The sequence below is a fragment of the Theobroma cacao genome, chromosome 9 (genome assembly GCF_053813885.1).
Source record: "Theobroma cacao isolate CCN51 chromosome 9, ASM5381388v1, whole genome shotgun sequence".
In the NCBI taxonomy this organism is placed as follows: domain Eukaryota; kingdom Viridiplantae; phylum Streptophyta; class Magnoliopsida; order Malvales; family Malvaceae; genus Theobroma; species Theobroma cacao.
This window is the reverse complement of record NC_142647.1, coordinates 11082713-11154532: the sequence shown is the minus strand read 5'-3', so window position 1 is coordinate 11154532 and position 71820 is coordinate 11082713. Positions and strand designations below refer to the sequence as shown.

Sequence of the window (71820 nt, the reverse complement as noted above, 5' to 3'; positions counted from 1 at the left end):
CAGCTCAAAAGAAGATTAAAAGGATGGCTCAACTTGAGGGAAAGGAAGAAGAATTCGGGGAACGGACAATCCCACACCTATATGAGACTTTTCGCTCTGCAGGTTTCATTCATCCCGAAGCGCCACCAAAGGTCAATCAGGTTCTACGGATATTTGATGAGCTATCAATCCATATGATCAGAGATGAAGAACCTGATGAGAAGATCCCTGTGGTGTATCCAGTACTGCCAGGAGAGGAGCTAAGCAATTGGACAGCCACGGAACTGCCCATCATCTTTAAGTCTTCCAAAATGTAATGAACAATTTATCTAAATGCCTATGCCCAAGGGTGTTAAGATTAATTTCCTGTTTAAGTAGGGCTTTCTGTTACCTTCATCATTTGAATAAATGACAATGCATAATGTGTTTCATAACTCATCAATCTTTTTGCATATTTCCTTTCATCTATTCTTTTAGCCAATAAATACTTGCCCATACACCCGTCCAACTTTACCTGTTTGCAGGTCTTTAAATAATGAACACGAAGACAATCTAGACAACGATTTGAATATCGATTTTGAGATAATTCCGAACATTGATGAATTGAAAAATGAAGAGGAGGTGGATGACTACAGCTTACCCCCTGATTTGTCGAGAATGTTGGAACAGGAAGAAAATGAGATTTTACCTCATCAGGAACTCACAGAAATGATTAACCTCAGAAATGGGGAAGAGAAGAAAGAGGTTAAGATTGGCACCTCGCTGTCATCCGATGAACGGCAGAAGCTGGAAGAATTGCTCCGTGAATATGTGGACGTGTTTGCTTGGTCATATCAGGACATGCCAGGTCTTAATACTGACATGGTTGTTCACAAGTTACCTTTGGAACCAGATTGCAAGCCTATTAAACAGAAGTTGAAAAGGATGAAGCCAGAGATGTTGCTGAAGATTAAAGAGGAAGTAAAAAGGCAATTCGATGCTGGATTTTTGGAGGTGGCTAAGTACCCTGAATGGGTAGCTAATATAGTTTCAGTTCCTAAGAAGGATGGAAAAGTTCGAATGTGCGTCGATTATAGGGATTTGAACAGAGCGAGTCCGAAGGATAGCTTCCCTTTGCCACATATTGATACTCTTGTGGACAACACGGCAAAACATGCTTTGTTCTCTTTCATGGATGGCTTTTCTGGTTACAATCAGATTAAGATGGCACCCGAAGATATGGAAAAAACAACGTTCGTGACCATGTGGGGAACGTTTTGTTACAAAGTAATGCCATTTGGATTAAAGAATGCAGGCGCCACTTACCAAAGGGCAATGGTAGCTTTGTTCCATGATATGATGCATAAAGAGATAGAGGTATACGTGGATGACATGATTGCAAAATCTCATACAGAAAGGGATCATACTGTCAATCTCAAGAAACTGTTCGAGAGATTGCGGAAGTTCCAGCTCAAGTTGAATCCTGCAAAATGCACTTTCGGTGTAACCTCTGGGAAATTGTTGGGGTTCATAGTCAGTGAAAAAGGAATTGAAGTGGACCCGGATAAAATACGAGCTATTCAAGAGCTACCACCTCCCAAAACGCAAAAAGAAGTGAGAGGATTTTTAGGGAGGCTGAATTACATTGCTCGATTTATATCCCAGCTCACTTGCAAATGTGATCCAATCTTCAAGCTGCTTCGAAAACGAGACCCAGGAGAGTGGAATGAAGAATGTCAAATAGCCTTTGATAAAATCAAAGAATATCTCACAAATCCACCGGTGTTGATGCCACCGACGGTCGAAAAACCTCTCATTCTGTATTTGACTGTGAACAAGGATTCTATGGGATGTGTATTGGGACAACATGATGAAACTGGGAAGAAAGAAAGAGCCGTATATTACTTGAGCAAGAAATTCATGGAGTATGAGTCCAAATATTCTGCGCTCGAAAAGATGTGTTGTGCGCTAGCATGGACCGCCCAGAGGCTCCGACAGTATATGTTGTATCACACAACATGGTTGGTGACGAAATTAGATCCCATCAAGTATATTTTTGAAAAACCCTGCCTGTCCGGAAGAATAGCTCGATGGCAAGTACTATTGTCTGAGTATGACATTGTGTATGTGTCCCAAAAATCAATCAAAGGGAGCGCCATCGCCGATTTCCTTGCAGATCGAGCTAATGAAGATTATGAATCTGTAAGTTTCGATTTCCCAGATGAAGATTTGATGGCCGTCTTGCATATAGAAAAAGTTGGTCCCAATGAACTTAATCCATGGAAGGTGTATTTTGATGGGGCATCCAATGCTTTGGGGCACGAAATTGAGGCAGTGTTGATTTCTCCAAATGGGAAGTACTATCCAACCACGGCGAGATTGAATTTCAATTGTACTAACAATATGGCGGAGTATGAGGCGTTGGTACTGGGATTACAAGCAGCAATTGATATGAAGGCTGATGCGATAGATGTTTACGGAGATTCGGCTTTAGTGATATGTCAAATGAAAGGTGAATGGGAAACTAGAGATCCTAAACTAGTTCCATATAAAAAGCTGGTTACAGAATTAAGCAAACAGTTCAAAGAAATCAGCTTCAACCATTTGCCTCGAGAAGAGAATCAGATTGCTGATGCTTTAGCCACCCTCGCAGCGATGTTCAAAATAAAAGAGGCGGCCGATGTACACCCTTTTGATTTAGAAGTCCGTGAAGTCTCCGCACACTGCTTGAATGTTGAAGAAGAGGTTGATGGTAAGCCGTGGTATCATGATATCATGCAATACATCAAGCACCAGACATACCCTGAGAACGTCACGGATAATGACAAGCGAACTCTTAGAAGGTTAGCAATGGGTTTCTTCCTTAGCGGAGAAGTGCTTTACAAAAGGAGTCGAGATCAAGTACTCTTGAGATGTGTGGATGTTGCGGAAGCCAACAAAATAATTAAAGAAGTCCACGAAGGAACTTGTGGAGCTCATGCTAATGGACATATGTTGGCTAGACAAATTATGAGAGCTGGTTATTATTGGTTGACGTTGGAATCAGACTGCATAAACTTTGTTCAAAAATGCCACAAGTGTCAAGTATACGCTGATAGGATCCATGCTCCACCAGCCCCATTGCACGTTTTCACGGCACCTTGGCCATTTTCAATGTGGGGAATGGACGTGATTGGACTTATTACGCCAAAAGCCTCTAATGGACATCGATTCATATTAGTGGCCATTGATTATTTCACGAAATGGGTAGAAGCAGCTTCCTATGCCAATGTGACACAAAAGGTGGTCTGCAGGTTCATCCAAAAGGAGATCATATGTCGGTATGGGCTTCCAGAAAGGATCATTACGGATAATGCAAGCAATTTGAATGGTGCGATGGTGAAGGATGTTTGCGCTAAATTCAAGATCAAGCATCATAACTCGACAACTTACCGTCCGAAGATGAACGGAGCGGTAGAGGCAGCCAACAAAAACATCAAGAAGATTGTCGAAAAGATGACTGAAGTTTATAAAGACTGGCATGAGAAACTTCCGTTTGCCCTACATGCATATCGAACTTCTGTGCGTACCTCCACCGGGGTAACTCCGTACTCATTAGTATACGGTGCAGAAGCAGTCCTACCTGTTGAAGTAGAAATCCCATCATTGAGGGTGTTGATGGAAACGAAATTGGAAGATGCTGAGTGGGTCCGCTCCCGCTACGAACAGTTGAATCTGATTGAGGAGAAAAGGCTGACGGCTCTTTGTCATGGTCAGATGTACCAACGAAGGATGATGCGAGCATACGAGAAAAAAGTTCATCCCAGGCAGTTCCGAGAAGGAGAGTTGGTTCTCAAGAGAATACTCCCTAATCAAACTGATTTTCGGGGAAAATGGATGCCGAATTGGGAAGGGCCATACGTGGTAAAGAAGGCTTTTTCAGGAGGAGCTTTGATTTTGGCTAACATGGATGGGGGAGATCTGCCTAATCCAATAAATGCGGATGCGGTGAAGAAGTACTATGCCTAACAAAAAAAAAAAAAAAAAAAAAAACGGAAGGGGTTCGTGCTGAAAACCCGAAAAGGGCGGCTCGTACCTAAAGGAGGGGGTTCGTGCTAAAAACCCGAAAAGGGCAGCTCGTACCTAAGGGAGGAGGCTCATGTCGAAAACCCGAAAAAGGACGGCTTGAGGCCGAAAAACAGAAAGATAGAATGGAATTTGGGGATGTCAGCCTAAATACACCATAGATGGAGCTCCACAATTTCACAAAGAAGGGGAAGCTAAGGAATCTGCAACCTACAGATTTGATCAAAGCATCAATCAAGGACAACTCTTGAAATCGAATATCAGATTGTTTTCTCTTAGTGGTCTGGGTGTTCATTATTTAAAAGATCTAATGTCTGCCCTGTAAATTCTGTTTACCTTGAACTATTCGATTCCTCATATATGAAGTTTTTCTTCGCCTCTTTATTTCAACTCTTTCGTTATTTACCATCCCATGATTCACATAATGATTGTCATGGAAATGAATGATGATTGGTAAAAGAAATAAACTAATTAAGCAAGAAATTACACTCACTGTTCAGCAAAAGACTTAAGGATGAAAAAGGAATGGCAGAGCCCTGAACCTAAGGCAAAGTCAAATGTCAAAGGAGAGGGTACTTAAGGGAAAGTCTGGAGTTACCTGAATTCTACAGAAGGAAAGAAAACAGGCAAAGAAGATCGAAAGTTGCAGTGAAAAATCGGATGAAGCGAGGAGGTCTTGGAACCTTAATCATAAACATGAAAAATATTCTATCATGTCAATCATGCATACATGTCTAGCCATGCACTCGACAAGAATCAAAATTAATTCATGTCCCAAGCGTCGAAAGTAGAAAGTCACTCGACCTAAAGGGTTGAGATTGTAAAACTTCAATGGAAGGATTTGAGTCTTTTCATTTCATGTTATTCCAATTAAGTTAGCATTAAAGGAATTTCAATTTTTAGATCGAACCTGTTGTGAGATAGGTCGAGCCTAGATTAAGTCTAGAAATTTTAATTTTGTTTAAATCGAACCTGTTGTGAGATAGGTCGAGCCTAGATTAAATCTAGAAATTTTAATTTTGTTTAAATCGAACCTGTTGTGAGATAGGTCGAGCCTAGATTAAGTCTAAGAATTTTAATTTTGTTAAATCGAACCTGTTGTGAGATAGGTCGAGCCTAGATTAAGTCTAAGAATTTTAATTTTGTTAAACCGAACCTGTTGTGAGATAGGTCGAGCCTAGATTAAGTCTAGGAATTTTAATTTTGTTTAAATCGAACCTGTTGTGAGATAGGTCGAGCCTAGATTAAGTCTAGGAATTTTAATTTTGTTCAAATCGAACCTGTTGTGAGATAGGTCGAGCCAAGATTAAGTCTAAGAATTTTAATTGAATCTGTTCTAACATGGGTCAAGCCCAGATCAAGTCTAGAAATTTCATTTTTGTTTAAAATCGAACTTATTTTGAGATAAGTCGATTCTAGATCGATTTGATTAAACCAACTGGCTTCAAGATAAGCCAAATGTGGTGTCTACGTCTTTGCACTATCCTTGATTCTCAAGAATGTGCAAAGAGGGGCAACTGTAGACACATAAATTAAAAAAAAATAAATAAATAAACATAAATATAAATAAAATAAAATAAATAAAATAATAAATAAAATAAAATCGGGATGGCTGGGCGTACGCCCAGCCATCCCTTCGCCATCCCATCCCCCACCCACTACGCGGGATGAGGGGTTCTGGCCACTAACTCCAAGGGTGCCAGAACCCCCTCGTCGGGTTGTCCAATTTTTTGGACAACCCGGCTCTTTAAATCCACCTGCAACCTGCAAAGAAAAGGGGAGAAAAAAACCAAAAATCACCAGCAATTAGCCGCAGACAAGGAAAAGCACAAAAAAGAAACAAAAAAGAAAAACAAGGAGAGGGGGGTGAGATCGGAGAGGTGAGAGGTCGATGGGAGACTGAGATCTGGGAGGAGAGAGGTCGATCGGAAGGGAAGAGGTGCAAGGAAGCCGGTGAGATCTGGGAGGAGAGAGACCGACGGAAGGGAGAGATTTGAGAGGAGTGAGACCGACGGAAGGGTGAGATCTGAGAGGAGAGGGGCGCCGACGATAGAAAGGGAGAAAAGAGGGTGTTGACCGGCGTTTGAAACTAGAGAGAAGGCGGAGGGTGCCGCCGCTAGAGAGAGAAAGTGAGGAATGAAAGTGAAGAGAGAAAGAGAGAAAAGGGGGTTAAATACCTAGGGTTCGTGGGCAAAACGGCGTCGTTTCAGAGAGGCAAGCAGAAGCTGGAAGGACCAGGCCAAACGGCGTCGTTTTGAGCGGCTTCGCAGATATCAAAACGGTGCGTTTTGGATCTTACCTTGCGGGCTTCCAAAAACAGGCCGGGGTGTTGGATTTGGGCTCCCACGGGCCGCCGAGTTGGGCCAATCGCAGCCCAAGAAGGTATAACCTTTTTTTTTTTTTTTTGTTTTACTTGGGTCTAGCCCATTTTAATTAAAATACATTCTTTTTAGGAAATAAATATTTATATAATATGGGCATTTATATTTAATATTAAAAATCAAAAAATAAAATAAGAAATAATGATAGTAATAAAAAATAATGGTAAAAATGCATAGTCTAAAGGACATATCAAATAAGTAAATAAATAAAAATTCATAAAAACGAAAATTAAAATATATATGTAAATAATAGCAATGACAAATAATAAAAAATATTAATATTATGAATATATTTGGAGGCTTGCAAAAAAAAAAAATAATAATAATAGTAATTCATGATGCAAATATATATATATATATTATATTAAGATAAAAAAAATATAAAAAATATAAAAATAATAAAAAATAATGATAATAATAAAATGAAAAATAAATAAATAATAATAATAAATAATATAATTGGAACAAATATTTGAGTATTACCACCAAAAAGGAGGTAAAGAGTTGCCTCTTTCCGGTGGATATTTTCGGGTGCGAAGTTAGAGACAGATTTTCACCGAAGCGTCGGGATAAATTTGAACTCTAGATTTCAAGACCCATTAAGTCAAATAGTTATTATTAAAAAAATAATATAAGAAAATTTTGTTACATTCGAATTAATTTAAATAAATATTAATAAATAATCCAATTTTTTTAAAACATCTAAAAACAATAAACGCGTGCATATAGATACCATCATTTTGTACTGTCATTGCATGCCACTCTTATTTTGCAAATGGCGCGGGAATCCCGATGATGGGATTTCCCCGAGGGGCTTGTAGAGACGAGTTCTTCCGGGGATATCTCTAGGTGAGGAGGATTTCGAGACTTCACCAAAGCGTTGGGATAGTCTTCGAATAATTTTCCAATAAAAGATTACCGACTCCATCATTTAAAATAAACAAGCCACGACATCATTCTACGCTTGCATCATATGCATACGTAAAACCAAGTGAAAAACTCAGTCTGGCAATTCAATAAAAATTTAATTAATAAAATAGGGATTAAACTAAGAAAAGGCTATTAAGATAACTTAAGATTAAATGGTACCGTTCGTAGAACGGGCGTCACGGAGGTGCTAATCCTTCTCCGTGCGTAACCGCACTCCCGAACCCATCTCTGAAAAACGTGGACCAGTTCTCGTTCTTTCGACGGACCTAAAATTAATTTAGGACTTCGTCAATTAAGAATCGGGTTAATAGGTGACCAATCACACCTTAAAAAAGGGATTGGTGGCGACTCCCACACCTTTGAGATTTTTAATTTTCGCCCGCGTCTGACGGACGGGTTCCCGGACCCGCACGTCACGACACATTCATTATTAAGAAGATCTCTTATTAGAATAAGGCCAGTCATGAAAAGCATTTGCACTATTCTTATTTAATCTTATGGCTTGCTTGGATCAAAACCTATGCACTAAATAAAAGGCACAAGTCTGATTTACTCCCTTGTCATCTCGGGTGGAAGAAAATCTTGAAAATAAGAAACTATATCAAACCCTATGTGCAAAACATAATAGATGATGGAAAAATCCTCAATTTTTGGTTTGATAACTACCATCCTAAAGGGCCATTTTTGCTTATACCCTATAATTTCACAATTGTCTAAGACTCTGCTCTTCCTTTTCAAGCAAAAGGGGCAACTGTCATTCAACTAGATCAGATGATCTAGTAGAGACTCAGTGCTCCTTATGTGATGCTACTATTCCTAATCCAGCTCAGAAAGACAAACTTATTTAGACTTAATCTAGCAATGGAATTAGAAGTTCTCAGTGTCCAGTACTTGGAATATTGTTAGACATAAAAAGCTTTTTCTCTTGAGCATTGCATTACAAAAATAGAAACATTGTTTACTTATTACTTAACAGAGAAACATTGTGTTCGAGGATTTTAATAATTTTGACAGATGACATGATTTTGGGCTTGAAACAGGAAATGGACGTCTGGATTGCGATAAGGGATTTGCATTTTGTTGTGAGGGGAGAAGATGAAGATAATTAATATTAAGAAGAGAAGAGAGTGCCAATTAATGGCAACCCTCGCAAGATATTAGATCATAAATATAGCCAAGCTACAATTAGCTTCACGATTTAATAAAAACATTATGATCATAGGAATTCTGAAATGTTTACAATTTCTTTGATGGTTATGTGTTTTTCTATCCAAGTGTAGAAGAGGTTGGGAGGACAAACTAAAATTATTATTCTTGTCTAATATATAGCAGCCGATAAATACTTAATAAAAATTTGATGACAAATTCATAAATGATGTATGAAAATTGGACTAAGAAAGTTTCCCACATCAATTTTTAACAATTGACTCAATCGATGACCACTTTTCTTCACATTACATCATAAGTTACATAACCGTAGTCTTAAGAAATGCTTTACGGACTATAACTTGTAAGTCTTATGTTCAATCTAGAGAATGAGAAATTGGAAATTATAGGATATCAAAAAATATTAAAAATTGCAATTACATCAGTTTCAACCATCAGAATTGAATGTAAACATCCACCAACCTCACATGGTATCATAATAATGGCTCAATGAATGTGGGGCATTTTCCTAGGTGAAATATATGGTACCATAAACGTCATTAAGTTTTATTATTTCTTTGGCCAGCCCCAGCCATAAAAACTCTCTAAATACGAGGCAAAATGGTATTAATTGCTATATTTATGATGTTAAGATATCATTTTTGATACGTAACGGTAAATGTTATGTTTTTTAACCTACTACTAAGAACAATCAATGGCTAAATTCTATGTTAATTTTGATAACTTTAAGCTACCCTTGACCTCCACCAACCAATTGCTGAAGGCCTCTTCCTAAGTTTTATATGAGTAAAAAAAAAATATGTAGAAGTAGAGAGACAATTATGAAAATAAGTAAACTTTGGGCGGGCTTCACAACTAATTTCTTTTATTTAGTAACTAACACTAGATAAAGGATTGATGGTGTGGACTTTGGGGAGTTGTCTAGTACTGGGGCCACTCTTCATTCTAATTTAGGTTTAGATTAGGTGGCATGACACGATTAAAACTTCTTCTACTTATCAATGAAGTCACGATCCATGTCTTCGTTTATTATCCATATGATTTAACTTTAATGAATGTAGTTTTCATACCAAAACAAAAGGCGTATGCAGCATCTACTTCCGAGGCTGCTTTCAGCCCCACACTGCCTAAACATTGACACTTTCTAACAATGTGCACATACCCAAAGGGTATATTTTTTCTTTGCCGTAACTGCTCATTTTAAAATCTAATTATTTGTAAAAATAAATTTTATTTAAGGATGTAATGTCCAAAAGAAAATTAATAGAAAATTGGAAATTTCAATTTTTTGTTTTTTGTATATATTAAAGAGTCTAAAAGAGGAAGAATAAAATTCAAAGTCGAAATTTAATTAACTTCTCGAAGAAGAATGACAACTGTTAGGCTAAGCCAAAATCAATGAAAATTAGAAATCCATTCTTCATATTTTTGCTTGGTATGTGAAGGAAGATATATGAGAATAGATGTATAAAAAAAACAACTGAAGAAAGCTTATTAGCATTTAATTTAGTGGATTATGACATTGGGCCAATGGGGTTTATATTGAAGACCCATTGATTTTGAGGTTAAGTCTCTTTCTTATCCCCGGCCATATATTAGAATGGGGTTATATATTTAACAATTATTATATTACAATTAATTTATTGTAAAATTAAAATTAATTTAGTATAAAACAGGTCAACTAAATCATTTGAATAAAAGGTGTATTTAATTTCTTTCAATAAGATACGATTTTTGAAAAAAAAAAATGGATCAAAATTTTTGAATTGATGATACATGTATTTTATTTTTGTGCCAATTACCCAAGTGTTTGTATACGAAAATGATATGTTTTAATGAGTTCAATATTGAAATTTCATAAAACAAAAAAATGTAAATAAATTTATTATTTATATTATAAACAAAATAAGAAGTGGTTAATTTATTTTCAAAAAGAAAGTAAGTACCATTTTTAACTAAATTCCTTAATTCATCATTATCATTTATAATACACAAAATATATATGCATTATAAGTTAATTTGACAAAAAAATTAGTGAAAAATTCTATATATGTTACATTACATATAGGCTAATCAAATAAATAAGAAACTAATTATCATGGAACTATTAGTTCAATTGAATGTTAAAATCCATCATTTCAGTTAATAATTATTTTTAATAATTTAATTTATAAAAAAATTGAAAGGAATTTATTGTTAAAGTAATAGATGATAAAGGAGTTATGCTTATGCCTTCTTAAAGGTGTCACTTAAGTGTTACGAGAGTTGGAAAGCAAGAAAGTTAAGATCATGTGTTATGTAGGATGATTCAAAAATTTGGAACAAGTCTTAAGATATTGAATTTAGCACTTTACTCTAATGGAACAATTATACACCAAGAGATGCAACATCGAAAAATGAAAAAGGATATGAGGAAACGATATCTCTACTTATTTGAAAATAAAGATAAATCAAGTTTCGAGAACCAAATTTTTTACATGTGGGGAGAATGTAATACCCCAGTCTAAATAATATTTGGGATAAGGTATTTACATATCAAAAGTGAAATAAATAAGATTTTAAAATAATCAAGCCTAAACCATTTTCTTATATTGAAATTTACTAGAATACAGTTAGGGTTAACGTAAATATATCATCTAAACATAGACAACCACTTTAGTGAAAAAAAACCTAAAACTAAGAAGAGAATTTCATAAATATACTTTTGTGTAGGATTTGAGGATTTTCAAGAACAACTTGAAAAATAAATAATCAAAGTCTATTTATGGATTTATCATCGCACGGTGAGCAAAACACTATTTTAATTGAAAAAAAATATTTGATTAATTTAGAAGAATTTAAATTAAAACTGAAAAGGAAATCTACTAGAAGAATCGAGTTTTATATATTGTACCATCAGTTTAAGTTTGGTTTTGTTTTGATTTATGGAAGTTTTTTTATTTGAGTTATATATGGTTACAAAAGCAACACGAGTCTATTTTCTAATGATCTAAGTGGAAGTGGATTTCGAGTTTCTTATGTAAAGATTTTTTTTTTTGTAAAAATAGTGCAAACTGCCTGATAGAAACGTCATAGGCGATTTTGAAAATATTCTGCACTTTTCCACAGTGAACTAAGTGTTGGAATTTATATGGATAGAAAGCCTATTGAATCTAGTTTTCAATGCATTAAAAGAATCTCGATTTCGAGTTTCATAGCTTAAGATATAATCATTTTAGTGAATGATGTATAAGTTGTCTAGATTTCTGATTTAAGAGAGTTTGAATTATTTTGTGTAATTTTATGTGATAAATAGATTTTAGAGATTTAGATTGTTTGTAGTATGTTTAAATCATTATTATAAGGCTTTTGATTATTTTGGGAGGAAGTGAGTTTTTAATATCTTAACACACTTTACTTGTTTCGAAATATCATATATGTATATTTTTTAAAAGAATCAAACGTTTTATTTGATTATTTTTAGCATATGGTTTTTTTCTGTTTTGAGTTTAAAAATATGATGAATATTGATTTATAAATGATTTGTTTTACTCGTATGACAAAAAATGGATTTATGAATGATTTAATTTATACATATGACAAATATTGTTTTATGATTATTTATATACATTGTTTATATTGTTGTATAAATCAAATCATTCATAGATACATTTTTCGTCACACGAGCAAACTAAATCATTCATAAATCAATGCTCATCATGATATCTTTTTGAAAAGTACACTGTAAAATATTTTTCAAAATTGCCCTTGTAGTTTTAGTTTTTGTTAGGCAATTTTCATTGTCTTTACAAAAAAAATAATATATTTATGTAGGCAACTCAGAATCTACTTCCGTCTACTTCAATAGAAAAAAAACCTCATATAGCTGTCCAATTGTATATAACCCAAATGGAAAAACTTCCATAAATCAATACAAAACAAGACTTAAAATGATGGCACATTATATAAAACTCGATTCTTTCAGCAGATTTCCGTTTCAGTTTTAATCTAAATTTTTCTAAATCAATCAAATATTTTTCTTCAATTTAAAAGAGGGTTTTTACTCACCTTGTGATGATAAATCCAGAAATAGTCTTTAATTGTTTATTCTTCAAATTATTCTTGAAAATCCTTCAAATCCTACACAAAAGTATACAGGTAGAATTCTCTTTTTAGCTTTAGGTTTTCTTCACTAAGGTGGCTACTTATGTTAAGATGATATTTTTATATAAACTAAGTAAAAGTGAAGCAAAAGAGGTAAAAAAAAATGCTTTTAGGAAAGAGGATTGGGGAGAGAAGGAAAGAAAGAACAAAAGAGAGTTTTTTTTTTTAAATTTTTAATTTTTATTTTCTAAAAAATAAATTTTAATTTTATAATTTTTTTAAAAATAAAAATTTTAAAATTTTTAAAAGAACAAAATTATATCGTGTACCTACCAAGTATCTATTATAATTATCAACACACAAAATTACGTGATATTTGTTTGATTACAATACGCATTTGGATTGATCCATTAACATGTCAGTGGATTTTTTAAACTATAGTGAGATATATTGATGGAAAAAAGAATAAAAGTTTAAGCATCCAATTGAATTTTTTAAAAAATATAGATATTATATTAGATATATATATTATTAAGGTTAAATAAGATATTATGGTTACTAATATATTAAGCACTTGATTGCACAAGCTACTGGAATCCCTCCCCCTAGAAAGTATTTCATTTCTTCTTTTACATTGATAATTTGCTTCCTAATACTCCTTTCAATTTTATTATATATGTTATTCTTAATTCCAACTCAATTTTGGAGACATTCATATGTAGTAATCCATTTTTTTTGCATTAATGCATAAAATATGGGAAAGGGAAATTAAGTTTGTGTTCATTTCTATTGTTTAAAAATCCTTGACGATACTAACACGGAGTTGTTTTTCCCTGCGAAGTTGCTTTCTTCGAGTTGAGTTATTAATGTTGTTTTAAATATTTTCTACGTTTTGTTTCTTCTGCAAGGCCCGGTTGCATGCTTTACACGACGGTAATGTTTTTGGCATTTTGTCTCCTGTTTCTCTGCGGCCACTTGATGTTACTTCAAACTTTTCTTTTTGTTTTTTAGCTGGGGTTTTCATGAACTGATTGCAACAGTCTTGCCTTCTTTTTGTGAGTCAAACTCTTTTTTTTTTCTAAGAAAAAACAAAAAGAAATTCAGCTTATTGTAATAAATAAAACAACTCTCATTACACTGCTTTCTCTATTTCTCTCTGGACTCTCCTCTCTGAATAGTCACAGTATTAGGTAGGTACTGCCTGCTTCTTATTATTGTAATAATACATTAAATGCTCACAACCCATGTTGTCTCCTCGATAGATGAATATATATATATATATGGTTTAGGCTTACATTTTTGCTGCTTTTATATGCAACAACAGTTCTGTTTTGGAAGCTCATTTTCATGAAACAAAACTAGATAGTCAACATATATGGGGAAATCAGTTGGAACCATTTTGCTTGTCCTGTTGCTGTCTTCGTTTATGTTTCTGGTCCTTTTGTTGTTTTCAGTTTCTAGCTTCTCCGACTTTCATGTCTCATTTCCGGGCCATAGAAGCAGCTTCAAACCCAAACCTGTGGTGTGGGACACCCGCCGCTTGCTTCAGTCTTTTCATCAGGATTTTTCCAGGTTTGTTATTCATATGATTGATTCTATGATATTGATGCCTGTTTTGTTCACATTATGACATGATCATTGTCCCCGCAAGACAAAATTTTGGGACAAAGAAGCTTAATTTCATGTGTGATAGTAATCAGTCGTTAGTGATGTTCTTAATAGGAATGTCACTTTGAAATTACGTTTTCTTGACTGGTCTAATTTATGCCACAGCAGCCTATAGAAATAATGAAAATTTTCCTGATTCTCTTGAGCATGTGAATTTGGGGATTTGAACCATGACATGGGTGCCTACCACAAATCATTGGTCGTTGGCTTTCCTGATAAAATTACAAAAATCCTGTTGTTATTCTCTCCCATGCACTTCTATGTGCAAGTCTGTATAAAATCTATATTTTCACTGAACTCAAAAGAAGACCTAAAGTTATGCCAAAAGGCCCAAAACAACGGTGCAGATGTAGAAAGGCTACAACTTCAAGTACTGGGAGTTTCCATAAGAAGCAAGGTCATTCTATTAGCGGACCATTGAAAGAGGACTTCACATTTCCTGCTGGTTCGGCTCCCTTCACTAGTTGTCATGCCTCTACCATTGTTGAGGTCATGCAATTCATCTGATTTTGTGTTTTTCTTAATTTATAGTGTTCCTTTGCCAACATCATCTCACTTCACTCTATTGTTGCCACTAATTTAACATGCAGGTTGGTAAAGGTCACTTCTTGGTTGCCTATTTTGGAGGGACATCTGAAGGAGCACCTGATGTTAAAATTTGGTTGCAGAAGTACAAGGTAGTTATCTAATTCATAAGATGAACAGCAAGGTTTTCAGTCTTTCACCTGATTGGTTCTTTATGATTTCTAGGAGAATGGGAATATGCATGTTCTGCTGATGCTACTCTGCCTATTTTCCTTTTCTGTTATATTATCTGTGACCTTAATTGGCATGTGGCACGCTCCTCTTATGATGGTCTTTTTCCAGCTACTTATTGCTTCCAGTGTAAACATTTTTACATCTCTTAATTTCGAGTGTATCTGCATTGCCTCCTTCAAGCTTTCTTGTGTTTTGCACAAAGGATTCCTCATTCCAAAGACCATCCCCCACCTCCCCTGTCGTTTTGTTATGTCCATGCTTTTGCTCTTCGAGACTTCTCCATCATCTGCATGTCATCTGCCTAGGTAAAAAACAGTAGAAAGGCGGCGTGCCCCCTTGCCTTCTCTTTTCTCTGCTAGTGCTATGGTTCCTTCCACTTTTCTATGTGTGTTTCTTGTACCAACTTATTTGCAGTACGATGCTCTTTGGATTGATTCTAAGAGTTTTTACCTTAATTAATGAAAATTTGTTTGGCAGGGTGGCCGCTGGTACCCACCTATTGTCACGGATGAAGAACCTAATGTTCCGATGTGGAATCCTGTACTATTTAAACTTCCATCAGAGGAGCTGCTATTGTTCTATAAAGTAGGCTTGGACGTGCAAAAGTAAATTTCTAAGCAATTGGGTGCTCAAAAGTAGATTAAAACCTGACTATACTTTCTGATTTTGCTTTTTGCTTGTATACATACTTACAATGAGTTCATTCACATTGCAAAGTTCACTCATTTTATTTGCATTGTTGAGATCTGAATGAGCTTACTGTAGAATTTTCTTATGTGTATGAGTCCTTTCCATGACCTCATGTATCTGCAGAGGGTTGGCAATTTAAGCTAGAATTTTGGCAGGCCAAAGGCAAGAAATATATAAGATTTTGGTCTGGATGAAGTGTCATGGAATGGTCAAATGGTTTTAACTTTCAATAACTACTTTTCGCGTTCACAAATTCTGTTTTGGATAGTACTCTGTATTTGAGTGACTTTGTGGTGTAGTTTACATTAACCTGAAACAAGGATTTAAATTCCTATATTCGGAAACAATAATGTTATAATTGAAGTTCTGTAATAAAAATGTTCAATACAATCTGACTTCACTTCTGGCTCTACTGCCTTGACAGTTCACAATAGGGTACCACTAATTTGTTTTCAGGACTTTGGTTAGTCCTCCAGTTTTTTTGAACAGTTAAAGGACTTAATTTCAAGTAGAGTGTAGCATTGAAAAACTCGGCTTTCCTGTTCTAAAATATGACTTGAGTCGTCATGATATTTGAATTTAATAGCAACTAATAAATCATATTGTACAATTTTCTTGCCCTTGCTCACTGTTGGCTTTAGTAAAATCCAGGTGGAGCGGGTGCATGAAGCGATCATATGACAAAGGTGTTACTTGGACACAGAGAGAACAGCTTCCTCCTGGCATCCTAGGACCATCTAAGAACAAGGTATGATTAAAAAAATTTCTGTGACTTATGAACTCGGATAATGTTTCTTAATCACGCATGCAATTCTCTCACCTGCAGCCTCTCTTGTTGGGCAACGGGCTTTTGCTCTGTGGATCCTCGGTGGAGAGTTGGAATTCTTGGGGGGCATGGGCTGAGGTTGTTATGATGATTTCAACTACATGAGCAGTGAGAATCTTTTTATGTTCAAAGATGGCGTTGACATGTTCTGTAAATCACATGCAACAGGTCACTGCAGATTCTGGAAGAACCTGGAAGAAGTATGGCCCTATATATGTTAAAAACAAAACTCTCAGCGTGATTCAGCCAGTTCCTTTCCTGACTGCAAAAGGCACCTTACGCCTTTTATTGCGATCCTTTAATAGCATTGGTAGAGTTTGTATGGCAGAATCATTTGATTGCGGACAGAATTGGGGTTATGCCATACCCACTGAGCTCCCCAACCCCAACTCCGGTTGGTATGACTCTTGCAAGATAGTATATAGGTTGTAAATTGACATCCAACTAAAGATAGATTTATCTTGATTGGAATAGCTCACTTTAGAATGCTTTTGATTCCTTTGGTTTCTCGGACATAATCAATTTGGTTTTAATTCTATTGAAAATTTCACTTGTTCTCTACTAAGTTGGCAACTGTAGTTAATGAAAAGGAATACTAATGGCTTCTTTGCTCATGCCATATATCTTGAATGTTGTTTATCAGGTATCGATGGGGTCAAGCTGAGAGACGGTCATCTGTTACTTGCTTATAATACAATCTCAAGGGGTATCCTTAAAGTGTCCCTATCCAAAGATGATGGTGATTCATGGCAAGACACTCTGACCCTGGAAGAGACGCAGGGAATGGAATTCTCATATCCTGCTGTTATCCAGGCTAGTGATGGATTAGTTCACATCACTTACACGTATAATCGGACCCAGATTAAGGTAAGAATGTAGTGTCTGATACGAGAAATAAATCAATTCATTCCCTTGATTCATTTTCACCCGGAAATTCATTTCGTTCTATTTGTCTAGTACTGTTTTTTCCTCTTGCTGATTAACTTTAGCTGAAATTTTGCAGCATGTTGTTCTTCAACCAAATTGACCCAGTGATTTATACACCTCCGTCAGCCAGAAGAATAAGAGGCATCGTTTCCACTCAACCTGTGTTTCAGAGCCTGTGTGTAACCATCTTAAAGCTACCTGTAACCCCTTTTCATTATTGAAACTTTCTGCCAGTGCCATAGCTTTGATATGAAGTTGAATTCCAAGCACTTGAAAAAAATGAGTAGATTCGTCCCAAGGATAAGCTTTCTAGCAGATTCAATGACAACTATTTTGATGAACTACAGCATCATTTGCGTTTCTTTGAAGATCCCCTCCAGGGCATTAGGCCTCTCTCAACAGAAGTATTATTCGAAGTGCCGATCATATGAGGATAGTCTGTATTTACTGTTTTAAAACAAAAAATTATATAAAAAGAATAGCCATTGTAGTTATTTTTATGCTTATTTTTTTGCCATTCTTAGTTTTGTGCAGCAAAATATAAAGATGTTATGAGAAATTCAACATTAAGAGTACTGAGAATTGGAATAATATCATGCTTTAAAAAGCAAACAATTACATAAGTTTGTCTTTCCACATCAGGTAATTACAACGTTTTTGATTACCAAAAGGGATGCGGGATGAAAGATCGACTTTCTCTACAATGACATTGCCATTGCAATCAATTTTGTAAGAGAAGTCCATTCCATCCAAAATCAGGTGATAAATTATCTCTCCAGAAGGAGCCAGCTCACTTCCATGCCCAGAAGCTTCTCCATCTTCAAAATCATTCATATCTGAAGTGTTATCTGAGGTGTCACCATTTCCTATCTTTATGAGAGTATCATGAGGTCGAGTTCTCTGAGACAGTGATCGAATATCCCAAGAAAGCACTTGTTTGACCAAGCTTTTAAGCTCATCTGGTGATGAATAGAGGGAATTCTTCGCCTGAAACAAACCCATTCTTTTGGATCAACAAATAGCTTCCTACCCAATCAAAAAACAAAATTCTTGCAGACAAACAACAAACCAATTAAGCATTTCAGATTGGACACATGGATCCTACATCATCAAGCTTTGTTTAGAACCATAGAAAAACGCCAGCATACTTACCGCTGCTTTCCAGCAGTCCAGGAGTGAGGAAGGGAAGTCATCAGAGAAGCTAACAGAAGCAACTGATAACATACTGTCTACCTGAACAAAATTTAGGCATACTTCATAAGAAATTGAAGGCAGACGCACATGATGAGATTAATGGAAAAGGAAAGATGGAGGGTGGCATAGTTTGCTAACAGTTAAACCTGTCAATGAGCAGCTAAATGGTCAAAAAAACTTCAATTCTTCTTTCTCAAGTATTTATGACTACATTGGGGCATATTTTTCTTAGCAAATTTGGATTACTAGAAGAGGGGGAAATTACCGAAACAATAGATAAAAAGATGATTTTAAGTGAAAGTCAATTTTCTTCTGTTATTTAGACTTCAGACAATAATGAAAAAGAGCAAACACAAATGATTTAACGACAATGGAGTTTTCCACCCTTATTTTCAGTATATTTATAGGACATACTCATAAAATCCTTTAGCTAGTCTCATGTCTCTCAAAATCTCTTTACTCATGGAGAGAAATGAAAAGAAAGACTGCAAGGACATTTTACATGATAGGTTCTCTTCTCATCTCTTCACTTCTATCTTCAATTTGCACGCCAATGATACTGTTGGTATATGTCTTTGGGCCAATTGAATTGGTCAAGGAATAGAAATATTGTCATTTAATGCATACTTAATCGCATAACTATATGCGATAAAAGTTTTTCTTCATGTTAGTGCAATAATAAGGAGCTATTAAGTCTTAATTGGATGAAACCTATGGAACATTAAAACCTTTCAAGAAAATTGTAAAGTTGTTATCATTATGAGATCATTATGCATTAAAGCCATGTTCTTAAAATTGTTCTTGATCATTGTATTGTCAAGATAAGACATTGACAATGTTCAAAAACTAGTATATGTTAAACTTCCTTACTTGAGAAGTAAGCAATCAATTTCATAAATTGAAATATATGAGATACTTGAGAATAACATGTAGGTGCTTGATAAAGAATAAGTTCACTAAACATGACCGGCTATGAGAACTCCATTTGGTATTTCACTCAAGTGTCTATAAAATATGTTTTCATGTGATAGTTGTGCGACTAGTCCTTAAACGTGAGATACCACGTCATCTTGTATGAGGAATGATGGGTCTAGATACGACTAAATGCCTAAACAGGGTGTTTTCAGGTACGTCATGAAGCATGAGAATGTGAATAAGTAATTAAAAAAATATTCATCACTTTAAGTGATATGAGAGGATGTGTTTCAGTTGTTTTCAATTTTTGATTAATTTGTATGAAGTCTTTAGTCAAAGCATGATGAATTTGAGAAAAGTAAGATTCCTTAATTCTTAAGATTAATCATGAATTATGAAAACTAATATAGAATATTACAAGTAGACACTGAGCCATGCTTTATAACATATCCAAGATATTTGATGAAAGAACCGTATTACACTAATAAACTTATTACTTAACTCTCTAACATTTGAGTGATCATGATGTATTGCTAGATGCCACTCATAATCTATAAATATAAATCAATTATTAAATTAATATTTGATTAAAATTTATATTTACTATCAACATATTAGAAGTCTAATAAGTCACACATTAAGTAACATTATTATAATTAATTAAAAATAATTATTAAGTTGAATTTAATCGAAACAGACCAAAATAAAATGAGAAAATTAATTAAGTTCACAAAGACTTACTTAAATATAAATACAACCGTTGTATCTAAGATTACAACTTAATTTGGCTATACAAATATTTTATATTAGCCAACTAAAATTTTAAGCCGTTAGCCACTTCTTAACTGTTTCATAAAATTAAGAAAAGAAAAATAATTTACTTTATCTTACAGAAATAAGTTTCGACAAGAACTTTTAATCGTTTTGTTTTAAAAAACAAAACTTACTAGTACAAGTAAAATCCTACCTTTGAGAAGATCTTATTCGATAACTATGTGGATTATTATTAGAGGCCAAACACTTGAATGGCTAAAGATTTGATGAATCCTAAAAGTGAAGCATAGATTTCAACTGTAAGATTTTAGATTATCTTATTCTCTTTTCGGGTTACTTACTTCATTACAAGCGTTTTAGATTTAATTGACTCTTGATTACGATATTTAGAATAAGGCAAGTAACTTTTAAACTTATAAATGTTCATAATTAATTTGAAAATTACATAAAAAACACAAATATTGATCTTGTAAAATTCAACTGTTTCTTTGATTAAATGCTAGTTTATTTTTTCGATATATTATATTTTTAATTTCATGATTAATTTCATGTTTGAACATGAGGTTGAATCGCAACAGATATTGCATTTTGGTTACTAATATATTATCTCTTTAGAATTAATAAAATCATCTTATAGGGAACTACATCACATATGGAGCAGTGAAAGTAATCTATTACAAGTAGCACAGTTGCTTTACCACGTGAAGCAGTGCAAGTAACCTGAAACAAGTGACAATTTGTAACACCCTATACTTTAATAAATTGTCAATTGAGCTTAATTATGGATAATCAAGGAGAATTAAGGTCGAACATAATATTATTAACTATAAGATGGTAGAAGGAAATGTTTACAATAAAATAATAATCATGCGATTAAATAATATTAAAATAATATTATTTTATTGAAAGGCGAATCAGTGGAATCAAAAAGGTGATATGGAAGTAGATTGGGACCCATTGAGATGTTAAAAGCTCTAGAAGGTGAGTGAAAAATTTCAAAATAAAAATAATATTTTATTTGAATAAAATAATATATTATAATATCAAAGTCGTATAGATGCCGATTTGATTATTTCACGTGAAGAATGTGTAAATTACACACTATACTGCATGAATTACATCATCACATGAAATAGTGAAAGTACTCCAAATCAATTAGCAAAGCCTTTACTGCATGAAGCAATGGAAGAAACTAGAAACAAGTGACATGGTTATTTTACCGTACGGAGCTAGTGAAAGTCAGTCTAGAATGAGTGGTCAGGCTTTTAAGATGTTCTAAAGAGTTTAACTTGGTGACTCAAATATGAAAATAGTTAAAAAGTCTTCCTCCTGACCATTCCCTACTTCTTCCTTTTAGCACAAAGAGCACACTTCCAGGTTTGCTGTCACAGAACTTAGAATAACCCCAAATGACCCTAGTAACCTTTGTATTGACTAGAAAAGGGCTTTAATACCTTGCCAGTCGGCATCTTCTCAGTGGTTGCATTCATTGCACCCTTTGGCCTATATATATTGGTTTTCGCAATTCATTTGGTGGGCTTTTGGCTTTTTTTATTCTCTCTCTAAGTTCACTCTTTACAATCTCCTCCCTCATTGTTCTCTACATCCCTCTCTTCCTTTATTCTTCCAAACTTCCCTACTTCCTATTCCCCGTATCTTGTTCCACCACCTACCACAACACTAGGTACTTCAAAGTATGCTCCAGTCTCTCTCTTTGCCAAGCTCAACATTCCCATTTTAGATGTTTCCAAAACTACCTCTTCCTCTTCCAAAAGAACCCCTTTTACACAATTCATACAAGAGAAATTCAATAACTTCTCTCCAATTCACCACTCTCAACTTACAACTATTCAAACACGATAACAATATAAATGTTCTTCAAATTTCTACTTATATGCTAATGAATTTAATTTAGTGTCTACAACATAACTAAAAGAACAGCAACTCCAAGCTTATCAAATATTAATGGTTCTGATCTTAAAGACGCATCCATATCTAGCAAGTGGCAACTACTTATGCATGCGTCTGACCTAATTTTTGAACAATGTTTAACCCTTTGGTACCTAGCAGCAGCAACTCAGACACTGATAGCAGGTAAATATTAGCCACTTAAAATAACTGCACCAAAAGTCACATCCAGATTTTGCACTTAAAATGCCAGGGTCAAAAAAGAAAAAAATGTGTATATGTGTGTATATGTATATACGTACGTACGTACGTACGTACGTATGTATGTATCAAATTCATGAAAGATAGCTTATTCAAGGAAAATTTACAGCCTTATATGTTGTATTCCTAAGAAACTAAATTTAGAAGCAAAAGAACCAGTTGGGATGTCTTATTCAAGGAAAAAAGTTGCAATAGAATAAATGATATTTCTTAACAGCATGTATGAATAAAACTGGAAGCTAAAGAACCATAGAAGAGGAAATACCATGACCCAATTAGGTATCACTGCTCCTTCAATACTGTCACAGTATGGTACGTATGGTTTGATATCCAGTACAGGCTGTTAATAAAATTCATTCAAGAAGTAGAATTTATATTTATAGCTGTCAAGAAAACACATCAAACTGGGAAGAAGAAGATAAAGCCATCAATGTGAAGTAAGGAAATGAGAACTTACTGTTCCATCAACTAGATCCACGCCAGAGAGTAGAAGCATATTTCCTTGCACTGCCTCCACCTAAAATATGAAGAGTATAATAGTTTTAAAGTGAATACACCTTTTCTAAAGGCATGTCTAAGGTTCTAACTTTTAGAAGTTATGAACTTCAATATAAGAAAAACTTCACCACTGCGCATAACTTCTTATTTTTACAGTGGTAGAAAAGACATTATGAAAAATGATAATTGGCAAAACAAGAATAATCACACACACACACGCAGAGCTATGAAGGAAAGTGCAGTCACAGAGCTTGCAAATCTTGATTTCATGTATACCAACAACGCTTTGCCATAATCCTCCATGATGATTCAGAAATTCACTTAAGGCAGACAGAAAGGTTGACATCCAATGGCTGCTTTTGACAGAGATGCATTCTGCCAAACTGGATCAGAGATTCTTTAAATCATCACTAGTATTACAGGCTAAATTAAACTTGCTTATTGCAGCATTTCTCATCCTTAAATATGAAAAACTATTCCCCTGGTGTGGCAATGCCAAAAGATCCACGTATCATATTTCTGAAATGATCTTCCCTTAAGTATTGAGAAAAAAATTTTCATCAGATATTAACTTCTAAAGTTTTAAACCCCACTTTACGCATTTATGTCAGATATCAGTCGAAAGACAACAGTTGGTGAACATTCTGTTGCATTAATAACACATCAATGCAGGATTCCATACCTTTGCTACAGTGAGTCCTATAGGACATGGTCGATGTGGAGATCGTGTAGCAAAAACTCCCATCCTTCCACCTTTCAATCTAGGAACTCTGACCTATTAAAGTGACCAACCTTCCATAGAAGTTTAACAATGATAAGAAATGATCATAAGTGATAGAAAAAACTAATAACAAGTGTTCAATTATCACAATGTCACAAACCTTGGCCTTAAACTTTGATTTAGATGGATGCTTCCATAACTTCTCCAGATCTGTATTTAAATGAAACACATATATAATCCAGCAATGAGAGTATTCTTCAAGGCCCTCAAGAGATGCGGGGGGAACTCTAGCTGAATCAAAAACCAAACACGCCCTCGCTAGAGGGACAAGTAGAGGTTGCCTGGGGGTCCCATTCCTGCACAAATTATACATGGAATTTGGTCATTTAGCATTAATCAAGCACCATGCTTGAGAAACAACAGATAAATTAGTAGTAGGCATTGATCTGAAAATTTACCCAGACAAGCATGAGTACTGCATAGCTTCTATTAAAAAAATAAACTTTTTTATTGACAAATCTCTGTCATCATGCTAGACTGCAGTTGATGCACTTTTCCACAACTGTGGAACTAAAATGCAGAAAGCAAAGAAAAATATTTAACATGGTTGAAACAAGGGAAAGGAACCCAGATAATTAATTTAAGTCACTGGCTGTACAGTATCATTCACTTTTTCTACAAAAACCAATATTTTCATTGTTACCTTAGTTCATATCTGATCCTTCTCTATTTAAAGTTTTCTTTTTTGGCCAATATTTGAAGGTTTGTCTTTCGGGGACTGCTCTTTCAACTATTAGTTATTAAGAAAAAAAATCTACCACGTTCACTAAACTAGTAGATTGATCCAACTTGGGCCCTCCTATGAGTTGATTGGGATCCAACTTTGGATTTACCTCTTGTCAACAATTCTGGCTTTGAGACATGAAAACTTTCATTTTGCACAGTAAAATTAATTTTTTATAACATGGCCTCTGTGAAGCGAGAAAACATTAGAAATGAAAACTACAGCAAATAGCAACAATGGCAAAAAAAAAAAAGAGTACTTGCAATCAAAGTTTATATGAAAAAAATGGTTGATTTAGAAATTACTAAACAAAATGCCTTCTTAGAATCACCTTGTAGAAAAGCAAGATTGAATGATACCAATAGGTGCCATTGGATACGATGTCATTTCTGAATTCTCACACTTGGGTTGTGCTACTACTGCTTTCCTCAATGCCTACAAATATTTGTTTTTTCTTATAAGCAAATAATTTAAGAAAGGCAAATAACAATACTATAAAGAATAAAAACAATAAAGAAGAAGAGAAGAAGGAAGAACCTGCTGAGCCCTAATGCGACCTTGTCTCTCTGCAGCACATTTTTCCAAAGCAGAATTAAGAGATTTTTGAAGCTCTTTCACCTTAGAATCTGATTCTACCCATTTTTTCCTATATATAAAAACTGAGAGAAAGAAGGTGAACATGCAGATACATATGAAATAAAGTTCAAGGTAACTACATAAAAAGAATAAAGAAGAAAAAAGGTAGAGAAACAAGATACAGGAGATTGCTGAAGAAGCAGAAAACACTGCAGCAAGTGCCAATGTTAAGATCGAGCATCCGCTGGAGGCCATGGATTTGTACTTTTACTCTTTCATCAAAGTCTGAAGTTGGGTTTTAACATAACCAGTTGCTAGTTGGGTAGGGTTTTAGAAACAATTTTCTTTCCTGTCCATGACATGACGTGGGATGGGTTGGGTATTTCATTGGGAACTTCACTTCGGGTTTGAGGGTCTTTGACTGGCTTGGAATAGTGGAAATTCCGTCCAAGCAGAGCTAGAGCTAGCTAGAAAACAAGTTGGGTTCGAATAATATTTTATCTCAACCCAAAAAAAGCCCAGGCTTTGTAACTCCTTTCCACCCTACTATGCTACGAGTACTTGAGTTTACTTTCAAGCCCAAACACGAGTGTCTAGACTGGGCCTATTCTACTACGCACCGTTACTCCGAGGTCCGCTTACCTACAGTATTATTATAAGCTGTTTGGTAAAGTGAACTCGTTCTTTCTTTCTTTGTCTCTCTCCTCTCTCGCCCTGCTGGAGTTTCCTACTACTGTAACTGTATTAGGTACTTTCTCTCTTCCCCATTTTTATGATAGCATTTAATTATACATTGGGGGCTACTCTTCTTCACAACCCTTCTCAGTTTTATCTCTCTCATTCTATTCTTCATATATATATATATAGAAACATGTTTATACATGCATCATTGTTGCTTTAAAAACCCATTTCATGAAACTAAATAAGCCAAATGGATATGTGGAAATCAGCAGGAAACATTTTGTTGGTTTTCTTCTCCTTCTGTTGTTTTCAGTAATCAGTGTCACCCACTGTTCTGGATCTGCAACAAACTTCAACTCTTACCTTGATTTCTTAAAATTCCATTGTGATATAGATGTGTCTGAATTCTTTGAGGTTGATGCTTGTTTTGTTCACATTATGATGTGATCGTGGCTCTTAAGAGTATAGACAAGATTTTTGTGCGAACCCCAGTTTTATTTTGTCATTTACCATTGGTGAAAAGTGTCAACCTTAGTCCCATTGCTTTAAGTCCTAACTCTATTAACATCAAAAAAATTTTAAATTTTTTCCATTGTTTTGACTAGCCTAATTCCACAGGAATATAACAACTGTAAACTTCATGATAAAATCATAAAGTTTGGACAAATTTATTTGTTGGTATTCTGTTATTGCTAGCGTTTCAGTGTGCACATGTTTGCTTAAATGTATATTTTGGTAAGACTTGAAAAGACCTAAAGACGTGCTGTAAAAACTATGCAGAAAGTTAGCTAAGATTATATGAAATTGTGGCGACTTGAAGTCCTGAGAATTTAAATATGAAGAAAGATTGTTGCACTCAGGGGCCACTGAGAGAGCAATTCACCTTTTCCGCTGGTTCTGCTCCCTTCAAAAGTTGCCATGCTTCTAGTATTGTTGAGGTTATGCCTCTACCATTATTGAGATTAAATAATTCAGTTATTTTTGTGCGAGTGTGCATGTTATGGTTTTATTCTGTAGTGTTCCTCTGTCAAAAGAATTTGGCTTGTTTATTGCTTCTATGCAATTTGTGCAGGTTGATAAAGGTCATTTTTTAGCTGCTTATTTTGGAGGTACCTCTGAAGGAGCACCTGATGTGAAAATTTGGTTGCAGAAATACAAGGTAATTGTCTAGCACTTGCTGAACATGATATTGGTTCCTTCCCTGGAATTTTCCAGGGTTTTATATGAGGATAACCAATATGTATGTTCAGCAGATGTAACTGTGATTATTTTTCTATTTGTTATTATAACTGTCATCTCTGTTAGCTCATCATCATCATCAACATCATCATCATTATTTAATATTGAGCTTGAACTTCAATCTAGTTATCTTAAGAAATTTGTGGGTTACTCTAGCATTTTAGGAAAGGCCTCTTAATGTACAAAAAGGGGAGTCATCTTACCGACCAAGTGAAAATAATATGGGAACGTTTTTTCTTCTTCCTTGTTTCCTGCCCCTATTTGTTTCCATTAGTATTTTTCCTGATTATTATGCGATGGTCCTCAGAGCTTTCATCTTCTGCTTATATGAATTTTCGTGTGCATGAGCGTGTGTTCTCATACATGTAGATTTGCATTCTCTCATTTTCCCTTTTCTTTGTAGCTACATTAAGCATATATTTAGGTGTACACATAAGACTAGAGAAAGGATGCCTCACCACCCTTGCGTCACGTCTTATGTCCATCATTCTTCTGTCTTTTTTGCCTGCAGTCTTATTTGCCTTTCCATTGTCTAATCTGTCTGTACTTGTAAGGCAGGAATAGAACATGGAAAAACTACATTCACCTATTATTCTCTTTATAAACTCTAGTCATGTTTTGTTTTCTTCCACTTATACCTTAACATGTGTGCATGGATGTGTCTATGTGTGTGCATATTTGTGATATGATCCTCTTAGGATTTTAACAGAGTTGTTTTCACTTAAATGCATGAAAATTTATTTTGGCAGGATGGCTGCTGGTATCCACCTGTTATTATTGATGAAGAACCCAATGTCCCAATGTGGAATCCCGTGCTATTTAAACTTCCATCAGAGGAATTGTTGTTATTCTATAAAATAGGCCAGGAGGTTCAAAAGTAAATTTCTAGCCCTTTATTTTTTTCTGACAAAGTCTTCTTTGTAAATTTAATAGCCAGGTCTAACAATTGTTTTTCTTTTGCCTACTTTATAGAACTTCTTCACTTATTCTGCGAAGTTGATTCAGTTTATTGCATTGTTAAAACCTAAATACGCAACACAATTATAGAACATCGCATGTACTGTAGAAGAGTCATTCAAAATGCAAATCTTTTCTTCATGAGTTCCAAATTTCAGCAGAAGGTCAACAACCGATGCCCCATGAACTATCACCAAATTGAAGGAACGAAAAGATTTCCCTCCTTCCAGAGAGAAAGAGAGAGAGACTTTAACACACAGCCCCCATTGCTCAAAAGGATCAGCTAAAATTGCTTATATCATTATTGTTATTTTAGTAAGAATGGTATAAGTAGAAATGTGCATTATAATTCATCCTTTCTCTTTTGCTTTAAAAACTTAACCAAACAAGGGATTTTGATAATCTCTCCCTTTCCTTTCCCTTCCTCATTTTTACTACCCAAACAAGGCAAGCATCTTCCCTTTCCTTTCCTTTCCTTTAGAAACCCCTCTTTTCCTGTCCTTTTCTAACTTCAATGCTAATATTATGGTGTAAAGGAAAGGAAATGACACATTATAATGCGGTTTCCCTATCATACTCTTTCGTGCTATAATAGCCACAACAATATGGGTGATAGCATTTCACTATAGAAAATTTGAAGGCTTTCATAGACTATTTGCCATATGCTTGTTGAAGCCTTATAACTTTGGAACATGTCAAACATGAAGTAAGGCTGGGTGCTCTTCTCTGCTCAGAAACATTATTCTATTCTTAGTCATTCCATTGCCTTGGATGCATATTAAGTCCTAAAACCTCAAAAAGGCTTCAATGTTTACATGATGAGGCTTTACTAGCAATTGAAGCTTTAAGAGCGCACCTTCATACATTGAGTGGATTTAAAGTCAATCGAGGCAAACTGTTTTTGCCTTACAGCACACATTAAAGCTAAATAAAGCATCTTTTAAGGTACAGAAATTAAAAGGTTAACATCCTTGTTAGTTCTCTTTTCTTTTTGCAGTTGTTTGTCAAAATAGATCTCTTACCAGATAGTTTTAGAACTGCTATTTTTTCAGATGCATATTCTGTTTTAGTTATGTTAGTAATTTTCTGCTGTAGTTTAAGGTTAACCTGTAATAAGGATTAAAGTGCCTCAATTCAAATATTTATTTTTTGACTTTGTAGCAAAGACATGTTAAGAATAGACTGCAGTTCTGCTTATATACTTGAAATTTTGGAATAGGCTACCCTTAAATTGTGTTTTATCCTTTATTAGTCCAAACTGTTACGGTTCTTTTGTGAATAAAGTTTAGCTTGGAGACTCTAAGATCTTCAGGATCTAAGTATGTCTCAGGAAATGGTTAAGCAAAGATGCTACTTGGCTTTAACTAAGGCAGTAGGGATTTGGATAGAGATTTTAGGTTCAAGCTGTAAATGCGCTCTGTTTCTATCAAAAAAATAAAAGTAGAAAAAGAACATGAAATATGACTGAGCATTCTGAAGTTATTTGTCCTGTCTGTATGTTATTATTATATGTGAATTTGTTATAATAATATATATCCTGCTTACCTTCTCTAACTGTTGACTTTAACTAAATACAGGTGGAGTGGATGCATGAAGCGATCATATGATAAAGGTGTTACTTGGACAAAGAGAGAGCAACTTCCTCCTGGCATACTAGGACCTTCTAAAAACAAGGTGTGACTAGAATTTGTTATTAAATTTACATATATTTTGCTATATTCTCAACCATGAAGCTCTGATAACATCTCCTGATCATGTGTGTATTCACTCATCCGCAGCCTATTTTGATGGAAAATGGCCTTTTGCTCTGTGGATCATCTGTAGAGAGTTGGAATTCTTGGGGGGCATGGGTTGAGGTTGTGATGCTGACTCATCTACGTCAGCTGTTGGACTCTAATGATGTTTGAAAATGCAGTTGACATATTTGATGATTTACATCGACAGGTTACAGCAGATTCTGGTGTGTCTTGGAAGAAGTATGGCCCTATTATCGTTAAAAATAAATCTCTCAGTGTGATTCAACCAGTTCCTTACCTTACTGCAAAAGGAACATTGCGTGTTTTGTTGCGATCTTTTGATGGCATTGGTAAAGTTTGTATCTCAGAATCCATTGATGGTGGTCATAACTGGGATTATGCAAAACCTACTGAGCTTCCCAACCCAAACTCAGGTTGGTGGGTTAATCCCTTTTTCTTGGATGGCATCCAACAGAAAGAAAATTTATCTTTACTGTGATGGTTCAATGTAGACTGTATGGAATCTATAATTTAGTTATGCATCTTTTAAAATTATTAATTTGGTTTTGACTTGTTTTCTCATCTTCAAGAATTGTATTTCCTTGTTTTAAATTAGTTATTGGATCTTTACTGTGATGGTTCAATGTAGACTGTATGGAATCTATAACTTAGTTATGCATCGTTTAAAATTATTAATTTGGTTTTGACTTGTTTTCTCATCTTCAAGAATTGTATTTCCTTGATTTAAATTAGTTATTGGCTAATGCTATGGAAAATGGAAAGAAAAATTTTGCCTATTACCTTCAAATTTCCCCTACTGGCTTATACCATGAGCCTCAATTTTTAGGTATTGATGGGGTTAAGCTGAGGGATGGTCATGTCTTACTTGCTTACAATACAATCTCAAGGGGCGTGCTTAAAGTTGCACTCTCCACAGATGATGGTGATTCATGGCATGAAGCTTTGACACTGGAGGAGAATTTGGAAATGGAATTCTCTTATCCCGCTGTTATCGAGGCTAGTGATGGATCTGTTCACATCACGTACACGTATGATAGGACACAGATTAAGGTAACAGCATTGTTTCTGATACCAGGAATGAATTGGTTCTCAATTCCTTCCCTTTGTTCTTTCCATTCTATGTATTCATTAAATTCATCTGCTAATTGTTTTTCCCTTGTGATATCCATTATGTAAATGTTGGAGCATCAAGGATCTGAGATTAACTTGTGCAGAAATTTATTTTTGCAGCATGTTATCCTTCAACCAAATTGGTTCAATGACATTTTTCCTTCTCAGCAAGAGTAGAAGGTAAAATCTCAATCGGTGCATGTACTGGAGCCTAGTGCGTCAGCATACCCATGTTATAACTGCTGGTACCCATTTTTTATTATTGCAGTATGCTGAAATTTTATGTATTTGGCTTGAATATAAACATGGTATTTACACATAAAATAATCTATAATAATTTCTCCATTGCTGAGAATTTGATGAGCATTTGAGTTGGAGATTTTACCTCCTTGTAGTTTAGAGACAAATCTAGATATGCCAAATCAAGTACATTGTGACTTAAAGCCACTAGTATCTTCTACATTTTATTGGAGAAGCCATTAGGGGAAAAAATCATCAATTAGATAACACACCCTGTGATTTAGTTAATAGTGGCGACCTGCAAGAAAAGTTTTTGCATGATTTATAGATAGAGAGTTGATATTTTCTGTAAAATGGATGTATCTAGTTGGCTGATACCAAGTAGTACTTTTGGCTTTTCTCTAATTTCTATTAGCTTTATTCTTTGTGGAACTGGTTGTCTATGTTTGACAACAGAAGAAGCTTCAGTACAAGCTCCTATCCATTGTAAGGGAATGAGATATTTTTGTGTAGAAGTAGGTTTATTACTGAACCTAGGTAATTGAAAAAGCGTACCAGTTGCCATCAGGCACAATAATGTTCTATCCAAAATCTTTAAAATAGTTACTTCATAGTTGAAAACAATTGGGAATTAAATTTTCAAATATATATATTTAACAGTTGAAAGTTTATTTGTTATCAAACAAATAGTTAGACATTTTCAATTAACTTGAAATTTGATAGGCATGATTTATGAGAATAGAGCATAAAATCGAATGGTTGGATTAACAAAATATAAATTGTATAAAAAGACATGAAAAGGTGTAAAACTAATTTAGTACATTATTATACATGGGATTCCTTCTCATATATACTCACAAATGTACATACAGACATTACATACACACAATTACATGTATATGTGCATCAATGTTGTATATTTCAGGTCATGTTATGAACTATTCTTAAATTTAGAAACACTTTAGATATATGTTATAAAAACTATTAAAATACAAAATGGTACATCCAAACATACAGGTACCAATACCGGTGTAGACCACTGTAACAGAAAATCCATAAAACACTGATTGGTATATATGGTGCTGATAATGTTGGTTTCAATCATAGTACAAAACTTAACAAGACATTTCTCTAAAATTGGAATATTCTTTAAGTTTTGGCCACTTCTTAAGGAGGTAATACTTTTTCTTGGGCCTAATGGCAGTGAAGATTGCCTTCTTATGTTTGTGTTTACGCAGGAAATGTTTGGGAACTATAAGAAACTTGGGGTTTGTTGTGTTCGACCATAAATCAGACCTGAAAAAAGGATTGTTCAGGTAATCTCAGTTGGAGACCAGATTGTCCATGTTAGCGGATTGAACTAGTGTATTGTAGACAGAAGGTGAGTGAAATGCCAGGAGCAGAAGTTACTATAAACAGCACCAGCTTTCATAGAGCAAATTTTGCACCGGCAATGTTTAGATTGGCTTGCTTTGGAAGAATTGAAGTTAGTGAAAGTAATATATTTTTTTACTTCATTACTTGGCAATTGAGCCTTGATGTAACATTGTGACCGGTGTAACTTAAAAGAGTTTTTGTGTTTGGGTTCGAGCACAATAATTCTGATTTTGGTTGGACTCCAATTTGGTTCACTTGTTTGGGCTGTGTTGTTGCTCCAGTGTTCATGATGGACACTATTAGGGCCTTGGTCTGGACACACTGTTTTTTATGTACAGCTGCTTTGCAATTATCGAAGAGGAAAGGTTAGTTTGTGTAACTCATCTTATCCGAGTCCAACAGCAAATGAATTGTGATGCATGGAGATTGCAAGGTTTCAGGATTTTGTGTGTGCTGCCATCAGCATTCTAAACAGTCTCAGGCGATGAGTAACTGAACATTTTCAGGATTGCCGCATTACCAAGCACTTGAGCAAAGCAATCAGTGAGCGACTGCTGTTACTCTTCTCCCAAGGATACTGGAGAAGACAGACAGTCCGCTCCAATTGCCCCCCATCTCTATCAGTCAATTTCATAATTATGTACATGTTAACATCAACCAACGGTTATTTAAGAAAAATCTAGAGGCGGTCATCCAATCGTAATTTAGCGGATGTGAATGGATGCATCAAGGCACGTGGTGTTCTCTTCTGCATTACGTGTATTACACGATTATTTGAGATTGAGGAGTCAGACTACCCACGATTTTCACGTCCTGGACATGCAATGCGAAAATCACATCCATCAGTCTTTTTTTGAGTCTTGACGTGAGTCATATGGCAAGTTGCAGAGAGGCTTCTATATTACCCTCTTCAAATTTCTCCTTGTAAAGGAAAAAAAAAATGGGGTTAGCCATTGCCATATTACTAGACATGGATCAAATGTTAGGAGAAAAGTAGACAAATGGTATTTTTTGGCCCTTTGCATCGACGATTTTTTTTATTCTATAGTCAACTACTCAATTATGGTGACATTAAATCATTGTAGCTATTCCATGTGAATTCCTGCTTGCAATCAACATGAAAGGACAAAATAATACGCATCTAATTGTTTCATACAACTAGACCTAGTGCACTACAGGATGTGACTCCTTTGTTTTATTTTCTTTTGTATTTCGTAGACTATACATAGCATAGCATTGCCAAACACAGAAAAAGTTAAGAAAACGAGAGTTCGATTCTTTTCTTCATTTTATGCCGAGGAAACCAGTGAATTATTATCGTCTTTTTCCTCCTTTTTGCACATTGAGAAACAAAGTTGCTTATCTTATTATTTTTTAATTTTACTGAGAATGACATATATATATATATATATATATGTACATGTGTGTACATATGCATGTCTAGTTTTTACTTTTGAAATCTTAATCCAGGGATTTCAGATTGTTACGTGAATTGGTAATATGAGAGAGCAAACTAATGCACAGTCATGCATCATTGGTGAAGGCTTAATGAGAGCTGATTTTGTTGAATGTCTATTTTTCATATTTATTGCTCTGACATTGTTGGACGAAATGAATGAAAACAACTTGAGGCTGATCCTTCTACGCGTTTGAAATTCTTCCAGTTTTTTCTATCCGTCTAATCTGTCTATGACAAATCAATTTGGACCAATCCAGCAAGCATCTGATCAAAAGGTGAAATGATATCCAGCTTAAAGCCAAAACAAAAAAAAAAAAGGCAGTGCACTAATTCAAGAATTTTTCGTCATTGAAAATACATTATAACACATGTACTTATCATTAAATTAAATAATCATATTTTTTTATTATTCCATCTGTTTTCGAATTTAAATTTCATGATAATAGGAATTAATCCTTCACTTCACAAAAAATTAAGAAATCTTAGAATAATAATAATAACAATACGGAATCCTAGAAGAAATTGTGCATGTTAAAAACGGAAATAGGTAATGGATGTTTGTTTGGTGGCATAAAGAAGGCAAAATGATTGATTTTGGTTTCAACTATTGAATTAAATCGAAGAGGTTGTGCAAACATATTGCATTAATTTTGCTGGCCTTAGCCTGCACACCCATAAATTAGCTCAGCTGGTGGACATGGGCAAGGCCCCCATGACCACAACCTAGCCCACCAGAAAAGAAAAAGAAGAAAAGGCAAAAGCAGATTCACGTGTTCATCTGTTCAACACTTCGAAAATGCAACGCGTGTTAAACTGGGTGTGTGAATGAAAATTAAAAAAAAAAAAAGGGTCCAAATCTCTCCCTAAAAGTAAAACAATCAAGTCTAAAGGCACACACCCATGATTGACTCCTTTTAATAACGCACAATCACAAATCTTCGTTAGAGCCTAACCACACAAAGCAAAAAAGGGAAATTCATGTCTTCATCATATACATATATATATATATATATATATATGAGAGAGAGAGAGAGAGTCAGAAAGTATGTTCTGTTAAAAGATTGATGCGTTCATTGTATTTGGCATACCAATTTCAGGCAAATGTTTTGTAATTGTTCAAGTATTGACATGAATTATAATGATGCGTCAAGGCATGCGTAGGAGAAACCAACAAAGATACCTATATTTAGCGGTGCTCTATATGTTTTATAGTTGTAGCCTTATGGGATGTAGCCCATGTTTTTCTCATGTGAAAAGTTCCACGACTGTGATCCCTTACCCCTCTATTTATTCCCTTTAAGAAAAGGAAAATACTAGTAAAAGGAAAGAAAAATGAAAATGAAAATTAGAAAAAAAAAAAAAAAAAAAAAAGGGGGCATGATTTATTCGTTTTACATGCAAAAATGAATAAAAAAGAAAAGAAAAGAATTCAAGTGTAACTAGAATTCGGCGGCAATCCCGGGAGTTGGATGTTGTTGTTGGACAAAAACCCCACTAGCTTTTTGCATTAAATGGGGATGACCCTCTTTCCCTTGCATTTCCTGCAATTTCACAGGACCCAGTATTTAATGTGTAAAATGGAAAGTTGAATTTGCGAGTGCCAGCTTGAGAGAGAGAGAGAGAGAGAGGGGACAAAGGCAAAGGATTCCACGACCAAACATCTTATAAACAAGCCAAAGAAAAAGTCAAGTGTACAGCAGAAACTACAAATATAAGGCTGTAGCATAAATGGGTCGACCATGGCCTAGGGAAGTTACCATGGTGAAAGAAAAGTCTCGGTGTTTTTAACAATAGTACCACTACACCCAGTACAGTATTTATCTCTCTGCATAAAGTTGCTCAAAAGGACCTTGTCGTTGGCCTATGTGCCATGCTTTTCACTTCTCGCATCACATGAAGCTTTCTGGGTTTTGAGGTCAGCTTTTTTTGGGGAGGGGGGTCACAGTTTATGGGCGCATGTTTGAAGTGTCTTTTGCCTCACTTTTTCTCTCATAAAAACCAAACACAAAATCTTTAGCACTGGGATTTTTGGTCATTTTGCCTTCTCACCTGTCTAATTTCATAGGGCCGTAACTGTAAGAATTTGTTCCTCTGCATGTTGAGCTGTGGGCAGCCTTTTTTTGAGCTGTAGCCTCGTAGCCTTGTAGCCTTTACAGTTTACAAAATATATTGCTTTTGCTGTACAAGTTATAATGTCATGTGGGTTTGTTGTCTTTGCCCCTCGCAAGACTCACTCTGAAAAATAAATAAATAAAATAAAATCTGCTGCTTTTCAATTTTGATACTGTAACCCTTGATCACAGAAAATTGAGGGTGGCTCTAAAGGGTGAAATATTTTTCACTAAGGCTTTCCAAGTGAGACGAGACCAACTACAAAAAGACGTAGAGGTGGAGGACGTTGAAAATTTTGTCATTAGCCAGGATTTCATTGAATTTTGCTTAACAACTCTAATCAGAGGGCATTTGGCTGTGTGAAAATGATCAGCAGTAGAGAATCTATTGAGCTGATCCGACACTTGACTTTGTCGATTAAAATGGAAATCAAAGGAAATTAGGAGGTTGCCATACATGTTGACCTCAATTGAAGTTGACAAAGTTGAATTTGGAAAACTATGAAAAGAAGAAATAATTTTACACAAGGGGTGCAGTTTTCTGCACTTGTTTTGGTAGCAAGTTCACTTTCTCAAATGCAATGCCTACTCGATCGAATTGGGTTTTTTTTTTTTTTTTGTCTTTTCCTTATTGCCCGAAAGAAAAGTAATTAATACAAAAAACAAAATCTAAACACTATTCTATCTACCCTAATTACACAATTTTGACTATATTATATCACATGCGTAGTACGTGAATGTAAAGAGATAATGCAAGATACATGCATGATTGAGACTGTACCATCATCATAGATGGGATTGTGCTTCTCAGTTGATCTTTAAATAAATAGACACTATACTATGAGCAACTATTTAAGGTGACTTGATTTTTGACGTTTAGGTTTAACTTCCCTTTCCTCTTCTTTTATAGTTGCTATTAATTCTTGACAATCAGTTGGTGGTTAATTAGCATGAGTCGTAAAAAAGATTTAGATTCTAGTAGGACCATCCCTAGACGGTGACACTCCAACCAAACGCCCAGGACTTTAACCTTCATCTCTTTTGACATTAATATACACAAGCAAACTCTTAGGCTTTATGCTACCTTCTACATATTCAGATCCTTAAACAAAAAGATTGGCTTTGCCTCCCCATCCCACCTATCCTTACTTCATAGGCTTCCTTCGCACTGCGTGATACATTCTTCGTACGAGTTTTGCTTGAACAAATGCCATTTGGTCCTCCATCGAGCTGAAATCTAGATAAAGCCTAGCCCCTAATCAACCTATCTAGGCTAAAGGTTTCTTACATGAAAAGGTAGGCTCGTTGTAGCTAGCCTTCTTCGTTTCTTGGGTGCTAACCATTTTCATATACTAGCACGATGCTAGGAAAATGTTTGCTAGCTTGCATTTTGCATGATAGAAAAAGTGGGCATTGTTTTAGCTAGCTTTTGTGTTTACTTGACCTTTTCACGCATGGAGGCTCCAAGAGCAACTTCTATATCCCCAAATGCGTACACAAGACAGCAACATATTACTCTTTTACAATAAGCGGGAAGAGTTCTATATAATCATCCCTAGGGTATTATATTTGTTCGGATTTTCCTTTTTTGATCTCATGGTCCTATATGAACAGAAAATCCTTTCTTTCTATTCGGTTCTACATTCCATGCCTATATTACTAACTTCGGGGGCATTAAAATATAAATTATACCTTTTTGGAAATAAAATTATATACCCATATATAGTGCATAAATTCTTTACCTTGAACAAAAAAGAACAGAATTTAATGTACATTACTCTCACATATGTATGACATAAAAGTATACATCAACATTTATTCATTCATGAAATTATTATTCACTGGGCCTATATGAAATTTCTCTAGTAGATTTGTGGGAATGTAACGTTAATACTATTTAAACCAAAAACCCATTTTAAATATAGACTATACAATTAAGGAAAACTTATTAGGGTTTCACGATCCATCAAAATAATGACCATATTTAAAAAAGTGATGATTCCCCTGTCTTTCTCAATGTTCCCAATGGCATTTAATCCACCACCTAATGGTTTAATTTATTGAATGTTGAGATAAGGAGGACTCATGAACCAAATTGCATTTATGATTGTAGTTGAGAGTGGGCTATACTCAAATTTGTATTTAATGCATTTTTTAATGTGTAGGTCCTTACTCAAAATTTTATGAATTGTAATAATGATATTGGTACTACTCATTTCATTTGTAAAAAATATCTAGATAAGCATACTCAATGTCAATAACATCTCTTTAGCTTTTGCCATATATTCCAACCCTTTTTCAGTATTTTTTTTATGAAACCAGAAAATAATGAATAAAACAAAAGAAAAGAAATGTAGTGCCTTGAGAATGTATAGCAACATTTGAGTGACTTAATTGAAACTATATCTGACTTAAATTTACCGAAAAAGTTAATAATACAAGCTTGTTCTAACTCAAACTCAAAATGATAAAATACAAATTCAAACTCAAGTATTAGAGAATATATTAAAGAACTCAAAAACATAATTTTACTTAAATCTTGGTCCCAAAAAATTGAAGACTTTCCTTTTGATAGGAACCAAGTATGAACTTTTAGAATGACAATTACTCATAATCAATGATTTTAAGGATAAGTAGAAAGCATAGGTGGGCAATAATTATGAGCTAAATGTTGATGAAAGGTTGGAGCGCATGGCCAGAATGAAAGCAATATATATTGAATTAATTCTTTAGTGATGTTTTATATATATATATATATTTCAAATTATTGGTTTATAAAGAGATGCTCTTCCCAAAGGCTACTCTAGTATCGACCAATTAAGCTTAGGACGGTAAAAGAATTTATCCCTAGATATATCACCAACTCAATTAACTTATTAAGGTAGGTCCCTTTGAAAGTTGATTATCCTAGAGATTTGTCTTAACTTTTAAAAACACATTTTTTTTGAAACATATCTTTGTGGCTTAATTGAACCCAATCACACCTCAATGCATTAATGTATGGTTTAAGTGTCTCACGTAGGCATGTCTTCCTTTCACATATGTGTGTGTATATATATATATATATCCAAAAGGGTCAGTCAGTCATTCTTAGAAAGCTTTTCTTGATTTCTCCTAAAAAGTTGAATATGCTTGTGTGTAAAGTATAAAGAGATTAGTGCTACAAACCCAAATTTTCCACACCATTAGTGGGGGACAAGTAGCTTTTCCTCAGCTTCTTCTAAGTGGGATTTTCTATTGTTGGTAACTCTTTAAGGATTCCAAAACTCCAAAAGTTAAGAGGAAATATAGATGCCACATACTTTCAAACAAAGCTTTTGAGGGGGGATTTGGCATCTTCTAATTGTCTTTTTTCTAATGTGAAAATGAAAATGAATACTTCTTTTGAGAGGGGCGGTGCTCCTACAATCATGAGAGATGAGGCTTCACTATTACTAGGGCGAATAACGTTTTATTTGTTGAAAATGCACAAATATACATCAGCAATATGAACAAAGTCAGTTGCCACAATCATTGATTAATACAGGATATAGTGGCTTTTTTAATCACATAAAATGACATAATTAAGTAATTAAATTCCAAACTAAAGCTTCATCTATATATTCCATATATCCTAGCTAAATCCATCTTGAAAGCGAATCTATTTGGTAAGGTGACTTTTGATAAAAAACTGAAAGCGATATTTTTCATTTCAAATACTATGCCCTGCATTTATAAAATTAAAATGAACTTTTCTGGTTGGAATAACAACTAACATTACTACATCTAAACTTTTTTTCCTGTATAGTTCCTTTTTAAAAGTGATTGTACCATTCTTCTATTGCAAAAAGGGGGAACCAATGGTCATCTTTTGCTTGATTGGTGCTTCTCCCAAATTCATCTAACCAAAAGGCAAGGCCACTTTCCTTTATTCTAAACTAAAAGGAGAGGGAAAAGAAGGGGGAATGGGTAAGGCCCGGGGGACTTAAAAAGTCTACTTGCTTTGAGTGCAAGAAGCTACCAAAACTTTTTAGAGGGGGTGGCTCTCAATTCTCCCCCAGCTGTGAGTGACTTGTTGTTATTTATGTTTGCTTAAAGTTTGACCTTGATGACATGATTATCATATATATTTATATATGTGTGAAAAGCTATGTGGGGTTTGGCTTGCACTAGTGAAAAGAGTTATGGGCCCTTTTGTCTCGTGATATACCATCAATTAGCCTTTGGAAGAGGCTTTTATAAATAAATAAATAAATATATATATATATATATATTTATTTATATATTTATATACCAACAGATGATCATGGATTGATCAAGTGTGATTTTGAACTTTGTGGGGTGAAAAAGGGGTGCCTTTTTGAGGTTCTAATAAGTCAAATAAAATGCTACTTTAGCAATTACATGAGAGAAGGATTTTGAAGATCCTTTCAAATGGGGTCATTGGTTGATCTAGCAATCCTTACTTGGAGGAAAAAAAAAAGAGGAGGGGGGGTTTCTTTCTTGAATCATGGTTCTTCTATTATTGGTGGGGTGGGGAAGAATTGGAGAGTATGGTATAGTGGGGAAAACTTTTTTCCCTTGTGAAGGAACCAACAAGAAAGCAATCACTTTTTGATAATGATGCTAAGGTAAAATAATCTTAGTGACAGAGCTTCTTCAATTCAAACCAAAGGGGAGAAGTAGAATGATGGAAAAGATCTAAGATGGTTTCAAATATGGGGGAAAAAAAGTTTAGGCCGATGAGGTCACCTTAGTCTTCTCTTTTTTTTTTAAAGTGGAAGGAATTATTATGGTATCATGCTTAAGGAGTGGGTATGCAAAAGACAAAAGCAAGGAGCTTACTCAAGAAAATTTCCTCTTTGTCAAAATGTATATCTTTATATAAAGGTCTAATGATGTTGTAATATTAAATGTAAATAATAGAGAAATCAGTAGGGAACCAAGTATTTAATATGTTTAAGTCTTTCTTTCCCCCTCAATATTTGTGCAATTTGTAAAACTAAAAGCAAATAGGGCATGAGCAGTATTTTATACTTAAACTAACTACCCATGCTTCAATATCAACATTTACATCTAACAAAATAGCGCCAAATGTAGATAATATTATGCGCAACAAAAAAAAAATACGACTTTTTTTCTTCTTGGTATGTAAAGATTTTAGAAAAAAAAAAAAAAAAGAAAAACAGTTTCCAATTCCAAACCTCTAAACTTAATGTTCAAATTCTAACTAGTAAAGTGTTCTCTGTCTCCTACGAATATATATCTAAATTGCATTCCACTTTCTCTACTCTTCCGGGTAAAATTAAGCAAAACTATTTTGTACCCAAATTTAAGTACAAAAGTCCTAGGGCACAAATTCATAGAGAATATATATTTATATATATAATTAATATATCATGTATCATTCATTTCAGGTCCCTCCACACACATTATTTTATTCTACCTGTACTTGCTAGAAATTTTCAAAGCTTAAAATATTCCAATAAACATCATGCAATAAGTAAGTATGGTGAAGATGATTATAAATATGGAATATTAATGGAAGCTTTTTGGTATTAAGAAATATTCAACTACCAAATCTAGGACGAAGGCAAGAATTAATTCAAACTTGTCCAACAAAAGGGCAAAGGAGAAAAGAATTAATGCAGTAAATCAATACAAAATGGGGAACGCTTAATTTTGAACTGCATGCATGGGGAATCCACGCCTTCAAATATAATTACGTAAATGAATGTTTATTCAATTGACAATTGTTTTGAATATCCCTATTCATCATATAGATATAGGAAGGTACCCAAAATTTACTTTTAAAGTTTAATTGGGGGTCTAATTAATAATAAGATCTTTTATTAACATCCCAACATTTAACTCAATAATATGTACAGTATCCGAACATTTGATTTATTAGTTAGTGCATAATCTTTTACTTAAAGAGTAAGGTTCGAATTTTATTTTCTCAATTAAAAAAAAAACCCACAAAGTTAATGACAGCTTCCCTCGGTAAACATTAACAGTGTAGCATACAAAGGATATGTTTCTTGATTGATTATATTTTGTTTTTTTATATAATTATTTTTTATAAGTTTTTTTCATTTTAAAATTTGAACTCAAAACCTTTAAGATAAAATTTTAAAACCTAACCGCTTGAATTTCTTTTTTGTAACGATTTTTTTGGTACATTTATATAAATATAATGTAACTCATAAAAAAAAAGTAAATTTGTCTTTATTTGACATCTACATGTTTCAACCATAGCACATGTGAGAGAGAAGAAAATAGAGGCCATAGAGACAGAAAGGATAAAACAAAATTATTTTGTTCGTCTAGGTTAATGATTTAGTCGTTTTGTATTTAACTGTACTCACTTAAAATCAAGGAATGGCTTAAGTACCACATGAAAGTATGAAACAGCTAAGGGCTGCATGTCAATTTGATTTGCTTCAATTTAGACTTAATTAGTGGATTGAAAATATTTTTGAAGACAATTTGTTTTGTTTTTGAGTATTTAAAGAGTAGTGACTAAGAAAAGTATTAAGGTTCAGATTCGAGTAAAAAATTTTAAAATTAATCGAATAATTATAAAATTCGAGTATTGTATTTATTAATAAGATTCAAGATAAATTACGCATACCCGTTAATAATTCTAAAACAAACCTAGACTCAACATTAAACTAACAACTACATCTTAACCGAATTTTGTTTGCTAATTTTAACATGAGCCTTTGATCAAAAAAATAAATAAATAAAAGGATTAGAAGTATATTAATTTATTTAAATTTTTAAACTAAAAATTTGATTCACTATATTGCAAGCCATTTGCCTTTTTAGTTTTTTTAATTTCTTATTCTACTTTTATTTTGATTCAAATAGTAATTAAAAAATCTCCACCTTAACTTGAACTCTTCGGAATCCAATTATGAAAATGGAAAGTCTCTTGAATATTCATGTCTCCTCCAAAATTTTCCCTTGGAGATGTGCAACGTCCAGACAATGTGTGAACTTATGAGTAGAAGGTCAATACTTCGAAGAGATTCTCCTAAATGGAAACCCTACTTACTAACCATAATTTCTCCCAATGAAACATGATCCGGAACAAACCACTATTGGGACAGGCTCAATATTTTAAACCATGCATAACAATGCTTGTTAAATCTTCTTCTATTGCCTTTTCCAACACCATCTACTTCCCATTATTGTAGTCTAGGCCACTAAATAAATTGCAAAAGAACGGCTCCTTAAACAGTGTAAACATTATTATTATATACATGGACGGTAGAGTTCAGGATTTTTTTAAGGGTCGGCTTGATTGGATTCAGGCTATTTTTAATATTAATAAAAATTTTAATTTAATTTTAAATTATATTTATAAATGTTTTTTAATTTTAATAATAAATTTAAATATCCAGATGGAACCGAAATTTTGGATCAAATTATAAATATATATATATATATGAATTGGTTCTGACTTGGCAACCTATGAATTACACCTTTACTTTGACATTATTAAAACAAGCAACTTCATCAAGGATAAAGATGAAGATGCCTCATATATACTGATGAGAATATAATCTACTTCATTACATGTCAGCACCATCCTTACAATAATAAGTCATATATCATTTTCATAACACTGATTGCATGTGAAACACTCGAACCAAAGCATATAATTAGAGCACATATATATAGTGCTGTCAATTGCGCTCACATGTAGAATGCGAGACATCTGTTGCTCTCCTATCAATTTTGTGATGATGATTCAATTGAAAATATATATGAAGGCACGTTCAGTTGACTGTTAATCCCATTCATTAGCTTGGACAGCCTGTATATTGAGATAATCATATCGTTTGAAAATAAATAATATTCCCCAAAAATTATATTTAATTAATCAAAATTAGGAAAATAATAATAATTTGTTATTTTCCTCAACAAGGTAATCAAAATGTGGTTATATCCTTGCTCTTCCTAATTTGCTCATGGGTCGAGTTGATAACTTGTTGACATGGTATGCTCAATTATAAAGGCGAAACATACAAATGAGCTCAGAAATATTCGAATTCTATGGGACCAACATTATTCTTCTTCTACTGGCCTATTCTCAGCAGTCAGCTCACAAGGGGCCAACTCTCAGAGTTAAAAGGTAAAAACGTTTATGTCTCGAATCTATATTTTGAAATGAGTCCATGAAATTTGTGAGATACATATATGAAAAAAATGATACCTCTAAATTTAACTCAAAATTCTTATACACAATTAAAAATTTAAATGACAAAATGAAGCTACAACATATTCATACTCTTATCAAAAAGGAAAACAAAAATCTACTTGTTATTGGATGGTAACTTTCCCACCATAATTGAAGCAAGAATGTAAGGGCTTGAGCAGACATTGTTTCACTGCTATTGATGTCATCACTTTGGCATGCACGAAAGGTTCTTGTGTCTTGCTAGAGGCTGAAGATGTCTAATTAGCACAGGCATGCTGCCAAGGGAACCAGAAGAAATGGACCACTTTCTTTACATGGATTTGGCACCATTCCCTATCCCATTTTAATTAACATCTGTCAATAATTTCTTGTTTTTGCTCGTTTTCTTCTTCCTGCTTTGCAATTCGTAAAGGTTTGAGAGCTAGCTATGCCCTCCATCTCTATCTCTATCTTGCTGATCATTTGCAAGAAAATTAGCTTTATCAACTCTGAGACATTACATTGCATTGATGCCAAGTGGCCAACTTTAGGTTCTCATATTTGTTCTCTATTCTTTTTTCTTTTTAATTAATTGAAATAGCTAGGTGTGCATTCACAATGGAGCAAGACTAACAAAAAAGGTGTCCCAAGATTTGTACATATATAAAGATGAGATAATAATCAAATTGACAAGAAAATATACACGCTTACTAAATTCATTTCAAAATTTCAGACTTATCCTGTTAGAGATATACATTAATCAAAGTCAAGTTTTTGGTTTTTCCCATCCTAAAAGTCAAAAAGAAAATATTCATTGCATGGATTTAAAGCTAAATAAGGAATATAAGTGGCCTTCTCAGGCAAAGTAAAAGCACCCGTAAAATAGAAGATTCTGTGGAAAAAATGAGCTTCGAAATGCGAATAATTAGGCGAGTCGGAAGTCAAATTTAGATCAAATAGCAAGAATAGAAAAGCCAAATGGTCAAAAAACCCATGATGAATATGGAAAATATGGAAAGTTGGGTCCAATTTAACTAGCTAGTTAGCTTTCTCATTTCTTAATTTTACAAATATTTGAAGAGTTTTTATTCCGCGTACATATATACCTGCAATTATGACTTGGAAAAGCCGTTACATATATGGGTGTCCGATCGCAGGAAAAAGGTGCTCCCATGGCTTCTCTGGTCAAAATTAATAAAATATAATAATTCAGATTCTTTGCCAAATAGTAAAGTCAAAGCAAAAGCAAAGTAGCATATCCTTTTTGAACAACAAGCAATGAAATTTTGGCCTTCGGGGTCATCATTTTAGTCATCCACCTATGCTACCTTCACACTCTTGGAGCAATAAATATGAGCCATACTTGTATACTTTTTGGTTTTTATGAATAATTAGCTATCTCCAAAAATTACCTATATTTAGATGCCATAGGTAAATTTTGCAACAACTTTCCTATCTATTAATTTTATTTTGGCTAACTTGACAAACCTGCCCATATCCATATAGAGCAGATTTCCCTAGTGCTACATTTGTTTGAAGACTTCTATAAAACCATTTTATTATATGTTCAATTTTAACTTTCTTATAGGTGGTAGAAAGAGCTATCTTGTCAAAACAATTAAATGTATTATTTGTAACATTCAGTGTCTATTTGATCTAATTTTTTTTTAATTTATTTATCTCATAAAAGTAGAAATCAAGTCAATCATGATTTTAAAATTTTCTTTTAAAAAATAAAATTTTATTTAAAAAAAAAAAGCTTAAAGAAAAATTTCAAAGAGGAACTTTCTTTTCTATTCTTTTAAAAACATGTTGATTTTTCAAGAAATACCCTTCTCTCTCTCTCAATCGATCTCTCTTTCTTCTCTCTCTATCAACAAACCACCCTTCTCCAATACAAATCACGATCTTGTATCTCTTTCTATGAAAATTACTAGGAAAAAAATAAAAGACCCAATAACAAAATAGCAAAATCTGATTTTGTTTTATTCTTACAAAGATTAACAGAAAAGAAAACATAAAATTTAAAACTATCTTTTGATACTATTTAAAGGTTTTATCTCTTCTTCACAAAAAAGGATTTTAATATCAAACACATCGTTCCCTCTTTTTATTCTTTTTTGGAGAATTGAAACATCATAATTTGATTTTGCTTGCTAGAGCAATAAAAATCTAATATTATTACTATTATACAAAGTTTAAGAACTATTTTGTTTCTACATAGATTTCTTTAATTTTAACATTTAAAATCATATATAAGCTCAAAGCAGACTTGTTTTACTTTGGTTTATTAAGTTATTGAAATAAGATAAATACCCTTTATAGTAACTTTAACCAAAATTAGAACTTAGATAATTTATTTTGTCAAACAGCTTACCAAATAGATTTAGCTTAATTTAAAAATTATTATTTTTATAAGAGTTTCATAATAGCTTTTAAGTTTCAAAAAAATTAAGCCAAACAAGCTTTTATTATTTGTTGTTTATATCATTTTTGGTAACAAAAAATTAGAAAGAAAGAAGTAAATTTCTCTATATATGCATATTAGATCAAAATAAATGAATTAAACTTAACCTTGATTTTTTCTTTTAACAAGTACAATTTAGATAATGTTGCGTGCATCATTTCATTTGAGTAATTATGAAATATATATAAGTTAAATATTTAAATTTTTTTTACTTAGAGCCTATTTGGCTTAATTTTCTTTTAACTTAAAAGTTATTATGAAGTTTTTATGAAAAATAATAACGTTTAGAATTAAGCTAAAGTTATTTGTAAACTGTTTAATAAAATAAATTATATAAGCTCTAATTTCGGTTAAAATTACTATAAAAGGTATTCATATTATTTTCAATCACCTAATCAGCTATAACATAATGCTTCAAGTTTATATATAATTTTAAATGTTAAAATCAAAGAAAGCAATAAAGAAACGGAACAACTCTCAAACTTATATAGTAGCAATAGTATTAGATTTTTGTTGATCTAGTAAGCAATCAGACTATAATGCTTCAATTCTTAAAAAAAATAAAAAAGAGGAAATGATGTATTTAATATTAAATTTTTTTTAGTAAAAAAGAGAGAAAATCTTTAAATAGTATCTAAATGCGATTTTAAATTTTAGATTTTTTTTCTCTTAGTTTTTGTAAGAACAAAAAAATTCTAGATTGATTGAGAGAGAGATATTTTATGAAAAATTGATGTATTTTTAAAAGAAGAGAAGAGAAAGCTCAACCTTGAAGCTTTTCTTTAAGTTCTTTTTTTAAAAATTTTGTTCTTAAAAAAATTATTTTTTAAGAACTTTTCAAAAATCATGTTTGGCGGAACTTTTACTTTTAAGAAATAGATAAGTTAAAAAAAAAACCAAATAGGTACTTAATAATACGAAATATTATATATATATATATATATATTATATTTTGTTAATTTAAAAGTGTTGACTAAATATTATTAATTAAAATGTCATTTATTATTTCATACCGCATGACATGTTGATATGTCATAGTAGATGATAATATAAGGTGATAACACAATCATATCGTATTTGCACCCTCCACGTCAACACGTACATTAATGTTATAAGATATAAAAATAACATGTAACGTTTTGACTAATAACAGTTAATCAATCGTTAATAATAAGGTTCTATTTGACTCAAAATAGAAATATAAGTATTTGATTGAACGTAATAAAAAAATAAACACTTATTTTAATTTTATTAAATAATTCAAAAAAATTTTAAAGTGTTATGATAATATAATATGTTTTTGATTGAATTTGAATTTATGTCACACTAAATTTTTATATATAATGTTTATTGGATATAATACACATCCAACTTTAGAGATAAAGCAATCAATTCATTTTGAGATTTATGGGAAAAAAAATTCTCCTTGGAAACAATAACAGAACTTTTTTTTTTCTAAAAAACAATAAAAAATTTCCTCTTATATATATTTTAAAAATTCCTCTATTTATCCAAAAAAATCAACTAGTTAGATCAAGGTGTTGACAATCGATATAACAAAATATATAAAAAAAATGGTTGGAAAGTCAAATTCGTGGCAATCAGAATAATAAATAGGCATTCATAGTTACTATTTGGAAAAGGGTCAGCATATCACATATATCACTTATGATATAATAATTTGAAGTTGTTACCAATCTTCTCAAACATGAAAGTGCTAAAAATGGATAAATAATTAACTAAATGTGACAACAAGAATCTCCATCCTCATTAACATATCAAATCTAAAGGCTAATACACAATTTGCAAGTATTGAATCTTTCCTTAAGAGATGCCATTACATAATTTTGTAGCTTCCATATTATATATATAGAAACTATAATTTTTTTGGTTTTATTTTTAATGATACTTCAATAAGGCTTAACCCTATGTGTTTTTAGGGTATGAACCCACATGGTTATTTGGGAAAAGAATGTTTGATAAGCCTGCAGTCTAAAATTTGCGATGCCCTTTAGGTTTTTGAATAACAAAGAAAATGAAGCTTGTAATATTTCCTTTTGGTCAAATAAAAACCAATTAGTCTCACAAGTTTTGTCATTTTCCCCCGTACTTGCCAATAATCACAGCAATAAAGTGCAATGAAGTAAGCAAGGTTTTGGTTGAATGGGAGATTAACATCACCAAATGGATTATTAACTTTCACAATGATAATCATAATGGCACAATTGCAGAGCAAAAGTCACCCTCCTTTACGGCAATGCATCTTCCACGTGTCAGGTTTTTACTTTACAATGGGTTATTTTGTTTTAATTTGATGTAAAATGATATTAATTGACAGACTGATTCTTTTCATATTATAGTAAATAGTATTAAAGGAGGGGTATTATGGGCATTTCAACATAAGAAATACGGAGGAGCTGAAAAAGCAGACAAACAGGTTACAAAGATACGTGAACGGTAATAAATGCAGAAAGTTGAAAACTCTCTCTTACTTTCAAACTTTCACTTTTTTCTCGGTCACCGGAAAAGGAAAGGACTAAGTTTCACGCGTCAGCTTTTCTCCCTACACGACAAATGTCGAATTCTCGCGATAAATTGAATTCCCGTGTTTTTACCGCCCGATCAACGGCCCTGATCTTCCGGAATGGACCACGCGCAGAAGGAGAGAGCGTGAGAGACGAAGACGAAGAAGAAGAAGAAGAAGAAGAGGAAGAGGGGGGTAAGAAAAAGCTTAGGGGGGGGGGGGGGGGAGTAGGAGTAGTTGTGAGAAGAGAGGGCTCGAAAAACGCGTAAAAGGGAAGGGAAGAGGGGAGGGCGTGCGTTACAAAAAGGGGAATATGATGATGATGATTTTTGTTCCCTCAAGACTTCTCTCTCCACACAAAAAGTTGGTAGCAGTAGTACAAGTAACAAATCACTTTTTGTAAAGTCAGGAATCCCCAAAAGTTCACATTATTTTACTCCCCATTTTCCATTAAATCCTTATTTTAATGGAATTTGTATCTTCTGGGATTTTTTACACACCCTTTCTCCCCCTTTTTGTCCACCGTGATGCCTGCTTCCCTATTTTGATCCACTCCCGACTTTAAACCGCCTCCTTATTTTTATAAACCCCATTTCATCCCCAAGTCCATCCCAGTTACTCAACCCCATTATGTTCCACAATAGCCATGTGAATTTCTGTTTATTTCTTTCTCTACTTTATATCTTATTCGGCTCTTTTGAAATTGTTTTGCTGTTTCAACATCAAATCAATTGAAAAATTCTACACATTCAAAATTATATTCATAAATTGAAAAGATTTTAAAAATTTAAAATTTAAGATATACTTGATAGGTTCAAAATTTTACATAAAATGTGATTAAAAGGTAATTTACACGATATCATGAATTCGATTAATAATTCAAAATTAAAATAAAAATTAATTATTTTTAAAATAAAATAAAATTATAACATAAAATTGAAAAGTTACTGTTAATATCTCGTTGCCACCTTATGTCTATCCTTGATTTTGAAGAATGATGGTTTAAAAATAAAAACTATAAGCCTTTACTTTAGAATTTGGCTAAATTTGGTTTTATCGTATAATTATTGGTGTAGTTGATTGGAAAAAGTAACTGGATGAGGGGATCATTAAATGTGATACTGATAACAACAAATTGATAACCAAAAATATTAATTACTCATGATAATAATGATTTTTTAATTAAAAAATTATCTATCGTAATTTAATGAAATTTGGTTGTGACCTAAATCTTGAGCATGGAAGGAGAAAGTATACGAGAAGGGCTTTTCATTTTAACTGAACAGGGGAGCTATCAACAATGGGAGCCACAGCTATTGAATGATTATAATTAAATTTGAAAAGAAGCCGAGCCGCGGCTGCCGACCAAATTAAAATTGCAAATGTCAGTGTTGATTTTATGGGATGGTTGCGCCCGTGATGGGTTGAATCGATCATACCACTAGCGCAAAGCATTTAATGATCTCTAACTAAAATCTCCTTTCTCAAATTAGGTGAGCCTGAATCAACCTATGGCTAGAGGGGGTTGGCTGCCGCCCCCAATATTAAGCTCTTATTAATTTTAAATTACAACAAGTAAACAAGATTTTCATTCATGTCTATTTATTCTAACTCAAAAATATTTTTTTTTCATGAAAAAAATATATTTTATACATCAATGAAGGAATCTTTAAACTTTACATATGAATTTATAAAGTATCACAAGTCCATTAAATTATAATTTTAAAAAATAAAACTAACATAATTACTAAATAAAAATTGGCTAAACATATGAGTTTATTTAGTTCATTTCTTTTTCTTTTTAGTAACGATAATGTTATTCGTTTGTTTAGATTTAGAATCGTATGTATGATTAATAAATGACAAATTATTTTCTATACATTAAGCAAAATTTTAAAAATTCTACAAACATCATTAAAAAATTACCATGTGTCTTGTTAAATTATAAAATAATAAAAATCAATAAATGAATATCCCTATGAAAATGAGTGTGTGTCAATTATTTTAAATTTAAATTATAATATAGAAAGTAGACAGAAAATATAGGATAATATAGTAAATGAAAATAGAGTAAAACACTCCTTACAAAATTACATAAAAATGAATGAATTCATTAATATAATTGATTATATAAAACTCTAACATAAGTATTATGATTAGTAAAATTTTTTGACAATTTAATAATATCACTCTATATCGATCAATCTCTAATTTTAAAGCTCGTTTGTGTAAGGTTTTGTTATGGTTTCATTAAATTAAAAAGTTGATAAATAGAAAAATGATTGCATGGAGAGACATGAGCAACAAATTAATTCTCAAGAAACCTTTTTCATGGCTTCGTGGATTTAGCTTCAATTGCAAGAAAAATTGTGATCCTTGTATCAAAAGCTTAAAAAAAGTTTGGCTTCCTTCACCTTTTGGTCATATTTACTTATTTTTGAGGACATGCACACGCTTCTTCTACTATGTGGAGTAGTTGTTCGTGGACTATGAATAATTAAATCGTCACCATAACACAACTACTTGTTGCCATCATTTTCATAGCAAATACAATTTAGTTATTATATATACATAAACTTACTCTAAATTTGTAAAGAGGAGAGCTTCCTTTTTTCTGTCAACCAGGGCACCCAATGTAATGTCATAGAATGTCTATTAAAAATCTTCAATATTAATAAAAAAAATTGCAATATTTAATTAGTTCATCATGTAATAAAGGCAACCTATCTTACATTTAATTATGTTTTATCCTTATAATTTAATGGAATTAAATGATCCTTTGGGGTTTTAAATTTTGAGTTTACTTGTTTTTTTCTTTTTTTGGATTAATGTGTTAGATACAAGTTATGAAGACAAAAGAAATAAATGCACATATACTGATAGTCCTACCATTCGTTGCCAAGGAATTTAATGGAAAGGGTGCATTAGGATTAATCTCAAGTTGCAAGAGTGGAAGAGAGTTAGTAACTTGAGCTAGATTAACATAATAATGACAGGGATTAAAAAAGTATTAAAGAGGATTAGGCAGTAAAAGTAGAAGAGCAAAGTTTGGGGGAGTAGAAAAGTGCCAAGAAATTGCAGGCTTGATGCTTTGAAAACAAAACAAAACAAAACAAAAATTAGAGAGAGAAAAAGGCGTAAGTCAGTATGAAAAGGTTAAAGTCGTGCGATGCCTTTGCAGCGATTGCGTGTGAAAAGCAGAAAATTGGTTGAAAGGCTTACAAAAATATAAAAATAAATAAATATATAATATTTTTATAAAAGCTCGAAACTCTCATTTGCCGCTGTTCCCCCCATCAATTCCGCAGCGCGTGAACCCACTCCGTATAGATTCAGGCGCGGTCGGATCCTCCCTTTAGGGCCAAAAAGCGCGTGGACTCGGACAGATCATCCAAAAAAATAATAAGTAAAACATAAAAAAGGCAGTCAATCCACAGTCTAGAGAGAGATAAAGTTAGCATAAAGCGATCTAGTGATGAATGAATGAAATGAATCTTTTTTTTTTCTTTTTCTTCTTCTTTTTAGATTTAAAGAAAAAATGAATAATGTTCTCTCTCTCTCTGAGAAAAAGGTGTTTCTCTCACTCCATTATCTCTTATGTATACAGACAAGAGAAAGTTAGTTTAAAGTATAAATATATATATATATATATATATATATTACTTAATAAAATAAAAGCAAAATAATAATATAGAAAAAAAAGGAGGGAATGACACAAAAAGGAGAGCAGATGGCACTGCCCAGAAAGCATTTTCCAGAAATCCTTGCAAACTGATAGTACTTCCAATTCTCTATTTTCCAGAAATTCTTTTTCTCTCTTTCTTTGTCTAATAAAAACAAACATTTTTCATGCTGGGGCTTAACTAATTTACTTTTTCCCTGGTGGGTCTTGTCTTTCTTTCTTTCTTTCTTTCTTTTTATGCAAAACCCTCCCTCTATTTTTTTTTTCTCTTTCAATTTTTTACTTTTTACCCAATTTCATGGTGGCCAGGCCAGGTAGAGTCTAAAATTTTCACTTAAATTGTGCTGGATATTTTTGTTATGGATGAATCAGATAGATAGGGAAAGAAAGCAAAACAAAAAAAAAAAAAGAGAGAGAGATCGGTAGAAAACAAAAACAAAAACAAAAAAGAAATAAAAAGAAGGGGGAGAAGAGAAATGGCAGGGGTTCTTGTGAAAGAGGGGATCTGATCTTTCCTTTTCGCGTTGAATTCTCTTCCTCCTTTATAATACCAACTTTTTTCATTTCATTTTTCTTTTTTTTTTTAAAAAAAATTTTGTGTGAAGAGAAAAGAAAATAAGAAAACCCAAAGATAGATCACTTAAAGCAAAGAAAGAAGGTTACAAGCTCTATCTATCTATCTAAGCTATTGCTTTCTTTCATTTTTGTTTTTGCCTGTAAAAAGCTTTCATTTGGTGATTCATTTCAGTTTGTCTATTTCCATAACCTTTTCCTCCCTTCTTCTTCTCCTTCTCCTTCTCCTTCTCCTTCTCCTTCTTAGATAATAAAAAAGGTTCAGCAGAAAAAAAAAAAAAATTACACACACTAAAACATAGATACCAAGAAGAAGAAGAAGAAACACTACTAATAATAAATGAGAGCAGGATTAAGCACGATCCAACAGACCCTGACGCCGGAGGCGGCCAGCGTGTTGAACCATTCGATAGCTGAAGCCAGCCGTAGGAATCACGGCCAAACGACGCCGCTCCATGTGGCGGCAACACTCCTCGCATCTCCCACCGGATTCCTTCGCCAAGCATGTATCAAATCGCACCCCAATTCGTCTCATCCCTTGCAGTGTCGAGCTTTGGAGCTTTGTTTCAGCGTGGCGTTGGAACGCCTTCCCACTGCTCAAAACGCCAATAGTAGCAGCCCGGGACTCGACCCACCAATCTCCAATGCCTTGATGGCTGCTCTTAAACGTGCTCAAGCCCACCAACGCCGTGGATGTCCCGAGCAACAACAGCAACCGCTTTTGGCTGTTAAAGTGGAATTGGAACAGTTAATTATATCGATTCTTGATGATCCAAGTGTTAGTAGAGTCATGCGGGAAGCTAGTTTTTCGAGTCCAGCAGTCAAAGCAACCATTGAACAATCATTGAACTCAACGAGTTCAAACTCAGCTAACACGGCCGGTCCAATCGGATTGGGGTTCAGACCGGTTGTAGCTGCTGCTTCCGCAGTTGCCGCGCCTTCAGCCAATCGGAATATGTATTTGAATCCGAGGTTACAACAAGGGGCAGCCGGGCAGTCCGGGCAGCAAAGGAGTGAAGAAGTGAAAAGGGTGATCGATATTTTGATGAGGAGTAAGAAGAGGAACCCGGTTTTGGTTGGTGAACCGGAGCCGGAATTGGTGGTGAAGGAGATTTTGAGGAGGATTGAGAGTAAGGAAATCGATGGGGTTTTGAGAAATGTTGAGGTGGTTCATTTGGAGAAAGATTTCGCATTGGATAAAACCCAAATGGTTGCGAAAATTAAAGAGTTGGGTACTCAAGTTGGAGCGAAGATTGGGAATTTGGATTGTGGAGGGGTGATTCTTGATTTGGGTGACTTGAAATGGTTAGTGGAGAATAACCAGCAGGTGGGTCTTGGCGTTGGGGTTCAACAGCAGCAGGTGGTATCGGAAGCGGGGCGTGCTGCGGTGGCAGAGATGGGGAAGTTGTTGGGAAGGTTTGGGGAAGGGAGTGGGAGAGTATGGTTGATTGGAACTGCTACTTGTGAAACTTATTTGAGATGTCAAGTTTATCATCCTTCAATGGAAAATGATTGGGATCTGCAGGCTGTTCCTATTGCTGCCAGAGCACCCTTGCCGGGAATATTTGCAAGGTATTTGCGCCGACAACGTTGGTACCTTACTTACGTTTTTGTTTATTTTAGCTTTAGTTTTTGAATATGGAAAGCTTAAATTCTATCAGATTATGCTGCCAAAAGTTAAGGTTCAAAATCTTGGAATTCATTTTAACTTGGATAATATGCTTGATTTCAGGGTATTATATGCAAGTAGATTTTATTGAATATGGGTATTAATGGGTATCAAGAAATTTCTGTTTATAGAGTCCATGGTTTCTGTGCTACTAATAGATTTTATTCTTGGGAAAAGTTGATTCTGATCTAAAATTTAACATTTTTTTTGGGGACTTGCTTAATACAAAAGACTTTCTTCACGTCCATAAGACTTTTTAGATTCATGTTTCAGTTTGACGTTGTCTTGCATGCAAGGACTAAACTTAGATGACGCAGATTGATCTGTGGGCTTGAGAGGCTCTTTATCCTTTTTCTGGTTTTTGTCAATGCCCGAGAGATTGGATTATCTAGTTTTCTTGCTGTTATCATCGATTAACTTGTAATATTCTTATCTTCCAGGCTTGGAAGCAATGGAATACTTAGCAGCTCTGTTGAGTCCCTATCCCCATTGAAGGGGTTTGCAACTACAGCTGCTCAACCTAGGCAACTTTCTGAGAACTTGGACCCTGCTCGAAAAATAGGCTGTTGCCCACAGTGCATGCAGAATTATGATCAAGAACTTGTAAAACTTGTAGCAGCCAAGGAGTTTGAGAAATCCTCCTCTGATATTAAGTCAGAATCAACTCGGCCAGCATTGCCACAGTGGTTGCAGAATGCTAAGGCCCATGATGGTGATGTCAAAACAGATCAGACGCAGGTAAGAAGCCGATGTTAAATAAAAACCAAGTCTTGTTAGATTTTTTTTTTTTTTTTGGTGTGTAAATATGTGCATAGGTAAATCTTGTCTTTTTCGTATCTAAGCTTTCTTGTTACCATCACATGTTATCTACAGACCAAGGATCAAGAGACGATTTGGAAGCAGAAGACTCAGGAATTGCAGAAGAAATGGAATGACACTTGTTTGCGTCTCCATCCTAATTTTCATCAGCCCAGTCTAGTCTCTGAGAGATTCGCTTCTACAGCTCTCTCAATGACGAGCTTGTGTAATTCACCTCTGCTAGGACGGCAACCTTTCCAACCCAAATTACAATTGAACAGGAACATTGGGGAGACATTGCAACTGAATCCAAATCTAGTAGCTAGCCAACCAATGGAACGGACAAGTAGCCCACCAGGAAGCCTTGTAAGGACAGACCTTGTTCTTGGGCGACCAAAGATCACCGAGACCTCACCAGAAAGAATGCATAAAGAGCGGGTGAGGGACCTTTTGGGCTGCATACCTTCTGAACCACAGAACAAGTTCCAAGATTTGCAAAGCGGCAAACTGTTGAACACATTAGATGCTGACTTATTAAAGAAACTCCTTAAAGGTCTAATAGAGAAGGTGTGGTGGCAGCAGGATGCAGCATCTGCAGTGGCTACAACTGTGACACAGTGTAAATTAGGCAATGGAAAACGGCGGGGTGCTGGAGCAAAGGGTGACATTTGGTTGTTGTTTACTGGCCCTGACAGGGTTGGCAAGAAGAAGATGGCATTGGCCCTCTCAGATCAAGTATGTGGGGCGCATCCAGTGGTGATATGTCTTGGTTCAAGACATGACGATATGGAATCCGATGTGAGTGTCCGTGGTAAAACGGTGCTGGATAGAATAGCAGAGGCAGTTAGGAGGAACCCTTTCTCAGTAGTAATGCTTGAAGATATCGATGAAGCAGATATGCTAGTTAGAGGCAGCATAAAACGAGCAATGGAGAGAGGTCGACTTGCTGATTCTCATGGTCGTGAGATCAGTCTAGGAAATGTTATTTTTATTCTCACTGCAAATTGGCTGCCAGATAATCTTAAATTCTTATCAAATGGTATTTCCCTGGATGAAAAGAAGCTTGCCAGTTTAGCAAGTGGAAGTTGGCAATTAAGGTTATCCCTTTCTGAGAAAACTGCAAAGCGCCGGGCCAGTTGGCTACATGAGGACAGAGCAACAAAGCCACGGAAGGAAACTGGTTCGCCACTATCATTCGATCTTAATGAGGCTGCTGATGTGGAGGACGATAAAGCTGATGGATCACACAATTCCAGCGATCTCACAGTGGATCATGAAGAAGAACATGGCCTCACTAATAGGCTATTATGCAACTCAACATCATCAGTATCTCGTGAGCTGCTCAATTCTGTGGATGATGCCATTGTCTTTAAACCTGTAGATTTTGGTCCCATTAGACGCGATATAGCAAACTCCATAATGAAAAAGTTTTCCAGCATTATTGGTGACAGGCTAACAATTGAGATCCTAGATGAAGCACTGGAAAAGATTACGAGTGGAGTATGGATAGGCCGAACTGGATTAGAAGAATGGACAGAGAAAGCATTGGTCCCAAGCTTGCAACAGCTGAAAACACGATTGCCTGCATCAGATGAGTCTCTGGTCGTTCGACTTGAACTCGATGGTGAATCTGGTAACCGAAGTTATGGAGATTGGCTGCCCAGTAGTGTGAAGGTGGTAGTGGATGGGTTCTGATGGTGAGGAGGATTAGTATTTACTAGCTCAAAATTCAGTGAGGGGATACAGTTGGTATTTCCTTACTTGTTTTGGATAGAGATGTAAATATAGTCAACTGTTTTGGCGGGGGAGGGCGAAGACGGTTGAGAGAGGTAAAGAGTTGAAAACAGTTAGAAGTGGGAGACGTTGATAGATTAACGGTACCTTTATTTAGTAGCCAGACAATGTCTCCTCCTTCTCCCTTTTTTATTTTTTTTTTATTTTTATTATTATTTGATTTCTTCATGCTTTTTTCTTGTTAAAAAGTTTTATATATAGTATTTTATTATAGATATTTATTAATTACATGGGACGATCATTAATAAAAGATGAAACATTCCTCTTTTTCAGCATGTCACCTGCTCATGCAATCCTATGGGCAACTGCCCTTGTCTCAATTTTCAATTTTTGTTCCCTTCAAAGGAATTTAAAATTTTAAATTCTAGTATTTAAAATGGATAATTATGAAATTTATAAAAATAAGGAAAAAATTATCTTATTGTATTGGTTTTAGATTCATTGAATTTTTTTCTTGTATAAAAATAAAGGTGCTTTTAACTTTTTAGCATTATAGAAGTTGATCAAACTTTAATGGACATTGAACCTGTTTTGTCAAAAATCTTGTTTGGTTTTAATTTCAATTTTTTTAAAGTAGGAAATATACATTTTATTATATTATAATATGATGAAAATCTTCTTGCAAAAAGATGATAAATTATATTTGAAAAATATTAAAGTATTTAAAATTAGAATGCATTAAAAAAAATGGAGGAAGCTTCATATTTATCCTTTCATCTTTATAATTTATACATTATTTACATACATATATATATATATATATTATATAGCAACATTAACATTAAAAGTTGTAATGTGGGAGAAGATGTTTGAAATGAATTGTGACAGTGAAATGAAAGCAGAAGGTGTGGGTTGCGTACTTAGGTGGGGAGAGAGAATTGCAAACCAAATAAATCAAAATCTTTTTAATTAATGACGAGAGCCACACGAAAATTGGTTACTGTTTCTCTCGTTTTGAACAGCCTACAACGACCACCACGTGGCTCATGTCTCTACAAATAACAACCAATTACGAGGAAACAAGGGGAATTTTGAGCCATTTACTTCCTGGAAAATGCCTTGCCCTTTCCTATTTTAGGATATTACACATTGTTAATTCCTTTTAATTACTACCAAATTACGTGGCAGCCGTTCCCCCCCCCACTTGACACCTTTATGTCTAACTATAATTGATGGGAAACGTTAGGAGTAATTTTAATAGTGTATAATCTAAGTAAACAAAATTGGTAAAAGGAGATTGGACGGTTAAGATATAATTATCATAGATAAGTAATTTTGGTTATTAAGTTATTATTATTTAGTTAAATTATGCAACTACTTTCTATATTTTATTATAATGGTAGGTTTAATTCATCTATAATAATGTCCTCATTATGAAAAGACTCTTTATGAAAGGAATGTCCTCATTTCAAGCGTTGTAATGACTATTGGTAGAATATTTGAAAAATCTCATAAACTCTTTATAAGAGATGAGCAGTCGGAGGATTGTTGGGCTGCTTCACTAGTAAAGGTATGTTTGTAGTGACTTATTTAGGGTTGCCCCTATGACCCTACGATTGCGTGTCTTGGTCTTTTTATAATTAATTTCATATTAATAAAACATTTTTCTCTTTTATGGTTCAGTGGTTGCATATGTGACATTCGGTATGCCTTTTGATTTTGATGCAGGTTCTCTTAGTCTAATTTGTTGTTATTATTGATGTTTGATCAGATATAATCAAGTATTAACTGACTTATGTGAAAGCGTCCATTTAAGTGCAACACGGACTATCACGTACTTAGTCGAAGGAGCATAGTTCGTGACAACTGACATAGATTTGTACTTAGGTGAAATTATCCAATGTAAGGTTGCCATTTGGAATTTATTACCGTCAAATGCAAAGAAGGCTTAAACTACCAAAACATGCCCTAAATATAAAATTTATTTGGGGTTTTTGTGTTGTTGATAAAAGCTAATGGTTTTAGATGGGATTGGAAGAGAAATGAATTAAAAAACATGAATAAGCTTTTAAGATTTAAGGAAAGAGTGATGTGAGATAAAGAAGAATTAGATTTTGATGCTTCATAATTTGATACAGTGAAAAAAGTGTTGTGAAATAAATCAAATTAATGTTGATAATCCTAATTTGGTTACTTTGATGTAAACTTTTTTCGAAAAACATTTTCAGAACTTGTACTTTGTTTGGAAGACTAAAAATGTAATTCAAATGCAAAATATTTTATGAGTTAACAAGAAAAAATCCATTAACCATGTAAATTGTCTTATGCCAGTTTTTGTATCAAGACTTGGATGCTTAATAAAATTTATCTATGATTGAGAAAAAAAAAAAAAGTTGTAGCCCTATCTAAAAAGATAATAGAGAAATGAGTATTTATAAAATTTTTAAAATTTGAGTGATGGTGGAAAATATTTTTCACCAAATGATCCAAACAATAAAAAATATTTTTGATAATTTATCTAAATAATAAAAAAATTAAAATTTTCAAAAATATTTTACACAATTTTTTTTCAATAAATTATTTGACACTTATCAAATGGATCCTAAATATAAATAGAATTTTTGAAGATGAAAAAAAATTGATAAACCAAAAGTAGAACCAAGATATTTTATGTCTTTATTTATTTTCTAGCAGTTACTTTACTTGTTTTACATTTAGACCTTTGTCCTTCAGCACTCGCTTCACCTTTTCAGCTTCTTTAATTTTCAACTCATTTCACCTTTCCAGTACCCCTTTATCTTGTCAATAGTTTACCTTTCAGTTCAGCATTTATTTATGTTTTTTAGTGTTGCTTTACCTTTTATGGCACTCATGTGCCACTTGAGCGCCTTTAATTTTTAAGCAGAAGTTTTAGCCTTTTTAAATAGGTTGTCTTCCCTCTCCCTATAATTGTAGGTAAGAGGGGTGAGAATCCTTTGGCTGTCTGAGAAAAGTCAGACCCAAGTTTACTCCCAAATGCATCCCAGTAGCTAGTTTTGCATTGTCCCGACCCAATCAATAACTCTGTGAGAAGGCTGTTGCCAATTTGACTGCAGGCTGCATCAACGTTGCAAATTTGAAGTCATCATAGCACCTCATGCGGAGATGAAAAATTGATGGGAAGGAAAAAATAGATAATGGAAAAAAAATAATAATAATGCCGCATGAGCAATACTGCTAAAGTTAAGGATTTTTCTGAAAAGATTATGAAGAATTGCCCACGAAATTTTCCGAAATGGTCGGAATTTAGTTCGAATTGTCATTGGCGTCCATGGCAGTCAAAATTTAGATAGAATATTTTGTCAAAAATTAGTCTATACAAAACATTTTTGCAAGAAGTTTGAGTCTGTTTTTAGGTCATGAAAGTTGACCAAGTAAGAAAAGTCATTAAAAAATGGTCATCAAATTAAAGTCATTTTTTTCAGTTAATAATTTCACTTATGTCATTAATAATTTTTTATTTAATTTCAAAATTTCAGTGTAGCTTTTTTTTTTTTAAATTGTCTCTCTAAGGATCCGTTTGGTAATAAGAAAAATGACTTGCTGGAGGAAAATTTTTTCAGTGTAAAATGTTTTACAGGAAAATTTAATGTCTTTTGTTGTTTCGATAAACTGTCGAAAATATTTTCAGTTGTTTGGATCATTTTATGAAAAATAATTTTCATTATGGTGGAGTTATTTAGGTGTTAAAATAATAAATAGGAGTTGTGGTTTGCAAATTTTGAAATAATAAATAGGAGTTGTGGTGTTAAAATAATTTTCATCATGGTGGAATTCATATGTTTCAAATTTGTTTGCAAGTCATGTTCATATCAATAAATGTACAAATTGTATGTTTCTCATGGATACCCTTTTTTCGAGGACATGTCTAGAAACTTTTAGTTTGATTGAAAAATGCATACACACAAAAGTGTCAACTTCATTTTTCAAAGAAAAGTTTTCAAGTCATTTCCATATATTGATAGCTATATATATCTACATACTTGTTGTACAATTAAAGAAAATTTTTGATAATTCTTTATTTACATTTATTGAAAAATATTTTTTCTTCAAGAAAATTATAACATAATAAGGATTCCGATTAAATGGAAATCCAAGATATAGCCATCAAAATTTAGGTCATGTTGTAATTTTCAACTTAAATGGAAATCGTTATATGTGGATTGGATTCTCTTCTTAATAATTTGATATTCAATTCAATTCACATTTATTATATATATGTATATATATATCAATATCATGTTCAAGATGATTATTTAATTCTGAGTTTATATTGGATGTACTATTAGTATATAACATCTAATACCTTATTAGTAAATCATAGAGTGTCACTCCTTAAATGTGTAAAAGTAAAAGTTCAAAAGTCTTTATGTCCCAACTTTTATATTTATTTATTAATAAAATAATATTATTTGATTCACTGATAATGTATAGAATCCATATATTAACAGCATATAAAATATAAACTCATTTTGTTTTACAATTTATAAGTTTGAGCAACTACCATTTTCACACACACACATATTCAAATCTAAATTTCCGAAAGCTTGTAGTTGCTCTCTGAATTAACAAGGATGGGCTTTTATATTATTGTCTTCGGCATGTCTCAAAGGCCAAAAGAGAAGCATTGGAGTCCAAATTTCAAGCCAAACAATCAACGCATAACTTGACAATAAAAAGGCATAAGTTATTTTATATGTGGACAAAAACAAACAAATGGTGATGCAATAATCCCATGGAAATCCAATGACCTTTGACCCTTGACCTCCTATGTGTTTTCATTTAATGACTTTCATAAACGATCGCTCTTTTCCAACGTTATGCAAATGGGATATATATATATATATCTATCTTACTCACTTTGAGTACCCATTATTAGATCATATCTATTGCTTCCAATAGTTTAAGAAAAAATATTCGAATCTTCACTTTATTCTTTCTGAAAAAATAATAATAATCGTTAATTAAAACTTAAACTGTTATTGTTTGTTTTGATTGTTTTGAAATATGAATATAGTACTAAATCAAATTTCCAATAAAATGTTCACACATTGCTACCATGTTCATCTAAGATTGTTTCAATAGGTTTGGTGTTTTCTTTTTATCAAAGATCAAGAATAAGAAGAAGAACAAAAGAAAAATTGGCTTAAAAAATTAAGGTCTTACTGTGAAAATAATGGAATAATCTCAAAAAAATTATCCAAGATCTGATCAATAGAATAAAGAAAGAAAAAAATCAAGTGCACACACAAAAACAAAAAAAAAAATTACATGGTTCGATTTTTGTTGTCTCCATATGTTTTTAATGATAAAAAAACATTCCTCATTCATTAATATCTAACTTCAGTATCTAAGTATGTAGGATTTAATTTTGTATCCCTAACAAAGTTGTTAATTAAATGCAAGTTAAGGACTTTGCTAAATTTAATGAAGAGTTAATCAGCTAAGAGGGAAAGAGCAATTAATGAACAAAAACGGAACCTTAGTAACTGATTATCAAGGGACCTTAATCAACTAAGGCATGGTTGTGTGATAAGTTGAAGCAAAACAGAAATATAGAAATCGACTAAAAGGTCTGGTTAATCGATTAGAGCATAAGGTCCTAGTATCTTCAAGTGTTAAAAACAAGTTTGAAAATATTATTGACCTTTGAAGGGAGCCAAAATGGAGAAGTTCAACATTTGAAAATCTTCTAGTCGATTAAAGCTAATTTTAATAAGTTATGGCTAAAGGAAGTAAAGCCTCAATCTGTTGAGGGAAGTGCTAACCAATTAGAGGAAGACTGCTGTGTAGAGAAGTGAAAACAAAAAGTTTAAATCAGTTAGAGCCTGTCGTAACCAGTTAGAGGAAGTTTGCTGAAGAAGAAGAGTCTGAAGGCAGAGAACTCTGAATTAGTTGAGCCTTCTGTAATCAGTTAGAGCAAAGAACATAGCAATAGGACAGTGCAAGGCAGAGAAGTTGTAATCGATTAAAGCTGCTTGTAATCGGTTTATTGAAGTTTGTCTCTCTTTTTTTGAATTTAAACACTAGAAGACAAAAATAACTACTAGAAGTGCATCAGATTTGTTCCTAACGGCTAGAAACTGTCTTTAATAGAAAAATCTAACTCCCCAAGTATTAAAAGAAACTCCAACAATCAAAGAAGGAAGAGAGTTGAAAAATTGTGAAAAGAAGAGCTACTTTAAGCAAAAAGTCAAATATTCTTCACAAAAAACACTTGTCTTTCATTCTATATCAAAAAAAAGTGTTTATGCTTGATTATAATCTATCTAGACTTGTAAAGGTACTTAATTGTACTTCTTTTTCTTCTTTTTCTTGAGAAATTAGAGTGTGGGAAGCACTCTAAAGCTTGTTGTAAGGGATTAGAGCTTAGCTTAGAAGCTCACCCTTTAAAAGTGTTGGCTCCATTAGTTTTTGATGGTAATAAAACATTCCCATTCATTTGTGTCTAACATCTCCACTTAAGTGTACATGACAAAAATTGTATGCAAATAATAAATCAATCCGTCAAAAGTGTATATAAAAAATCACATGAATGAGGAAAAATGATTAATCAACAAAAAAGAAGGTCCTTAGTTGAATAATAAAGAGTATTGGTTGGCTAAAATTCAAATTGGAGAAATGGCAGGCTGAAGAATATTGAGAAACAGAACCAACTTAGTCGACCAAGAAATAAGTTAGTCGACTAAGTACTCTCTACCAGAAATTGAGACCAGAAGACAGAACCAACTTAATCGACTAAGAAGGAAGTTAGTCGACTAAGAGCTCTCTGTTTGCAATTTAAACCTGAGCACTAGAAGACAAATTAAAGGCTAGAACCATCTCTTAACTGTTTGCAACGGCCATAAATTGTCAAACTGCCATCAGAGTTGTTTCTCTAAGTATAAAAGGGTCTTCCAACGGTTAGAAAACATATAGAGAGAAAATTAAAGGCTCCAAGAACAAAAAGAGCTAAAAAAAAACCCAGCAAAAACTCTCTGCATTCTTCTGCACTTCACGCCTATCCTTGTAATTGATTGAAGCACTTCATTTTATACCACTTAGATCAAGTCAGTGATCATAGGTACTTTCTTATTTCTTTTCTTCTTATATACTTAGAATGAGCGAGTCACTCTAAAGGATTTATTCAAGCTTGGATTGCTTGATTGAGTGTATAGGTTCTAACTTAGCCTGAAAAGTTAGTTGTTGGGTTTTGGTTGATCCCGTGAGAAAAATCATTGTTGTAGGTTGTGGTTGAGCCTTTGAAAAATCACTTTGGGTTTTGGTTAAGCCCGTGAAAAACCATTGTGAAAGGTTGTGGTTGAGCCTTTGAAAAACTATTTTGCGTTTTAGTTGATCCCGATAAAAACTATTGTAAAAAGTTTTGGTTGAGCTTGGTAAAAGTCATTGTAAAGCTTGGTGAAAGCTTGTGAATGTCACTGTTTATAGTGGATCAGTTGGAAAATCCTTGGTTAGATAATCAAGGTAGTAGATGTAGGTCTTGGACCGAACCACTCTAAATTCTTGCGCATTGTCTACTCTGTTTTTATTTTCATTGCTTTTTAAATTAGTTCCTCATCTTGTCAAGAGCCAAAAAGTGCTATTCACCCCCCTTCTAGCATATTTATTTGGGACTAACAAAAAGCTTAGTGGAAGCTATTAATTCCACTGGTTTAGTGAATTTGGATTGAAAATCCTTGATCGGGATATCAAGGTAGTAGATATAGGTCAAGGGAACTGAACCACTATAAATACTCTTGCATTGTCCACTTTTCTTTACTCTTCCTTACTTGTGTAGACACCTTTTTTTATATATATATATATAATATAAAAATAATATAATAATAAAATATAATAAAAAAACCAAAAAATAAAAATAAGAAATAAATTGAAAAAATAAAAAAAATGGATGAACAGGAAATGACTGAGGGTGTGCTCAGCCCCTTCCCCAGTCCATCATTATAGGGCATGAATGCCCCTGAAAGGCAGCCAGATTTGGGGGAGGAGTGGTCACCTCCGGCTACCAACCCCTCATGTTTGCCAAAGCATTGTGAAATCATGCTCAGAAGAGCATGATTTCACCTCTGGATTGTCCAAATTTTTGGACAATCCAATTCTTAAAAGGGGGGTTTCAAACCAATGAGAGGAGGAGAAAAAATAATTTTTTTCAAAACAAAAACAACCAGAGAAAACAATCCTTCAGAAACCAAAAAAAGCCACAATAACAGCAACCAAAAAAATAAAAAAATTGTCCTAATTTTCTAGCAGCAAACTACCCTAGCCACAATAAAAAAGAAAAATGAAACATCACAACAAACAGAAGAAAAAAAAAATGAAAAACTAGTCAGATCTGGAAATTGAGTGAGAGGTGGGTTTGGGTATAAAAAAAGAGTGGATTTTTTTTTTTGGGTAGAGTGAGAATCAAAAGGGGAACCGACGGCAGGGGAAGGCCACCAGTAGAAAGAGAAGAAAGGAATAAGAGAGGGAGAGAAAGGAAAAGGTGTTCGCGGTGAGAGAAGACACCGACAAGGGAGAAATAGGAAGAGAAAAAAGGAAAAAAAAAGAACCAAAAAGAGAGAGAGAGAGAGAGAGAGAGAGAGAGAGAGAGAGAGAGTGAGAGAGAGAGAGAGAAAGAAAGAAAGAGAAAAAGTCGATTATTTGGGTAACTGGTTGGCAAGGGGAGAAAAAGAGAAGGCCGATGAAGAGAGGGCAGTTCGTTGGGGGTCTCGAGTCTGGCTTCCTAATCCGACCAGTGACGAGGAGTAGAGGGATAGGGAGATAAAGAGGAAGTTACAGTGTCGGAGTAGGGGAGAGAGGGAGAAAGGTTTGCCGTCGGCTTAGAGAAAAGGTAGAGAGAGTGGCTAACTAGAGAGAGAAAATGAAAGGTGAAAATAAGAAAAAAGGTAAAAAAGAGGGTTTATATACCCAGGTTTAGAGTCTAAATGGCGCCGTTTTAGTGGAGTAAGGAATTAAAATGGAATAATAAGTAAATATAAAACACGTACATACGCTCACATGGAGAAATAATAAAATAAGGAATAAACATTACGAGTATAAGCTCCTATGATAGGACTTTTCGAGGAAGCTTGCGAAGGGGAATTTTTTTTGGTAAACTCCTTAGGTGAGAAGATACCTCCGGATCCCACCAGTATGATGGGAAGGTTCGGAGAAATATCTTTAATAAAGGCTTTTACCCGTATTAGGATTTGCATTCATGAAAACACTATTTTTTACTCACAAACGACTATCCCCATGATGGGATTTACCTTGTAAATTTACGAAGGCGAGTTTCTAAGGTGTTTCCCTAGGTGATAAAATACTCTCGGATCCCACTAGTATGATTGACGGATTCGAAAAGTACGCTCAATAAAAGATATTCGTTTGACAATTTATGCCATGCATTTCACAATTGCATCACGTGCACGTCAAATTCACAAAACAAATGAAACATTTTAACTTGTTAAAAGAATCAAAGATGAATTAAATAAATTAGATTAAGGAAGCATAAAAATAAAATTAATGGGTTAGGATAATATATGATTAAGTGGTACCGTTCGTGGAACGGACGTCACAGGGGTGCTAATCCTTCCCTATGCGTAACTGTACTCTCGAACCCAACTCTAAATAAAATACGTAGACCAGTTTATTGTTCTTTCGATGGACCTAAAATTAATTTAGGATTTCGTTGAGTAGGACAAAATAGGGTGGCCAATCACACCTAGAAAAAAAGATTGGTGGTGACTCCCAAATCACTCCACGTCTAACGCTCGGGTTTTCGGACCCGCACGTTACGACAACTTGGTGTCTTGTAATTTTAACAAGTTCTAGTCCTTCTATTCATCTAGTTGATTAAGTGCTCTTCAAGCTTTAAACGGCTAAGTAGAAAATTTTTAATGCTATTCACCCCCTTTAGCACTCAAACAAGACTAACAATTTTTTGATAACCTATGTTCATAGACACAACGATAGAGAAAGATTCGTTAAAAAGAAAGTTTCAAACTCACAATCCTTATCCCATTTACATTCAAACATTCTTTCTATATCTAACTGTTCACTAAACTCTTTTTTGACTTAAAAGATATTCTTTAATCTTATATTGTCTTATTATAAGGCCATGTACAAGAGTCTTATCTTAGTCTAATTAAAAGTAAAGACTATTACAATAAGGTGTACTAATCTAAATTAAATTAAGTATCCTAGTTTAATTATAATTCAAGACTATCATAAAAAATCTCCACATTTGACTTAAAGGCTTTAAGCATTACGAACACCAATCAAGTTCAAGCAATTCTTGAACTTTATCTTGAAAGTTGACTTAGTCAGCATATCTACCGAATTTCAACTGTAGTTACCTTCTTAATTACAATCTTACCTTTAAAAATAATCTCTTGGACAAAGTTACACTTGACTTGGATGTCTTTAATTCTCTTATGAAACATTTGATAATATTTAGTTAAATGTATGACACTTTGACTATCACAAAACAGAACTATTTGTGTTTGTCTAAAATCAAGATCACTCACAAAATCTAATATAGCCTCCTTCACTGCCTCAGTCAGAACCATATATTCAAGTTTAGTTGTAGGCAAAGTTTTTGTTGATTAGAGAATTCTTTCCAATTGATTGCAAACCTTGAAAGAGTGAACACAAATCCTTTTTGAAATATTTTACTATCTAGATCACCAAAAACATCTAAATCAAAAAGGTCAACCACATTACAACTAGTGTTTGCACCTTCTTAATACATTAAGCCAACATCTATAGTGCTTTTCAAATATCGAAGGATCCACTTCACAACTTGCCAATGTCATTTTCTGGGTTTGCCTATGAATCTACTAACCAGATTAATAACTTGTGTCATATCTAACCTATTACACACCATAACATACATAATGCTACCCACTACATTGACATAAGGAATACAAGTCATGTACTCCTCCCCATCCTCTGTTTGTGGTGATGAACCATGTGAAAGTTCCTCAATGGAATGGTCATAGACTTGGCAACTTGTATCCCAAAACATTTTTGTACTTTTCGAATGTACTTTTTTGACAAACATAACCTAGATGCATGTCTATCTCTAATAATCTCCATACCCAATATTTTGTTTGTAACACCTAAGTTTATCGTTTCAAACTCACCATGAAGTTGCTCTTTTAGTATATTAATGTCTGACATACTTTTAGTAGCAATAAGCATGTCATCTACATACAACAACAAATAGATAAATGAATCATCTGAAAGCTTTCTATGACGAATCTTTCAGTTTCTAGTTGTTGCATATAGATCCATTCTTTAAGCTCACCATGTACGAACATTGTCTTGACATCAAGTTTCTTCAACTTAAAGTCAAAATAAGCCACTATAACAAGCAAGATGCAGATCGTCACAATGGGAGAGAATGCCTTATTGTAGTCAACTCCCTCTATTTGTGTATAAACTTTTTCCACAAGTTGGGCCTTGAACTTAGCACCATCAACCTCTTAGATCCATTTTTTTCTAGAATATCCATTTGCATCTCACAATCTTTTGGCCTTTAGGTGATTTCACAAGATTCTATGTTTGATTTCGATGTAAAGACTTAATCTCTTTATTCATAGCAGTAAGCCACTAAGAAGACTAGACACATAGAATTGCCTCACAATAAGATTAGGGCTCATTAGTCTCTTTACTTCTTCAACCATTGATAAAATTTAGGGATCAAAATCACCATTGACAAAAGTAATGTAATCATCATACTAAGGTGTTTTTAAATTCTTTCTTGGTTTGTCTGTAACAATGCTTCATTGTTGTGTATGAAGTATTGATTCTTGTACCTCTTGTGATCCATTTTGAAATTCACTATCATTGTGCACTATTCTCGAAGCTTTAACTTCAAGCTCCACTTAATCTCTAACTTTTTGGTCTGATGTGATTGAAACTCTAAACTTTGTCTCATAAAGTAGTGTAAACTTGTCAAATGTAACATTTTGACTCACAATGGACTTGGGGGACTTCAAATTAGTACACCATAACATATAACCCTTCAGCGTAGATGCATAATGTAGGGATATACTTATCACTCACATGAGAATAAGTAAGATAACCAATTACTTTTAATATAGAGTAATTATTGAGTTTACCTGACCAAACTTCTTGGGAGTTTTAAATTCAATAGTAGTTGATGGAGATCGTTTTACTAAATAGTAAGCAATATTGGTAGCTTTTGTCTAGGGTAGATTGGCATTAAAGAGCATGCATATTGCTCTCTACATAAGTGTTCTATTCTTCCACTTTGCATCATGGTTTTGTTGTGGTGTTCAGATGATAATGTGATGTGTAATGATTTCCTTATTCTTGCAAAGCAGATCGAACTCATTTTCACCAAATTCCAAAATATTGTCTATTTAAAATCACTTGATATTTTTCCTAGTTTGCTTCTCAATCAATGTCTTCCATTGTTAAAAGGTGTTGAACATTTTACTTTTAGCTTTTGGAAAATATGTGCACACCTCTATTAAAAAAAAAAATCAATGAAAGCCAACATGTACAATGATCCTTTTTTTTATGCCATCGAATAAAGACCCCATAATTTGAATGGTTGTACTTTACTATATTCTTGGTCTGGTGAATTGTTGTGCTAAATTTCAGTTAATTTTTTTTACCATAGACGCAATGCTCATAGAAATCTAGCTTCATAATCTTTTAATTATACAACAAACCACGTTTACTCAATTCTAGCATTCCTCTCTCGCTGACATAACTTCATATGCCATAAACGTGTGATATTATCATCAAGATCATTGGATGAGACTACAGAAGCAGTTCCAACAACTTGCCTTTATGATAGTTAAAGTTCTTCTAGATATCTACAAGACATCATCTTGGCCCCTTCATTTGCCACCCCTTTTTATCGAACAAACTTTAAGATATTAGGTTCTTTCTCAAGTTAGGAACATGTCTCACCTTAAGTGTCCTTACCATACCATCAAACATCTTGAATCAAATGGTGCTAATCCTAACAATTAAGAGAGAGTAATCATCTCCTAATTATACGTTGCCATATCAATAGATTGATAAGTTGTAAACTAATCATGCTTAGGACATATGTGGAAGTAATAGCTTAAATCCAAGATCCATGTATCCATCAATCGTTGGTAACTATATAACACTATCGACTTCCTCAAAAATATCAAAGTCATCTTTTACAACGTTTTTTTAGAAGGCGATAATATGTATGTATTACTTTCAAAATCAACATATCACTTTACAAAACAAAAGTGAGAAAGAGCAATCGCTAGTAAATACAATGCCTCCAGGCTACAAAAAAAAAAAAAAAAGATAGGCCCATGCCTAAAAAGATGACATTCCTAGTTTTTTTAGATGTTGGACAACCTATGCAACAAAAGACCATAACCAAAAAAGAGTTTTATCACAGGTACCTACTGCATCAAAAATTCAAAAAGGTAGCCATGAACGCTAAACATGGAAAATAAATAGAGTATCAGGTTACTAATCATCACCAATAACCCACAGTAAGTTGTCAGGCCTGTGACACCCTCTTTAGCCAAGTTGTTTGTAGCATCGTTATCGGATCTCAATATATGCTTAATTTCCCACCTTGTTACTTTGTTAAGAAGATTGAGAATTTGAATGACAAGCGATCTAACCCTCCATGGAACTCCCACTGGGTTTCAGATCCATTGTACAATGTTGCTAGCGTCACATTCAAGGAGGAAAGTATGCATGAAATTCCATCTTGAGGCTACAAAAATTAGTGTCGTTTCCTTTATCACTAGCAGTTAAGCTTTGCTTGCATAAGAGGTCCCAATTATGTTAGAGAATAAAGCAAGAGTGTCACTATTTTTCGTTTCTTAGGATACCCTTTATTCTAGAGTCCCTCGAACAACCCCTAGAAGCACTATCAATGTTGAACATAAGCACTCTTTTTACCACGTTTACAACATTTTCAAGCTTCTTTAATCTTCTTATCTCTTTGAATTTGGTGCAGTTTGGACGGAAATGTCATTTCTTACCTTAATTCCAACAAGTTTTCCCTTTTGCTCTAGATTTAGGTTTAGATTTAAATCTACCTTTTTTGTTTAGGCCATTCTTTTTGCCTTTTTTTCTATTCACAATCAAGCTTTTCCCTTGATTTTCACTCCAAATATCATCAACTTTCTTTTTCAATTC

At 33.7% G+C, this 71820-nt stretch overlaps 4 protein-coding genes across 12 annotated transcripts; 3 read left to right on the top strand and 1 right to left on the bottom strand.

Annotated features, from left to right (window-relative positions):
- The first annotated feature begins 13908 nt into the window (after nucleotides 1–13908).
- On the top strand, nucleotides 13909–17964 carry LOC18589122 (uncharacterized). 4 transcript variants are annotated; one of them, XM_018128335.2, is made up of 9 exons: nucleotides 13909–14156; nucleotides 14600–14741; nucleotides 14843–14929; nucleotides 15489–15616; nucleotides 16353–16449; nucleotides 16528–16605; nucleotides 16696–16921; nucleotides 17171–17394; nucleotides 17531–17961. In XM_018128335.2, the coding sequence occupies exons 1-9, from the start codon at nucleotides 13960–13962 to the stop codon at nucleotides 17552–17554; spliced, it is 1203 nt and encodes a 400-aa protein (XP_017983824.2). In that variant the 5' UTR covers nucleotides 13909–13959; the 3' UTR covers nucleotides 17555–17961. The 4 variants fall into 4 exon arrangements, with proteins under 4 accessions (XP_017983824.2, XP_088666512.1, XP_088666513.1 ...); XM_088810386.1 differs by lacking the exon at nucleotides 16528–16605 and having other exon boundaries at nucleotides 17531–17964; XM_088810387.1 differs by lacking the exon at nucleotides 17531–17961 and having other exon boundaries at nucleotides 16696–16925; nucleotides 17171–17353.
- Nucleotides 17965–18027: 63 nt separating this feature from the next.
- On the bottom strand, nucleotides 18028–25442 carry LOC18589121 (tRNA-thr(GGU) m(6)t(6)A37 methyltransferase). 4 transcript variants are annotated; one of them, XM_007013951.3, is made up of 9 exons: nucleotides 25268–25432; nucleotides 25047–25168; nucleotides 24841–24944; nucleotides 23886–24081; nucleotides 23687–23779; nucleotides 22964–23023; nucleotides 22772–22846; nucleotides 18607–18687; nucleotides 18028–18441 (listed from the first exon to the last, which is right to left on the bottom strand). In XM_007013951.3, exons 1-9 carry the CDS (start codon nucleotides 25338–25340, stop codon nucleotides 18070–18072), a joined length of 1176 nt encoding a protein of 391 aa, XP_007014013.3. In that variant the 5' UTR covers nucleotides 25341–25432; the 3' UTR covers nucleotides 18028–18069. The 4 variants fall into 4 exon arrangements, with proteins under 4 accessions (XP_007014013.3, XP_007014014.3, XP_017983823.2 ...); XM_007013952.3 differs by having other exon boundaries at nucleotides 25047–25435; XM_088810385.1 differs by having other exon boundaries at nucleotides 18182–18441; nucleotides 18607–18683; nucleotides 25047–25442.
- A 296-nt stretch (nucleotides 25443–25738) lies between these two features.
- On the top strand, nucleotides 25739–32825 carry LOC18589120 (uncharacterized). Of its 3 annotated transcripts, none has more exons than XR_016028158.1 (10): nucleotides 25739–25833; nucleotides 26547–26704; nucleotides 26839–26925; nucleotides 27755–27882; nucleotides 29540–29636; nucleotides 29741–29818; nucleotides 29907–30132; nucleotides 30546–30769; nucleotides 30950–31074; nucleotides 32308–32825. XR_016028158.1 is itself a non-coding variant. In XM_018128497.2 (10 exons), the coding sequence occupies exons 2-9, from the start codon at nucleotides 26603–26605 to the stop codon at nucleotides 31004–31006; spliced, it is 999 nt and encodes a 332-aa protein (XP_017983986.2). In that variant the 5' UTR covers nucleotides 25739–25833; nucleotides 26547–26602; the 3' UTR covers nucleotides 31007–31009; nucleotides 32308–32825. The 3 variants fall into 3 exon arrangements, 1 of the variants encoding a protein (XP_017983986.2); XR_016028159.1 differs by having other exon boundaries at nucleotides 32279–32825; XM_018128497.2 differs by having other exon boundaries at nucleotides 30950–31009.
- Nucleotides 32826–53098: 20273 nt separating this feature from the next.
- On the top strand, nucleotides 53099–57965 carry LOC18589119 (Double Clp-N motif-containing P-loop nucleoside triphosphate hydrolases superfamily protein). The gene is made up of 3 exons (XM_018127939.2): nucleotides 53099–55001; nucleotides 55539–55836; nucleotides 55972–57965. The coding sequence occupies exons 1-3, from the start codon at nucleotides 53770–53772 to the stop codon at nucleotides 57589–57591; spliced, it is 3150 nt and encodes a 1049-aa protein (XP_017983428.2). The 5' UTR covers nucleotides 53099–53769; the 3' UTR covers nucleotides 57592–57965.
- Nucleotides 57966–71820: the final 13855 nt, after the last annotated feature.

Excerpts from the sequence above, each read along its gene's own strand:
- LOC18589121 (XM_007013952.3), bottom strand. The coding sequence starts at position 25,340 with ATGGCCTCCAGCGGATGCTCGATCTTAACATTGGCACTTGCTGCAGTG. Across the intron at positions 18,688-22,771 it reads TGATACCTAATTGGGTCATG|GTAGACAGTATGTTATCAGT; the intron begins GTATTTCCTCTT and ends AATTTTGTTCAG. Across the intron at positions 18,442-18,606 it reads TGGACTGCTGGAAAGCAGCG|GCGAAGAATTCCCTCTATTC; the intron begins GTAAGTATGCTG and ends GGTTTGTTTCAG.
- LOC18589122 (XM_018128335.2), top strand. The coding sequence starts at position 13,960 with ATGGGGAAATCAGTTGGAACCATTTTGCTTGTCCTGTTGCTGTCTTCG. Across the intron at positions 14,742-14,842 it reads ATGCCTCTACCATTGTTGAG|GTTGGTAAAGGTCACTTCTT; the intron begins GTCATGCAATTC and ends TTTAACATGCAG. Across the intron at positions 16,922-17,170 it reads GCTCCCCAACCCCAACTCCG|GTATCGATGGGGTCAAGCTG; the intron begins GTTGGTATGACT and ends GTTGTTTATCAG.
- LOC18589120 (XM_018128497.2), top strand. The coding sequence starts at position 26,603 with ATGAAGAAAGATTGTTGCACTCAGGGGCCACTGAGAGAGCAATTCACC. Across the intron at positions 29,637-29,740 it reads TAGGACCTTCTAAAAACAAG|CCTATTTTGATGGAAAATGG; the intron begins GTGTGACTAGAA and ends ACTCATCCGCAG. Across the intron at positions 30,770-30,949 it reads ATGATAGGACACAGATTAAG|CATGTTATCCTTCAACCAAA; the intron begins GTAACAGCATTG and ends TTATTTTTGCAG.
- LOC18589119 (XM_018127939.2), top strand. The coding sequence starts at position 53,770 with ATGAGAGCAGGATTAAGCACGATCCAACAGACCCTGACGCCGGAGGCG. Across the intron at positions 55,002-55,538 it reads TTGCCGGGAATATTTGCAAG|GCTTGGAAGCAATGGAATAC; the intron begins GTATTTGCGCCG and ends CTTATCTTCCAG. Across the intron at positions 55,837-55,971 it reads TCAAAACAGATCAGACGCAG|ACCAAGGATCAAGAGACGAT; the intron begins GTAAGAAGCCGA and ends TGTTATCTACAG.